This window comes from Simochromis diagramma, unplaced genomic scaffold (genome assembly GCF_900408965.1).
Source record: "Simochromis diagramma unplaced genomic scaffold, fSimDia1.1 OVJJ01000436.1, whole genome shotgun sequence".
Lineage (NCBI taxonomy): Eukaryota > Metazoa > Chordata > Actinopteri > Cichliformes > Cichlidae > Simochromis > Simochromis diagramma.
In genome coordinates, this window is record NW_024387261.1 from 1 (window position 1) to 64,523 (window position 64,523).

The window sequence follows — 64,523 nt, forward strand, 5'->3', positions numbered from 1 at the left end:
AAGTGACAGATGAACTGTTTAAAAACTGATGTGCTAACACATTGTAGTTGCTAATAAAACTTTATTTTAGTGCTCTGTTTTATCTGTCACTCGTACTGAAAGTCTGCATTTCTTGTTCGTTACTGCGACCATTCAGAAGGTGTGTGGCGGGATCCCTCCCAGAGGATCTTGGGATGATAAATTGCTCATACCTGATGCGACGGCTCACCAAAACTCCTCGGGGACCTGCAAACTTGCTCCGTGTCTCAGAGACGCTATCAACAGAGTACCTCAGTCGCGGCCAAACCCCTCGCCTGGTCCAATCAGGATGGTTAAAAACAAGTGTTTCCAGCCTGGGTGTCCATCCAGTACTTGGTTAAGTTCAAAAGGCGGATAAAGTATTGAAAACGAAGAGAGAATTTTATGAAATCATCAAAAGGAGTAGTGATAATGATGGCAGTTAAGTAAGGCAATTTGATTGTTTCAGGTGTGTGTGGGCTGAAAAACTGGAACTGGCGTGCCTTCAAATAGTCGATGCCCCATCAGAGCTACAAATCCAAAAGCGTGTGAGTGTTGATGCAGACTAAGAGCTTGCGGCGATATAAGATTGTTTCTATTCATGATATGTTTTTTTTTCCATTTCAGGCCGCCGTAGACATAGCTATCACGATATAGCCAAAATACTATTTGGTAAGAGTACAATGTGGCCGTTGCCTCACAGTAAAATGTGAAATAACAGCAGCGTTTTTAGCTTATTTAAGATATTATTTCCCATCATAAGTTCACAGGGTAGATTACTTAAGAAACATGAGACTGTTGTGCAGGTAAATAAAGGCAAATATTGCAAACTACACAAAAGCAGACGCTAGACAAGCGTTTAAGTTTCCAAAATAGAACACACGAACAGACTAAATTGTCAATTCGCACTTAGAAAACAAATATTAAGTTCTAAAAATAAATCTTAGTTTTGTTTTTACAGAAAAAGACAAAATGGGACTAACGTTTATGTCAATATCCAATAAACTGAGAACTAAAAGGAAATTCTCAATGCTCTCTGTGTTGTATAGCTTTAGCTTTTGCAAACAGTCTTTCAACAGTACTTTTAGTCGACCAAAATCGAATGACGCAAATAGTGCTCGCCAGTCAGCAGAGACTGAGGCTAGGACACATGTAAGGGTATTTTGAAAACGGAGATTTTCCGTTTTCGTTTAAAATGAATCCCGTCCACACATAAGGGAGAATGAAGGAAAACGCTGCTTGAAACAGGTGTCCAAAGAGCAAGCAGGTTGTCGCTAAGCTTCCTAACGTGGAAGAAATAGTTCGCCGACCAATAGAAGTCTAAGAAGCCAAGCCCGGGTTGGGAAAAGTTAAACAAAGCTTGGGGCTAGAAGTCGAAACCGGAGTCGTAGTTTGGAGGACATAACTGTGTGTGAATATGTAGCATTTAAACACCTGCCAGAGGTACAATTAACAGAACAGTATTGTAGAAATTCATTTCACGCAAACAATAACGTGGTCGCACAGTGTGACGTCAAAAATCGCACCCTTTGACGCCTGCGTTTCTTCTCTCTCGTTTTTCTTGCCCCCCACGTAAATGCAAAAACTGAGTTTTCAACAATTCCACCCTGCGGAGTTTTTAAAAGTCTTCGTTTTCAGTGACCAAAAACCGCCGTTTACGTGTGGACGAAAGGTGCAACGCATATAAAATCTGCGTTTTCAAGAATGCCCCGGGTACGGTGGCCTCTAGCGCATGCACCAGTTTTTATTTCCGACTTGCTTTCGCCCACAATATACAGTGAACGCTACTCTGTTTTTTGTCAGACTTGAAAATAGCTGAAATACCTTCACACCTACGGAACTTCTCTGGCTCTTCCGTTCGACAATCTCTCCGGCATTGGAACCATCATCTGTTTTCTCTTCGGTAACCTTCGGTCACGCTCTGTTGATTTTTCTAGTCGGCACACTCATTTCCTCCATTACCCGGGCGGTACGGTGGCTGGCTGCTTCCCAAAACAAATACACATGTGCGGCTTGGCACTTGTGCTGTACGTAACAAGTCACGTGACGTGACGCTGCGGCTGTGATTGGTTTGGCTCTGCGCTACTTAATTTGGATTGGCTGTTCCTTTTTTTTCTTTTTTTTTTTTTTTTTTAAGAGGACAAGAGCGGCGAGGTCTATCGCAATAGTTTAAATTTTTCTATCGAGAAAAAGTTACATTGCGATACATATCGTTATCGTTCTATCGCCCAGCTCTAATGCAGACACATCGCAGCGCTGCATTTTCTGGTAAAAAGTGTTCTAGTAAGCAAAGAAACATATAATTGTCTCCTGAAATAGACCATCTTCGAAATCAACTCCAGTAGTAAGGACACCAGCCTGTGAGGTGATGCGGGCCAAACGCTCTAAAGACACTCGGCTAGTGGACAAATTCAGCAAGCAGAGAGAAGACCGAGCTGCAGAAAGCAGGCTGCAGCAGCCAACCAACCCCACCACTACTGCTGACTGCGACATCACCGAAAAGGATGAGAGTGATTTAAATGTAAGCATGGGTGAAGTATTGCTTCTTTCTTTCTTCCCTGGATTGCTGTAGTTGCAGGTTTACATCAGTTTCATTAAGGATTAAGCACACATTGAACTCCAGGAAATCATAAATGAAAGTGTGGATATTACCTGTCCACAGATTCATGGTGACGTAACTGCTCTTTTAACTGTTTGGTGACAAGTGAAAAGTTATAGATGAAAAGATTCGATGAAAAATACTCAAAGGATAAATTCTAATTGTTTATTGTTTTATGAATAAGTTGAAAAAGAAAAGTTAACAAGTAAATAATGAAACAAGGTAAATGAAAGTAAGAACGAAACGTTAACAAGTAAATAATGAAACAAGGTAAAATGAAGTAAGAACGAAACGTTAACAAGTAAATAATGAAACAAGGTAAAATGAAGTAAGAACAAAACGTTAACAAGTAAATATTGAAAGAAGGTAGAGGAGAGAAATCCCCAACAATCCCCTCTGAGCACGCACTAGGCGACAGTGGGGAGGAAAAACTGCCTTTAAACGGGCAGAAACCTCCGGCAGAACCAGGCTCAGGAGGGGACAGTCAACTGCCGGGACTGGTTGGGGAGGTGAACAGAGGTGGAGCAAGACGAGGCTACACCAGGTGAGGAAGCAGTAGAGTTCCTCCTCCAGGGCCAGCGGAAGCGTTTGTTCTTCTTTTTCATGCAGTTTTCTACAAGAGCTTTTTTTTCCAGGATGAGGGTTCTCAACTCATCGATGGTTTCTTTGTTTTGTTTTCTCAAGCTTCTTGCACGTTTTTCTCCACCTCTTCCAAGGTTGCTTGTTTTTCTTCAAGCTTTTCCCTGAGCTCTTTGGATGTTTCCTCCTGCATATCTGTCCTTGTGCATGTCTGCGTTTCTCTGTTGTACTTCTTTGTACATGTCTTGTAGCTCCTCATTTCTTCTGTGGATATCTTGGAGCGTACGCTGCAGGTCGTCATGTATGTTGTCTTGTTCTTGCTTTTGCGCCTGCATTTCAGTGTGTTTGCGCTTCAAGTTGTTGTATTCCAACAATATCCCCTTAGTGAGCTCGGAGTTGTTTCTCGCCATTTGCTCCATCCTTTTCTGCATGTGCGAGCATTGTTTGTCCAGTTTTTCTTTTTCCCCTTCTAGTTGCTTTTCTCTCGAAGAAGGTTTTTATTTTGGCGCAGAGTATCATCACCTTCTCTTTCAGCATTGTGTATTTTTCCTCCGTGACTTTCAGTTTGTGCTCCATGTCTCTTTGCTTTTTCTCCTGTTCTTCCTTCTGTTGGAGGAGTTCTTTATTTTTTTCACAGCTTCATCGAAGTTTGTTTGGAGCAGCCGATTCTTTTGGTCCATATATTGGAGATCCCATTCTGTCTTCTCAACCGTAGCTTTGCTGTCTTTAAGCTGGTTGGACATCTCCTTTAGTTCCGCGCTCTTTTGCTTGTTTTCCTTAATTAGGAAGACAATCTGCTCTCGGGCTTGTCCAAACTTGATTCCCCAACCCTCATTAATAATATTTATGTCGGGCTGGCGTTTTTGTCTTTCTTCCAGGCTTTTATATTTCACTTCCATCTGTCTACACTTCTCCTCCAGTTGAAGTTTCTCATCTTCAATCTGTTGAATTTTATTCTGGAGATGGTAGTTTTCCTTCCTACTGTCATGTAATGCCCTTTGGACGGCTAAGAGGTCATTTGGCTGGCCACGACAGGAAGGAGAAGCGGCGTAATCTTTTTGCCTTGGTTGGTGTCTTGTAGGATACATGTTGAAGGTTGTACACGACAACTCTGAAAAGGTTTCCAAAAGTTTCTGTGGTGAACGCGTGAAGGCTGCAAACACAAATGCTGCGAAGACACGAACTAACAAACTGCTGTTTCTCACCCCTGTTTATGGAAAAACTTCAAAGGATCGAAGTGTAGTGACATCATAACTCCGTGAGCCAATGAGATTGTCATGTGACATTTTGGAATGGGGATATTTTGTTTTAAACCGTTTTCAAATTTAACTTAATATTTGACTGTTTCTTAACTGACCTGTTTAGCTGATTAAGAAATGAATTGAAACGAGCATCACTAACGTTATATAACAGACAACAGAAAAAAAACAGTTTTTTTCTAAGTAATAGAGGTATAATACATTTTTTAAATTTTTTTTAAAAAATTATCCTACTTTTTATAAGAGGGAACATTATTTAAAGAATATGTATTTAATTGGAAAACTCTCTATTCATCTAAAGGCTATAACAAAAAAGGTGAGCTTCCTGCTCAAAAATGAAATGACCAAAATAAATGGAGCATTTCTCTGCAATTACAAACTCTGTGTAAACAATCTTGGTTTCAAAATAAGGCTAATGCTTGTGAGATGTCATCACAGGTGTAAATATTACTGCAGATGTTACTATGTCAAAGTCTCACAACTGTCTATGTTTATTTATGTAGGCAAGACTCTACTTTTCACTTTTTTGCTTTGCTATATGTTCTTGAGTGTATTAGTTTGCCAGCAGCACGAACATGTACTAGTGTCAATAATAATCGTACGGTGGATTAGAAAACCTGCTCACAAGTTGAATAAACACCCAGGATTGTTGCATAATTTTCATTCAAAACCAATATTTGAGTCAAAATGAGAAAGTTGTTTGTGCTGTCTGATGAAGAAGAAGCAAAATAAAGTGCAGTTTTGATGTAGATGATGCTGTATACAAACTAGAAGAGGAAGATAGTAGGATCTCTGTATCATGCTTTGTCACTTTGTACCATGTAATTCTTTCTATTTCCACCAGGGGGTGTTCTCAGAGGTGGTAGGTGGTAAAAGAAGAGGTCAGCAGGAAGATGGCGAAGAGCGACCAAAGACCAAGAAAAAGAGGCAGTCAGGCAAAGATGAAGAGTATTATATCCCTTACAGACCTAAAGACTTTGACTCTGAGAGAGGGTGAGGCATTAAACTGTTGCATCTGTTTCTTTAAAAAATGTGAATGGCTTTGTGTTTTATGCTGTTTTGTCCTGTGTTATGCGTCGACAGGTTGAGTCTCGGTGGAGAGGGCAGTGCTTTTGAACAGCAGGCCTCTTCAGCTGTCCTTGATCTCATGGGAGATGAAGGCGATCGCCTTAACCAGCAGAAGAAAATGATGAAATGGTACAAATTTCCCTATGTTTGACTCAGAATCCACCAAATGGTCATTTCAAACTATAATTTAAAGTCTTTTTTCCCCCTTCTTTTTTTAGGGACCGTAAGAGGAAGCGTTTTGTGAGAGAAACGGGAAAAGAAGACCAGAAGAAGAAGATCAAAACAGACAGCGGTCAGGTTATCAGTAACAAGAAGAACAGGAAGAACTTGTATCCTTCCAACAAAAAGCTTCTCTGTGTGCTGCTCTCAATGACCCTCTTCTCTACTCCTATGACAATATTAAGCTGTACTGTGAAGATGTTGTATCACTTGACAACATGTCAGTTATGAGGAGTGGAAGAAAAAATACAAGATTGATGATACAGGATCTGGATCGGATGGAGAAACAGGCGGAGGAGGCAGGAAGCCAGCAAGAGGTAGGAAGGCATCAAAATGAATAGCACAAACATGTCTGCCTGTTAAATATAGACCATCAGCCACCATGTTTTAACTCAACTCTAAAGGTAAATACTTCAAGTCCCTCTTCCAGCCTTGCGAGCTATAACCTCCAACCTCTTTGTTGTGTCGTGCCTCTCCCAGGTCGTGGCCGTGGCCGACGAGGTCCAAACGTACAGAGCTCCGGTGACCACAAAGCACGCTCGGAGCTGAAAACAAAGGATCAGATCATGAAGCAGCGCAAGAAAAAGCAGAAGCACCAGTTCCTGCAGGGCGGGGGGATGAGGAAGCTCCGCTCCAAGAACAAAAGTGGCTCGGAGAAGTTAAAAAGTCAGGTTTTGGAAGGGGTGGCCATAAGAAAGGCAAGCTGAGGAAGAAACTGTGAGGAGGACAGAGGGTTGATGGTGTGGAGGACATCACGAGGAACTGGGTGATAAGCGTCAGAATCATCTGAGAACATCACCAAAGATTTTCCTGGTGCTTTGTGTGACTGTAGATTAAGGAGAAAATGATTTGTGCATCTTTACACTGCAGAAATGCACGTCACTTCTTCCTTGATGGCCTGCTGAACTCTGCGTTTGCCACAGAGTTATGTTTAATTATGATCCACTAACCTGGATTTACTACTTGTAAGCATGTTGGCAGTCTAATAAAAGTGTTTTGGAGTACTGAAATACGTCTTATCAAAATGGTAAAATACAGATATTAAATATTGTGTGCTTAATTTGCAGTTAGTTTCAAAAATCGTCTCTCCCTATCTTTTCTTAAAATAAGAGGTGCTCTATAAAAATGACATTAAATTCTGTAAACATGCTCTATTTGCAATTATTCATCATTCCTGTTGTCCAAGTGCTCTCATTTCAAAGTTGAAAGCGAGCATCGGAACGGGCAAGAAAGGCGACTTTTAATTGACTTTGAATGTGTTGTGGTTACTGATATCAGATGGGCTGGGTTGAGAAACTGGCTTAGAATTCCTCTTGCCTTCAGCATGGCCACGCCCCTCTAACTTCTGCAATCAACAAGGCATTTTTGCCCAGGGAAATGTTTATTTCGCTTTTCAGTTTGGACTGTTCTCTGTAAATTCCTGAGAAAATTTGAGAAGATCAGGAGTGTCTGAAAAACGTAAAACAGCCCACCTGTCACCAACAGCAATGCTGCCTTCAAAGTCACTTAAATCACCTTTTTTTTTCTGGCATGTGATTGGCTGATTAGATATTTGCATTCAGAAGCAGCTGAATAGGTTAGTGGATAGTGGGTCTGTATTGTGTTATTGTATATTGTTTTTTTCAGTTATTGCTCTGGTATTAAGTTTTTTTTTTCTTTAAGTAATTTAGTAATTCTAACATCTCCGCTTATGTGAAGTGTAGACCTAATAGTAAACATCATTTACATGTCCAGTTTTCAAATATTTTTAATCTTGTCTGGTAAAGTTTTCTTTTTTTTGTAATTCACTTACATTTAGGGAAGGAAAGTTTGAAGAAAGGAAATTTGACGTGTATGTTCTAAGATAACGGTGACATTGATGACCTTTATTATAACTGTATTGGGCATGTTCACTTAACCAACAAAAATAACAAACCAACAAAATAAGAAAGAGAATTAATGTTTTATAAAAAGAAACAATGACCAAGCCATCAGTTACTTTATATGCCTACAATATCCACATCCCGTTCCCAAAAAGTCAGTGGTCTCCTGTCTGAATGACTACCGTCCTGTTGCACTGACATCCGTCATCATGAAGTGCCTGGAGCGGCTGGTCAAAGGTCACATCTGCTCCTCCCTGACACACTGGACCCTCTTCAGTTTGCCTATCGGACAAACAGAGCCACAGAGGATGCTATCGCCCTGGCAACGCACACCACCCTCACTCACCTGGAGAAAGGGAATACATATGCAAGGATGCTCTTCATCGATTACAGCTCGGAATTTAACACCATCATCCCCTCAAAACTTGCCGCGGAGCTCGTCGACCTTGGGCTGGAAACACCAATCTGCAGATGCATTCTAAACTTCCTCACAAACAGGCCCCAGGTGGTGAAAGTTGGTAAGCACACCTCCTCACCACTCATCCTAAACACAGGTACGCCACAGGGTTGTGTGCTTAGCCCCCTCCTATATTCCCTGACTGTGTTGCTAAACACGAGTCCAACATCATCATCAAGTTTGCGGATGACACAACCATCATAGGCCTCATCACAGGCAATGATGAGACGGCCTATAGAGAGGAGGTGATGGCACTGTACGAGTGGTGTCTGGAAAATAACCTGACTCTCAACATCAGCAAAACTAGAGAGATGATAGTGGACTACTGGAAACGACCAGTCAGAGAACACCAGCCCATCCACATCAACGGTGTCAAGGTCGAAAGGGTCAGCAGCTTCAAGTTCCTTGGAGTCAACATCACAGAGGACTTCTCTTGGACCCTTCACACAGACACTGCTATCAGGAAAGCTCGCCAGCGGCTTTATTTCCTGAGGAGGCTGAGGAAGTTTGGCATGAACGCCAACATCACCTCAAATTTTTACAGGTGTGCAATTGAGAGCTTGCTGACGAGCTGCATCACAGTTTGGTACGGAAGCTGCTCTGCCAGCAGCCGTAAATCACTACAGAGGGTGGTGAAGGCAGCAGAGCACATCACTGGCACGAGGCTTCCTGCCATTCAGGACATTTATCTTCAGCGATGCCTCCGTAAAGCACACAGCATCATCAAGGACCACAGCCACCCAGCACATCAGCTGGCGTTACAGACGTTACAGGAGTCTGTCTGCTCGGACTACAAGACTACAAAACAGTTTTTACCAACAAGCCATACGACACCTCAACCACAACACTTAAACACACACAACACAGTCCACAGGACGCACTCAGAAGCTACCCTGCAGCTTCACAAGTACTCTGTTTAATCTGCACTGGTCACTCCACTTTATTGTTATTGATATTTATATTTAAAAGTGCAATACTGTGATTTTCTGCTGCTCATTCCTGTGCAATATCCCATCTGCCCTCCCGTCATATTTCTTTTCAAGATTTTCTTATTTAATCACTAGTGTACATATATTTATATTTATAGATACATATATATTTAGTCATCTTTTCTCTTTTACCATGTCTCTCTAATATTTTGCTCCTTACTATTTTTCTATTTTTTTATTATTTTATTTTATTATATTTTATTATATTTTCTTCTACTGTACGATGCTGCTGAGTGACTGCTGCTCGTCAAACACATTTCATTGCAATGTTGACCCTGTGCTAACTTGCATATGACAAATAAAACTGAAAACTGAAACTGAACTAAACGGATTTATTTTTATTAATAAAATTGGAAATGTAAGATATTACTAGATAAATTTACAAAAGAAATTTTAACAGTGTGGATTTTAGTATCTGCTTTTTCTCTAATATTTATTGTATATATATTTTTTTACATTAAGTCAATTGATTAAAAAAAGGTTTATTTTTTCAATTTCTCTATTGTCCCACAAGGGGAAATTAGTTTAGCAGCAGGATATAAATAAACAGAACAATACTATAAAATAATAATGACAATAATTGAGATAGAAAGTCCTAGGACAGTTATTTGCCATTGAGGAGACAAGATGCAGTGGGGATAAAAGAGACCTGGAGTCTTTTAGTCTTCCTCACAGGTACGCTAAAACGGCGGCCGGAAGGCAACAACTCAAACTCACTGTGAAGTGGATGGTTCAAACAATTAATAATAGAATGAGCCTTTCTAAGCACATTTCTATTGTAAATGGCCAAAAGTCCATCTTGCCAGCGCCCTGAAATTTTGCTAACAGTTTTTACCAGAAGTCCCAACCGATTCTTATTCTTCACCGTCAGGTTACCAAACCAGGCAGCGATACAAAAAGACATCACAGATTCAATAAAACGTCTATAAAACAAAGACAACATCTCAGATGAGACATTAAAAGATCTCATTTTCCTTAAAAAGAACAATCTTTGTTGAACTTTTTTAGTAGTGGCTTCAGCATGAGATTCAAAACACAGTTTATGGTCAAGTACCACACCTAGATATTTATAACTCTCAACGATCCCAATATCGGCAGTTTTAATGATAGTGGGTGATGAGCTATAAAAGGACTTCCTAAAATCAGTAATCATGTCTTTAGTTTTTGACACATTAAGTGAAAGGAAGGACTCATCACACCAATTCACAAAATCATCTACAACCTGTCCATGGCCTGACTCGTCCCCCACTAGAAGACTGACGATCACTGTGTCGTCAGCAAACTTCAGGATATGTCTGTTTGTGAAATTGCTGCGACACTCATTCGTGTACAGAATGGACAGAAGGGGAGAGAGGCAGCAACCCTGGGGTGATCCAGTAGAGGAGAGCACATCAGAAAATACATGATTCACCCTCACGCATTGTGACCTATGAGTCAGAAAGTCTGTCACCCAGCCGACCAGACTAGTGTCAAGCTTGAAATGATTGTAAAGCCTGTCAGCAAGTAAGAAGGGTTGAATTGTATTGAATGAAAGTCAGCAAATAATAATCTTGCATGGGTGTGGGGGGCCTCAAGATGCTTATACAAGAGATGCAGGAGTGTGACAACAGCGTCCTCCACACCTCTCCCTGCTCTATAGGTGAACTGGAAGGGGTCAAGATGGTGTTCAACATGCATTAAAATCTCCTTAATTATCTTCTCAAATGACTTCATCACTAAAGAAGTCAGAGCCACAGGCCTAAAACCATTCAGCACCTTAGGAGAACTGCCCTTAGCAACAGGAACAATGACAGCATGTTTCCAAATCTTAGGTACTGTCTGTAGCTCTAAAGAAAGTGAGAAGATATGGTTGAAAAATCCCACTCAGCTGATCAGCACAAGTTCTCAGTACCTGTCCACAGATGTTGTCAGGTCCAGGGCTCTTGCTTTTAGTGTGTCTAAAAAGATTAGCTACCCCCCTCTCATCAATACAAATTGATGGGGAGTGACAGTCTTTTCCCTCAGTGTGCTGGTCGGCCTAGAACAGTCAAAGTTCTCAAAACGAAGGTAAAAACTGTTAAGACTGTCTGCCAGATGTTTGTCAGCGGTAAACCCCTCTAAGGTAATATTACTTTTACCTTTCGTCTGTAGCCCTGCCATTGTTTTCAAACCAAGCCAAGCTCTTTTGAGGTTGTTACTGCTGAGCTCTGTCTCAATCTTATTTCTATACCTCATCTTGGCAATCTTTATTGCAGCCCTCACCTCCTTCCTCAATATTCTCATAGTGGGAACGTCTCCCTTGTTAAAAGCAATTTTCCTTTTAAGAATCAGATCCTTAATATCTTTAGAGAGCCACGGTTTGTTATTAGGGAATGTCTTAAATTCTCTGACTGGAATCACAGAGTCTTTGCTACACACCACATCAGTGAGTTCATCCAAATCAGAAGTGCTCTCTTGAAACAAGGACCAATCAGTGCAATCAAAACACCCCTGAAGGGCAACACAACTGCCTTTTGTCCAGACATTAGTCCGCTTCACACAGGCCTTCTCCCTCCTAAGCACAGATCTGTAAGCAGGGAGGAGAAGAATAACATTGTGATCCGAAGAACCTAGCGCAGGTCCGGCCACAGACTTATATGCCTCCTTAATTGGTCCATAACACAAATCCAGCATTTTGTTATGCCTTGTAGGACAAGTGACATATTGAAAGAAATTGTTCAGTGATTTCTTAAGATTACAAATGTTAAAATCACCAAGAATAAAATTAGGAGCATCCGGTGAGAGAGTCTGCAGATCGTGTACCACTTTAAAAATGGCATCGGCAGCAACTTTAACGTCAGCTTTAGGATGAATGTAAACAACAGTGACAAAAATTTGAGGGAATTCCCTCGGTAAGTAAAATGACCTGACAGATACTGACAGGAGCTCGATGTCAGGAAGACACAACCGCTCCCGCACAGTAAAGTTATTACACCAGCCCTGGTTGATATACAAACATACCCTTCCTCCGTGAGATTTGCGTGTTACTCCACAGTTCCGATCCAATCTGACAGGGGTCCCAAAGCCGCTGATTTGCAGTGAAGTATCACTGTCCATATCGGTCAGCCACATCTCGGTAAGTGCCATCAAACAAGCCTCCCTGTATTCCCATAGATGAAGCACATTTCCTTGTAATTCATCCGTTTTGTTCCTAAGAGATTGGACATTGGCCAGAATCATAGAAGGCAGAGGAACACGATTCTTCCTCTGAAGTTTTCTTACACGCTGATGCACGCCGCCTTTCTTTCCACGTTTTCTCAAGCGGCGGGGCTTTCCAAAATTAGTCTTTGACCGGGCAAATAAATCCTCACCAAGAATCACATCTGTCCGAGCATTAGAAGAGTCGTACATAGACAAACAGGACCACTGTAATCCAAGTAGTTCCTCGCGTGTATAAGTGATTGTCAGTGAGAGTGAATGACTCCAGGTGAATATCGCCAACAACAATAAAAATAAGGTGTAGAAGATCTCCATCTCAGCAAAAAAAAAAAAAACTCATAAAAAGTTAAAACCACGGTTAAGAACAGAGTTAAAACAAAGTTAAAAACAAAAAGAAAAAGCCAGTAAACACCTGCTGCAGGTCGCCACAAGAGCAGCCCATCAGAGCCTCATGAGTGAAAAAAGTCTGCTACATAATAGTATGTAGCAGACTTTTTTCACTCATCAGTGATGCGCTGGCTCTGTCACATGTGAGTGTTTTTTTGTTTTTTTTTACCGTATTTCAATACATCATGTAATTTATTTCCTGCAGAAGATCCAACAGTCAATCATCCGACCAAAGAGACTTCTGTCATTCCTTCAGCTGCTTGGCAGGTGCAAAATATGACCACATGCGCAGCACAAGAAAGAGCAACACAACACAGTCGAAGAGCAGGGCCCTATTTCAGGAAGCCGGTTTAGAAAACTCGGAGTGAAAAATGATACTCAGGGTTGAGTAACCCCGAACTGTCCAACTCGGAATATTCGGTTTCAGAAAGGCTGATAACAAGTAGTTCAGTCAACGCGGAGTTGCTTTAACCCCAAGTTAAGCGCGCGCACGAGGATACATAAAGCCCTGATTAGTGGAGCACAGATTAAGCGAGTCACCATGGAGACAGAGGGAAAGAAGGCGCGGTCAATGTATTTTACAGCGCTTGAGGCCGAAATTCTGATGGCAGCATATGCCGATAACATGCAAATTTCACGGAAAAAAAGTAACACAGCCTCAGCTGCAAAAGAAAGGGAGCATGCATGGCAAAACAAAGCCGACAGAGTCAATGCGTGAGTGTTAATTTAAACATTGATCTAGGGATTTCCACCCATTTAACACGTTATTTTATTATATTATATTATATTTTTTATTTTATACATTTGATTTTGTGATGTGATTTGAGCGCAGGTGCAACCCAACAGGCCCCAAACGTTCCTGGCAGCAAGTAAAAATGAAATATAAAAATATAGTCCAAACAGGTAAGGTGTAATTGTATTATGAGCCATAGTGCTTGGTCTGTTTGTCCTATGTAAATCAATTGCAGTTAGAGGCTACATTACTTTCCCCTCTGTAAGCACTTATTGAAATTATCTGAGCACATTACAAGTACATATTTGCTTACTCTGTATGCTCAAATGTGACCCGTTATAGCCAACAGAAAAAAAAGCGGAGGCCCGAAAAACAGGTGGGGGTCCTCCACCACCACCACTCACAGAGGCTGAGCAGTTGGCTTCCACATTTGTGATAATGTTGGCAGCATCACATATGATCTTCACAGTGCAGAGAACACAAATTAGCATCCATTACTATAATGAAATAATTTGTTAGTTTGAAATGCTACAGGGAACTATGTACCTGTACATTAATGCTGTGGAAAGACTTCCTGTTCACATAGTCTCCTTCATTTACTGAAGGAGCAATGATTGGAATGTGAGTGCCATCTATACAGCCAATCACGCCTGGGAACCGTGAGAATAAATGTAAAATTTAAGTAGTAGTTCAAGTATCACCACATCATGAATTAAGTTTTGTTCATCCTGATACCTGCAATTTTGTGGCATCCCTCTTTGATAAATCTTGTGGGTCTATGACCGGGGAACACCACAAACGAGTACAGGAGACGTTTCAGTGCAACTGTAACATTCCTGACTGCCCGACAGACGGTAGCCTTGGAAACGTGCTCAGCGTCACCAATATTATACAGAAAGCTCCCGTTTGCAAAAAACCGAAGTGCAATACAAATAATATGTACAGAACTGAGAGCATGTCCGCGATGTGTCACATGAGCAATATTAGGCCTGAGGATGTTATTCAAATAAATTATAGATTGTGCTGAAAAACGGTAACGTTCACACAGGAAATCATCAGGAAATGATAAAATGTCCGAACGCGCTCTAATCACTCTCTCCCGGCGGAGAGCTCTGTGGAGAATTTGGGCTTCAACATCTACTGGCTCTTCAAGGGAGGAGCACGCCATGTCTGACACTTCCTACAGTCAGGTTTCCGACAAAGAGGCGGAGAACGTCGGGGTTAGTTGAAGTAAACCTGCTAGGGGGCAGGTTAGCTTCACGGAGTGTGTCGTTATAGTAACTCACTCAGATTTAATCTAAACTCGCTTTGTGAAACCGAAAACCCAGAGTTTTCGTTAACTCAGGGTATACTTACTCAGAGTTTGCACTAAACCGGCTTCCTGAAATAGGGCCCAGGAGTCCATCTGGATGTGATTACAATGCTCCTGTTGTTTCGGGATGATATGCATACATACCATAAAAAGTTACCCATTTATTCATTGCTGCTGGCTCCTGACTCATGAAGACTTGAGGCTTTCAGTTGTCTGTGTGAAAGCAGCTGAAGATGAAGAACAATTGATTGGTACAAATGAGAGATGGCACGATACCACTTTTTTATGTCTGATACCGATACCATAAATTTGGATATCTGCCGATACCGATATGAATCCGATATAGTGTGTTTTTTAATCAATAAAACGTTTTTTTAATATCTTGCTGCATTTTGTATAAGTTTATACTCAAGTTTAAATAAATAACAACACTAAAGCTATTCTGTTATACCTGTAGGTAAAAAATACACTACGCCCAAAATATTTCATAGTTCAGCAACACTGATCAATCTAATAAACTTAAACCTACTCCATCCTCCCTATTCTGGTATTTTAAAGAGTACTTAGCAGAAATATTAAGCAACCTAACTAATAGGGTTGCAAACTCCGAGCAAAAAATAAAATAAAAATAGGGAACCACCCTCCACCTCATGATGCTTAATCGATGTAATCAAATTTAATTTGATGCAGGGGGAAAATGCACAGAAATAAATTATTTTTCAAGAATAATTTAATAAATTCAACATCTTTCTTCAACAGAATTGCAGACTGCACAGATGGTATCTTCCCAAAGGAAAAGGTATATTAGACTTAACAGTTACTATATACAGTAATGGACTTCTCTATATTTTACATCGGATTAAAACTTTGGGTGTAAGAGTCAGATAATTATTTATTAAAAGCTAGACATTTTAAATGAGAATAAGAAAGAAAAAGTATGTCTTTGTGCCCCCCTTTTCCCTGTTCATGCCCTATCGGCCCCCCTGGCTAAACTTTGCTAGATCCGCCCCTGCACAGTTACCAGCCGTCAGCTACGTAGAAAAGGATCCTGGTGTAGAAAGTAATATTAAATAAATTCTAAAAACAGCTTATCAAGCTTAATAGTGCTGCTGTTGTTCAGCCGCTGGTTTCCTCTTTCTGGTGAGAAGTTGGCCAAAAACAAAGAAGACAGACAGACTCGCAACAGAAAAGCCGATCAGCTGATCATTAAGCAGTTTCACGATTGAAGTAGCAGCAGGAGAGAGAGAGAGGCAGTCGCTCCATATATCTGTTGTTAAGCTTAACATGGGAACACTTTACAGACATTCAGAGATGAACTTGCACACTTGCTTTACTTCTCTCTGGGATAACTTCCTCGGAGATGAAATGCTGGTTTGGTAGCGAGGCTACAAATACACCATCACGTGATGCATACTTCTACGGTTATGAGCCGAGTTACGCCGCGTGGCAAGTTTTGTGGGGTGCTTTTTTGATATTTAATGGATCGGATTACATTTTTTATTTCTCACCGATATCTGATCCAGTAATTTGGGTCAGTATCGGACTGATACCGATACGTAATATCGGATCGGTCCATCTCGGCTAGTGACACTCGGCTAGTGGACAAAGTCAGCAAGCAGAGAGAAGACCGAGCTGCAGAAAGCAGGCTGCAGCAGCCAACCAACCCCACCACTACTGCTGACTGCGACATTACAGAAAAGGTTGAGAGTGATTTAAATGTAAGCATGGGTGAAGTATTGCTTCTTTCTTTCTTCCCTGGATTGCTGTAGTTGCAGGTTTACATCAGTTTCATTAAGGATTAAGCACACATTGAACTCCAGGAAATCATAAATGAAAGTGTGGATATTACCTGTCCACAGATTCATGGTGACGTAACTGCTCTTTTAACTGTTTGGTGACTTTGCTTTGTTTGGCGATTGTAGAAATGGTTTACATGAGCTTATAGCTGAGATTCAGAGGTTTCTGCAGCACTTATATTTCTGACCTCTTGTTATAACCGATTAAATGCGATCTCCTCCCTTTTGCCCCCATTTTTGGTGGTGTGGGTGCAAATGATCAGGCATGACATTCTCAAAATAAATCAGATAAGATACTGCAAATAATTATTTCTGGATTTGTGCGATTGAAATGAATTGAAAATGTGTATGCAATGATACAGTTTTAAAGATTTGGCCTAAATAATTTTTCGAGTGAATGAGCCTAAACATGATGACCTAACCAGTGACACACACACACACACACACACACACACACACACACACACACACACACACACACACACACACACACACACACGTATGACTTTGCCGGTTTCAGCTGAAACAATTTCAGTGTTTCAAACCATGTTCCAGGATTTTTCCTTCACCATTTATGAGGTTTCAAGACGAAGATAAACGACAGATATGAATGTTTGAAAAAGTTATAGATGAAAAGATTCGATGAAAAATACTCAAAGGATAAATTCAATTGTTTATTGTTTTATGAATAAGTTGAAAAAGAAAAAGTTAAACAAGTAAATAACGAAACAAGGTAAAATGAAGTAAGAACAAAACGTTAACAAGTAAATAATGAAACAAGGTAAAATGAAGTAAGAACAAAACGTTAACAAGTAAATAATGAAACAAGGTAAAATGAAGTAAGAACAAAACGTTAACAAGTAAATATTGAAAGAAGGTAGAGGAGAGAAAACCCCAACAATCCCCTCTGAGCACGCACTAGGCGACAGTGGGGAGGAAAAACTGCCTTTAAACGGGCAGAAACCTCCGGCAGAACCAGGCTCAGGAGGGGACAGTCAACTGCCGGGACTGGTTGGGGAGGTGAACAGAGGTGGAGCAAGACGAGGCTACACCAGGTGAGGAAGCAGTAGAGTTCCTCCTCCAGGGCCAGCGGAAGCGTTTGTTCTTCTTTTTCATGCAGTTTTCTACAAGAGCTTTTTTTTCCAGGATGAGGGTTCTCAACTCATCGATGGTTTCTTTGTTTTGTTTCTCAAGCTTCTTGCACGTTTTCTCCACCGCTTCCAATGTTGCTTGTTTTTCTTCAAGCTTTTCCCTGAGCTCTTTGGATGTTTCCTCCTGCATTATCTTGTCCTTGTGCATGTCTGCGTTTCTCTGTTGTACTTCTTTGTACATGTCTTGTAGCTCCTCATTTCTTCTGTGGATATCTTGGAGCGTACGCTGCAGGTCGTCATGTATGTTGTCTCGTTCTTGCTTTTGCGCCTGCATTTCAGTGTGTTTGCGCTTCAAGTTGTTGTATTCCAACAATATCCCCTTAGTGAGCTCGGAGTTGTTTCTCGCCATTTGCTCCATCCTTTTCTGCATGTGCGAGCATTGTTTGTCCAGTTTTTCTTTTTCCCCTTCTAGTTGCTTTTTCTCTTGAAGAAGGTTTTTATTTTGGCGCAGAGTATCATCCACCTTCTCTTTCAGCATTGTGTATTTTTCCTCCGTGACTTTCAGTTTGTGCTCCATGTCTCTTTGCTTTTTCTCCTGTTCTTCCTTCTGTTGGAGGAGTTCTTTATTTTTTTTCACAGCTTCATCGAAGTTTGTTTGGAGCAGCCGATTCCTTTGGTCCATATATTGGAGATCCCATTCTGTCTTCTCAACCGTAGCTTTGCTGTCTTTAAGCTGGTTGGACATCTCCTTTAGTTCCGCGCTCTTTTGCTTGTTTTCCTTAATTAGGAAGACAATCTGCTCTCGGGCTTGTCCAAACTTGATTCCCCAACCCTCATTAATAATATTTATGTCGGGCTGGCGTTTTTGTCTTTCTTCCAGGTTCTTATTTTGCGCTTCCATCTGTCTACACTTCTCCTCCAGTTGAAGTTTCTCATCTTCAATCTGTTGAATTTTATTCTGGAGATGATAGTTTTCCTTCCTACTGTCATGTAATGCCCTTTGGACGGCTAAGAGGTCATTTGGCTGGCCACGACAGGAAGGAGAAGCGGCGTAATCTTTTTGCCTTGGTTGGTGTCTTGTAGGATACATGTTGAAGGTTGTACACGACAACTCTGAAAAGGTTTCCAAAAGTTTCTGTGGTGAACGCGTGAAGGCTGCAAACACAAATGCTGCGAAGACACGAACTAACAAACTGCTGTTTCTCACCCCTGTTTAAGGAAAAACTTCAAAGGATCGAAGTGTAGTGACATCATAACTCCGTGAGCCAAAGGATCAAAGGATCGAAGTGTAGTGACATCATAACTCCGTGAGCCAATGAGATTGTCATGTGACATTTTGGAATGGGGATATTTTGTTTTAAACCGTTTTCAAATTTAACTTAATATTTGACTGTTTCTTAACTGACCTGTTTAGCTGATTAAGAAATGAATTGAAACGAGCATCACTAACGTTATATAACAGACAACAGAAAAAAAACAGTTTTTTTCTAAGTAATAGAGGTATAATACATTTTTTAAATTTTTTTAAAAAAATTATCCTACTTTTTATAAGAGGGAACATTATTTAAAGAATATGTATTTAATTGGAAAACTCTCTATTCATCTAAAGGCTATAACAAAAAAGGTGAGCTTCCTGCTCAAAAATGAAATGACCAAAATAAATGGAGCATTTCTCTGCAATTACAAACTCTGTGTAAACAATCTTGGTTTCAAAATAAGGCTAATGCTTGTGAGATGTCATCACAGGTGTAAATATTACTGCAGATGTTACTATGTCAAAGTCTCACAACTGTCTTATGTTTATTTATGTAGGCAAGACCTACTTTTCACTTTTTTGCTTTGCTATATGTTCTTGAGTGTATTAGTTTGCCAGCAGCACGAACATGTACTAGTGTCAATAATAATCGTACGGTGGATTAGAAAACCTGCTCACAAGTTGAATAAACACCCAGGATTGTTGCATAATTTTCATTCAAAACCAATATTTGAGTCAAAATGAGAAAGTTGTTTGTGCTGTCTGATGAAGAAGAAGCAAAATAAAGTGCAGTTTTGATGTAGATGATGCTGTATACAAACTAGAAGAGGAAGATAGTAGGATCTCTGTATCATGCTTTGTCACTTTGTACCATGTAATTCTTTCTATTTCCACCAGGGGGTGTTCTCAGAGGTGGTAGGTGGTAAAAGAAGAGGTCAGCAGGAAGATGGCGAAGAGCGACCAAAGACCAAGAAAAAGAGGCAGTCAGGCAAAGATGAAGAGTATTATATCCCTTACAGACCTAAAGACTTTGACTCTGAGAGAGGGTGAGGCATTAAACTGTTGCATCTGTTTCTTTAAAAAAATGTGAATGGCTTTGTGTTTTATGCTGTTTTGTCCTGTTTTATGCGTCGACAGGTTGAGTCTCGGTGGAGAGGGCAGTGCTTTTGAACAGCAGGCCTCTTCAGCTGTCCTTGATCTCATGGGAGATGAGGCGATTGCCTTAACCAGCAGAAGAAAATGATGAAATGGTACAAATTTCCCTATGTTTGACTCAGAATCCACCAAATGGTCATTTCACACTATAATTTAAAGTCTTTTTTCCCCTTCTTTCCCCTTCTCTACTCCTATGACAATATTAAGCTGTACTGTGAAGATGTTGTATCACTTGACAACATGTCAGTTATGAGGAGTGGAAGAAAAAATACAAGATTGATGATACAGGATCTGGATCGGATGGAGAAACAGGCGGAGGAGGCAGGAAGCCAGCAAGAGGTAGGAAGGCATCAAAATGAATAGCACAAACATGTCTGCCTGTTAAATATAGACCATCAGCCACCATGTTTTAACTCAACTCTAAAGGTAAATACTTCAAGTCCCTCTTCCAGCCGTGCGAGCTATAACCTCCAACCTCTTTGTTGTGTCGTGCCTCTCCCAGGTCGTGGCCGTGGCCGACGAGGTCCAAACGTACAGAGCTCCGGTGACCACAAAGCACGCTCGGAGCTGAAAACAAAGGATCAGATCATGAAGCAGCGCAAGAAAAAGCAGAAGCACCAGTTCCTGCAGGGCGGGGGGATGAGGAAGCTCCGCTCCAAGAACAAAAAGTGGCTCGGAGAAGTTAAAAAGTCAGGTTTTGGAAGGGGTGGCCATAAGAAAGGCAAGCTGAGGAAGAAACTGTGAGGAGGACAGAGGGTTGATGGTGTGGAGGACATCACGAGGAACTGGGTGATAAGCGTCAGAATCATCTGAGAACATCACCAAAGATTTTCCTGGTGCTTTGTGTGACTGTAGATTAAGGAGAACATGATTTGTGCATCTTTACACTGCAGAAATGCACGTCACTTCTTCCTTGATGGCCTGCTGAACTCTGTGTTTGCCACAGAGTTATGTTTAATTATGATCCACTAACCTGGATTTACTACTTGTAAGCATGTTGGCAGTCTAATAAAAGTGTTTTGGAGTACTGAAATACGTCTTATCAAAATGGTAAAATACAGATATTAAATATTGTGTGCTTAATTTGCAGTTAGTTTCAAAAATCGTCTCTCCTATCTTTTCTTAAAATAAGAGGTGCTCTATAAAAATGACATTAAATTCTGTAAACATGCTCTATTTGCAATTATTCATCATTACTGTTGTCCAAGTGCTCTCATTTCAAAGTTGAAAGCGAGCATCGGAACGGGCAAGAAAGGCGACTTTTAATTGACTGAATGTGTTGTGGTTACTGATATCAGATGGGCTGGGTTGAGAAACTGGCTTAGAATTCCTCTTGCCTTCAGCATGGCCACGCCCCTCTAACTTCTGCAATCAACAAGGCATTTTTGCCCAGGGAAATGTTTATTTCGCTTTTCAGTTTGGACTGTTCTCTGTAAATTCCTGAGAAAATTTGAGAAGATCAGGAGTGTCTGAAAAACTTAAAACAGTCCATCTGTCACCAACAGCAATGCTGCCTTCAAAGTCACTTAAATCACCTTTTTTTTTTCTGGCATGTGATTGGCTGATTAGATATTTGCATTCAGAAGCAGCTGAATAGGTTAGTGGATAGTGGGTCTGTATTGTGTTATTGTATATTGTTTTTTTCAGTTATTGCTCTGGTATAAAGTTTTTTTTTCTTTAAGTAATTTAGTAATTCTAACATCTCCGCTTATGTGAAGTGTAGACCTAATAGTAAACATCATTTACATGTCCAGTTTTCAAATATTTTTAATCTTGTCTGGTAAAGTTTTCTTTTTTTGTAATTCACTTACATTTAGGGAAGGAAAGTTTGAAGAAAGGAAATTTGACGTGTATGTTCTAAGATAACGGTGACATTGACGACCTTTATTATAACTGTATTGGGCATGTTCACTTAACCAACAAAAATAACAAACCAACAAAATAAGAAAGAGAATTAATGTTTTATAAAAAGAAACAATGACCAAGCCATCAGTTACTTATATGCCTACAATATCCACATCCCGTTCCCAAAAAGTCAGTGGTCTCCTGTCTGAATGACTACCGTCCTGTTGCACTGACATCCGTCATCATGAAGTGCCTGGAGCGGCTGGTCAAAGGTCACATCTGCTCCTCCCTGACACACTGGACCCTCTTCAGTTTGCCTATCGGACAAACAGAGCCACAGAGGATGCCATTGCCCTGGCAACGCACACCACCCTCACTCACCTGGAGAAAGGGAATACATATGCAAGGATGCTCTTCATCGACTACAGCTCGGAATTTAACACCATCATCCCCTCAAAACTTGCCGCGGAGCTCGTCGACCTTGGGCTGGAAACACCAATCTGCAGATGGATTCTAAACTTCCTCACAAACAGGCCCCAGGTGGTGAAAGTTGGTAAGCACACCTCCTCATCACTCATCCTAAACACAGGTACGCCACAGGGTTGTGTGCTTAGCCTCCTCCTATATTCCCTGACTGTGTTGCTAAACACGAGTCCAACATCATCAAGTTTGCGGATGACACAACCATCATAGGTCTCATCACAGACAATGATGAGACGGCCTATAGAGAGGAGGTGATGGCACTGTACGAGTGGTGTCTGGAAAATAACCTGACTCTCAACATCAGCAAAACTAGAGAAATGATAGTGGACTACCGGAAACGACCAGTCAGAGAACACCAGCCCATCCACATCAACGGTGTCAAGGTCGAAAGGGTCAGCAGCTTCAAGTTCCTTGGAGTCAACATCACAGAGGACTTCTCTTGGAACCCTTCACACAGACACTGCTATCAGGAAAGCTCGCCAGCGGCTTTATTTCCTGAGGAGGCTGAGGAAGTTTGGCATGAACGCCAACATCACCTCAAATTTTTACAGGTGTGCAATTGAGAGCTTGCTGACGAGCTGCATCAAAGTTTGGTACGGCAGCTGATCTGCCAGCAGCCGTAATCACTACAGAGGGTGGTGAAGGCAGCAGAGCACATCACTGGCACGAGGCTTCCTGCCATTCAGGACATTTATCTTCAGCGATGCCTCCGTAAAGCACACAGCATCATCAAGGACCACAGCCACCCAGCACATCAGCTGGCGTTACAGACGTTACAGGAGTCTGTCTGCTCGGACTACAAGACTACAAACAGTTTTTACCAACAAGCCATACGACACCTCAACCACAACACTTAAACACACACAACACAGTCCACAGGACGCACTCAGAAGCTACCCTACAGCTTCACAAGTACTCTGTTTAATCTGCACTGGTCACTCCACTTTATTGTTATTGATATTTATATTTAAAAGTGCAATACTGTGATTTTCTGCTGCTCATTCCTGTGCAATATCCCATCTGCCCTCCCGTCATATTTCTTTTCAAGATTTTCTTATTTAATCACTAGTGTACATATATTTATAGATACATATATATTTAGTCATCTTTTCTCTTTTACCATGTCTCTCTAATATTTTGCTCCTTACTATTTTTCTATTTTTTTATTATTTTATTTTATTATATTTTATTATATTTTCTTCTACTGTACGATGCTGCTGAGTGACTGCTGCTCGTCAAACACATTTCATTGCAATGTTGACCCTGTGCTAACTTGCATATGACAAATAAAACTGAAAACTGAAAACTGAACTAAAACGGATTTATTTTTTATTAATAAAATTGGAAATGTAAGATATTACTAGATAAATTTACAAAAGAAATTTTAACAGTGTGGATTTTAGTATCTGCTTTTTCTCTAATATTTATTGTATATATATTTTTTTACATTAAGTCAATTGATTAAAAAAAGGTTATTTTTTCAATTTCTCTATTGTCCCACAAGGGGAAATTAGTTTAGCAGCAGGATATAAATAAACAGAACAATACTATAAAATAATAATGACAATAATTGAGATAGAAAGTCCTAGGACAGTTATTTGCCATTGAGGAGACAAGATGCAGTGGGGATAAAAGAGACCTGGAGTCTTTTAGTCTTCCTCACAGGTACGCTAAAACGGCGGCCGGAAGGCAACAACTCAAACTCACTGTGAAGTGGATGGTTCAAACAATTAATAATAGAATGAGCCTTTCTAAGCACATTTCTATTGTAAATGGCCAAAAGTCCATCTTGCCAGCGCCCTGAAATTTTGCTAACAGTTTTTACCAGAAGTCCCAACCGATTCTTATTCTTCACCGTCAGGTTACCAAACCAGGCAGCGATACAAAAAGACATCACAGATTCAATAAAACGTCTATAAAACAAAGACAACATCTCAGATGAGACATTAAAAGATCTCATTTTCCTTAAAAAGAACAATCTTTGTTGAACTTTTTTAGTAGTGGCTTCAGCATGAGATTCAAAACACAGTTTATGGTCAAGTACCACACCTAGATATTTATAACTCTCAACGATCCCAATATCGGCAGTTTTAATGATAGTGGGTGATGAGCTATAAAAGGACTTCCTAAAATCAGTAATCATGTCTTTAGTTTTTGACACATTAAGTGAAAGGAAGGACTCATCACACCAATTCACAAAATCATCTACAACCTGTCCATGGCCTGACTCGTCCCCCACTAGAAGACTGACGATCACTGTGTCGTCAGCAAACTTCAGGATATGTCTGTTCGTGAAATTGCTGCGACACTCATTCGTGTACAGAATGGACAGAAGGGGAGAGAGGCAGCAACCCTGGGGTGATCCAGTAGAGGAGAGCACATCAGAAAATACAGTAAAATACAGAAAGCCAGTAAACACCTGCTGCAGGTCGCCACAAGAGCAGCCCATCAGAGCCTCATGAGTGAAAAAAGTCTGCTACATACTAGTATGTAGCAGACTTTTTTCACTCATCAGTGATGCGCTGGCTCTGTCACATGTGAGTGTTTTTTTGTTTTTTTTACCGTATTTCAATACATCATGTAATTTATTTCCTGCAGAAGATCCAACAGTCAATCATCCGACCAAAGAGACTTCTGTCATTCCTTCAGCTGCTTGGCAGGTGCAAAATATGACCACATGCGCAGCACAAGAAAGAGCAACACAACACAGTCGAAGAGCAGGAGTCCATCTGGATGTGATTACAATGCTCCTGTTGTTTCGGGATGATATGCATACATACCATAAAAAGTTACCCATTTATTCATTGCTGCTGGCTCCTGACTCATGAAGACTTGAGGCTTTCAGTTGTCTGTGTGAAAGCAGCTGAAGATGAAGAACAATTGATTGGTACAAATTAGAGATGGCACGATACCACTTTTTTTATGTCTGATACCGATACCATAAATTTGGATATCTGCCGATACCGATATGAATCCGATATAGTGTGTTTTTTAATCAATAAAACGTTTTTTTTAATATCTTGCTGCATTTTGTATAAGTTTATACTCAAGTTTAAATAAATAACAACACTAAAGCTATTCTGTTATACCTGTAGGTAAAAAATACACTACGCCCAAAATATTTCATAGTTCAGCAACACTGATCAATCTAATAAACTTAAACCTACTCCATCCTCCCTATTCTGGTATTTTAAAGAGTACTTAGCAGAAATATTAAGCAACCTAACTAATAGGGTTGCAAACCCCGAGCAAAAAATAAAATAAAAATAGGGAACCACCCTCCACCTCATGATGCTTAATCGATGTAATCAAATTTAATTTGATGCAGGGGGGAAAATGCACAGAAATAAATAATTTTTCAAGAATAATTTAATAGATTCAACATCTTTCTTCAACAGAATTGCAGACTGCACAGATGGTATCTTCCCAAAGGAAAGGTATATTAGACTTAACAGTTACTATATACAGTAATGGACTTCTCTATATTTTACATCGGATTAAAACTTTGGGTGTAAGAGTCAGATAATTATTTATTAAAAGCTAGACATTTTAAATGAGAATAAGAAAGAAAAAGTATGTCTTTGTGCCCCCCTTTTCCCTGTTCATGCCCTATCGGCCCCCCTGGCTAAACTTTGCTAGATCCGCCCCTGCACAGTTACCAGCCGTCAGCTACGTAGAAAAGGATCCTGGTGTAGAAAGTAATATTAAATAAATTCTAACACAGCTTATCAAGCTTAATAGTGCTGCTGTTGTTCAGCCGCTGGTTTCCTCTTTCTGGTGAGAAGTTGGCCAAAAACAAAGAAGAGAGACTGACTCGCAACAGAAAAGCCGATCAGCTGATCATTAAGCAGTTTCACGATTGAAGTAGCAGCAGGAGAGAGAGGAAGGCAGTCGCTCCATATATCTGTTGTTAAGCTTAACATGGGAACACTTTACAGACATTCAGAGATGAACTTGCACACTTGCTTTACTTCTCTCTGTGATAACTTCCTCGGAGATGAAATGCTGGTTTGGTAGCAAGGCTACAAATACACCATCACGTGATGCATACTTCTACGGTTATGAGCCGAGTTCGCCGCGTGGCAAGTTTTGTGGGGTGCTTTTTTGATATTTAATGGATCGGATTACATTTTTTATTTTCACCGATATCTGATCCAGTAATTTGGGTCAAGTATCGGACTGATACCGATACGTAATACGGATCGGTCATCTCGGCTAGTGACATCGGCTAGTGGACAAATTCAGCAAGCAGAGAGAAGACCGAGCTGCAGAAAGCAGGCTGCAGCAGCCAACCAACCCCACCACTACTGCTGACTGCGACATTACAGAAAAGGTTGCGAGTGATTTAAAATGTAAGCATGGGTGAAGTATTGCTTCTTTCTTTCTTCCCCTGGATTGCTGTAGTTGCAGGTTTACATCAGTTTCATTAAGGATTAAGCACACATTGAACTCCAGGACATCATAAATGAAAGTGTGGATATTACCTGTCCACAGATTCATGGTGACGTAACTGCTCTTTTAACTGTTTGGTGACTTGGCTTTGTTTGGCGATTGTAGAAATGGTTTACATGAGCTTATAGCTGAGATTCAGAGGTTTCTGCAGCACTTATATTTCTGACCTCTTGTTATAACCGATTAAATGCGATCTCCTCCCTTTGCCCCCATTTTTGGTGGTGTGGGTGCAAATGATCAGGCATGACATTCTCAAAATAAATCAGATAAGATACTGCAAATAATTATTTCTGGATTTGTGCGATTGAAATGAATTGAAAATGTGTATGCAATGATACAGTTTTAAAGATTTGGCCTAAATAATTTTTCGAGTGAATGAGCCTAAACATGATGACCTAACCAGTGACACACACACACACACACACACACCCACACACACACACACACACACACACACACACACACACACACACACGTATGACTTTGCCGGTTTCAGCTGAAACAATTTCAGTGTTTCAAACCATGTTCCAGGATTTTTCCTTCACCATTTATGAGGTTTCAAGAAGAAGATAAACGACAGGTATGAATGTTTGAAAAAGTTATAGATGAAAAGATTCGATGAAAAATACTCAAAGGATAAATTCAATTGTTTATTGTTTTATGAATAAGTTGAAAAAGAAAAAGTTAAACAAGTAAATAACGAAACAAGGTAAAATGAAGTAAGAACGAAACGTTAACAAGTAAATAATGAAACAAGGTAAAATGAAGTAAGACCAAAACGTTAACAAGTAAATAACGAAACAAGGTAAAATGAAGTAAGAACAAAACGTTAACAAGTAAATATTGAAAGAAGGTAGAGGAGAGAAATCCCCAACAATCCCCTCTGAGCACGCACTAGGCGACAGTGGGGAGGAAAAAACTGCCTTTAAACGGGCAGAAACCTCCGGCAGAACCAGGCTCAGGAGGGGACAGTCAACTGCCGGGACTGGTTGGGGAGGTGAACAGAGGTGGAGCAAGACGAGGCTACACCAGGTGAGGAAGCAGTAGAGTTCCTCCTCCAGGGCCAGCGGAAGCGTTTGTTCTTCTTTTTCATGCAGTTTTCTACAAGAGCTTTTTTTTCCAGGATGAGGGTTCTCAACTCATCGATGGTTTCTTTGTTTTGTTTCTCAAGCTTCTTGCACGTTTTCTCCACCGCTTCCAATGTTGCTTGTTTTTCTTCAAGCTTTTCCCTGAGCTCTTTGGATGTTTCCTCCTGCATTATCTTGTCCTTGTGCATGTCTGCGTTTCTCTGTTGTACTTCTTTGTACATGTCTTGTAGCTCCTCATTTCTTCTGTGGATATCTTGGAGCGTACGCTGCAGGTCGTCATGTATGTTGTCTCGTTCTTGCTTTTGCGCCTGCATTTCAGTGTGTTTGCGCTTCAAGTTGTTGTATTCCAACAATATCCCCTTAGTGAGCTCGGAGTTGTTTCTTCGCCATTTGATCCATTCCTTTTCTGCATGTGCGAGCATTGTTTGTCCAGTTTTTCTTTTTCGCCTTCTAGTTGCTTTTTCTCTTGAAGAAGGTTTTTATTTTGGCGCAGAGTATCATCCACCTTCTCTTTCAGCATTGTGTATTTTTCCTCCGTGACTTTCAGTTTGTGCTCCATGTCTCTTTGCTTTTTCTCCTGTTCTTTCTTCTGTTGGAGGAGTTCTTTATTTTTTTTCACAGCTTCATCGAAGTTTGTTTGGAGCAGCCGATTCCTTTGGTCCATATATTGGAGATCCCATTCTGTCTTCTCAACCGTAGCTTTGCTGTCTTTAAGCTGGTTGGACATCTCCTTTAGTTCCGCGCTCTTTTGCTTGTTTTCCTTAATTAGGAAGACAATCTGCTCTCGGGCTTGTCCAAACTTGATCCCCCAACCCTCATTAATAATATTTATGTCGGGCTGGCGTTTTTGTCTTTCTTCCAGGTTCTTATTTTGCGCTTCCATCTGTCTACACTTCTCCTCCAGTTGAAGTTTCTCATCTTCAATCTGTTGAATTTTATTCTGGAGATGGTAGTTTTCCTTCCTACTGTCATGTAATGCCCTTTGGACGGCTAAGAGGTCATTTGGCTGGCCACGACAGGAAGGAGAAGCGGCGTAATCTTTTTGCCTTGGTTGGTGTCTTGTAGGATACATGTTGAAGGTTGTACACGACAACTCTGAAAAGGTTTCCAAAAGTTTCTGTGGTGAACGCGTGAAGGCTGCAAACACAAATGCTGCGAAGACACGAACTAACAAACTGCTGTTTCTCACCCCTGTTTAAGGAAAAACTTCAAAGGATCGAAGTGTAGTGACATCATAACTCCGTGAGCCAATGAGATTGTCATGTGACATTTTGGAATGGGGATATTTTGTTTTAAACCGTTTTCAAATTTAACTTAATATTTGACTGTTTCTTAACTGACCTGTTTAGCTGATTAAGAAATGAATTGAAACGAGCATCACTAACGTTATATAACAGACAACAGAAAAAAAAACATTTTTTTCTAAGTAATAGAGGTATAATACATTTTTTAAATTTTTTTTAAAATTATCCTACTTTTTATAAGAGGGAACATTATTTAAAGAATATGTATTTAATTGGAAAACTCTCTATTCATCTAAAGGCTATAACAAAAAAGGTGAGCTTCCTGCTCAAAAATGAAATGACCAAAATAAATGGAGCATTTCTCTGCAATTACAAACTCTGTGTAAACAATCTTGGTTTCAAAATAAGGCTAATGCTTGTGAGATGTCATCACAGGTGTAAATATTACTGCAGATGTTACTATGTCAAAGTCTCACAACTGTCTTATGTTTATTTATGTAGGCAAGACCTACTTTTCACTTTTTTGCTTTGCTATATGTTCTTGAGTGTATTAGTTTGCCAGCAGCACGAACATGTACTAGTGTTAATAATAATCGTACGGTGGATTAGAAAACCTGCTCACAAGTTGAATAAACACCCAGGATTGTTGCATAATTTTCATTCAAAACCAATATTTGAGTCAAAATGAGAAAGTTGTTTGTGCTGTCTGATGAAGAAGAAGCAAAATAAAGTGCAGTTTTGATGTAGATGATGCTGTATACAAACTAGAAGAGGAAGATAGTAGGATCTCTGTATCATGCTTTGTCACTTTGTACCATGTAATTCTTTCTATTTCCACCAGGGGGTGTTTTCAGAGGTGGTAGGTGGTAAAAGAAGAGGTCAGCAGGAAGATGGCGAAGAGCGACCAAAGACCAAGAAAAAGAGGCAGTCAGGCAAAGATGAAGAGTATTATATCCCTTACAGACCTAAAGACTTTGACTCTGAGAGAGGGTGAGGCATTAAACTGTTGCATCTGTTTCTTTAAAAAAATGTGAATGGCTTTGTGTTTTATGCTGTTTTGTCCTGTTTTATGCGTCGACAGGTTGAGTCTCGGTGGAGAGGGCAGTGCTTTTGAACAGCAGGCCTCTTCAGCTGTCCTTGATCTCATGGGAGATCGCCTTAACCAGCAGAAGAAAATGATGAAATGGTACAAATTTCCCTATGTTTGACTCAGAATCCACCAAATGGTCATTTCAAACTATAATTTAAAGTCTTTTTTCCCCCTTCTTTCCCCTTCTCTACTCCTATGACAATATTAAGCTGTACTGTGAAGATGTTGTATCACTTGACAACATGTCAGTTATGAGGAGTGGAAGAAAAAATACAAGATTGATGATACAGGATCTGGATCGGATGGAGAAACAGGCGGAGGAGGCAGGAAGCCAGCAAGAGGTAGGAAGGCATCAAAATGAATAGCACAAACATGTCTGCCTGTTAAATATAGACCATCAGCCACCATGTTTTAACTCAACTCTAAAGGTAAATACTTCAAGTCCCTCTTCCAGCCGTGCGAGCTATAACCTCCAACCTCTTTGTTGTGTCGTGCCTCTCCCAGGTCGTGGCCGTGGCCGACGAGGTCCAAACGTACAGAGCTCCGGTGACCACAAAGCACGCTCGGAGCTGAAAACAAAGGATCAGATCATGAAGCAGCGCAAGAAAAAGCAGAAGCACCAGTTCCTGCAGGGCGGGGGGATGAGGAAGCTCCGCTCCAAGAACAAAACGTGGCTCGGAGAAGTTAAAAAGTCAGGTTTTGGAAGGGGTGGCCATAAGAAAGGCAAGCTGAGGAAGAAAACTGTGAGGAGGACAGAGGGTTGATGGTGTGGAGGACATCACGAGGAACTGGGTGATAAGCGTCAGAATCATCTGAGAACATCACCAAAGATTTTCCTGGTGCTTTGTGTGACTGTAGATTAAGGAGAAAATGATTTGTGCATCTTTACACTGCAGAAATGCACGTCACTTCTTCCTTGATGGCCTGCTGAACTCTGCGTTTGCCACAGAGTTATGTTTAATTATGATCCACTAACCTGGATTTACTACTTGTAAGCATGTTGGCAGTCTAATAAAAGTGTTTTGGAGTACTGAAATATGTCTTATCAAAATGGTAAAATACAGATATTAAATATTGTGTGCTTAATTTGCAGTTAGTTTCAAAAATCGTCTCTCCCATCTTTTCTTAAAATAAGAGGTGCTCTATAAAAATGACATTAAATTCTGTAAACATGCTCTATTTGCAATTATTTATCATTACTGTTGTCCAAGTGCTCTCATTTCAAAGTTGAAAGCGAGCATCGGAACGGGCAAGAAAGGCGACTTTTAATTGACTGAATGTGTTGTGGTTACTGATATCAGATGGGCTGGGTTGAGAAACTGGCTTAGAATTCCTCTTGCCTTCAGCATGGCCACGCCCCTCTAACTTCTGCAATCAACAAGGCATTTTTGCCCAGGGAAATGTTTATTTCGCTTTTCAGTTTGGACTGTTCTCTGTAAATTCCTGAGAAAATTTGAGAAGATCAGGAGTGTCTGAAAAACTTAAAACAGTCCATCTGTCACCAACAGCAATGCTGCCTTCAAAGTCACTTAAATCACCTTTTTTTTTTCTGGCATGTGATTGGCTGATTAGATATTTGCATTCAGAAGCAGCTGAATAGGTTAGTGGATAGTGGGTCTGTATTGTGTTATTGTATATTGTTTTTTTCAGTTATTGCTCTGGTATAAAGTTTTTTTTCTTTAAGTAATTTAGTAATTCTAACATCTCCGCTTATGTGAAGTGTAGACCTAATAGTAAACATCATTTACATGTCCAGTTTTCAAATATTTTTAATCTTGTCTGGTAAAGTTTTCTTTTTTTGTAATTCACTTACATTTAGGGAAGGAAAGTTTGAAGAAAGGAAATTGACGTGTATGTTCTAAGATAACGGTGACATTGACGACCTTTATTATAACTGTATTGGGCATGTTCACTTAACCAACAAAAATAACAAACCAACAAAATAAGAAAGAGAATTAATGTTTATAAAAAGAAACAATGACCAAGCCATCAGTTACTTTATATGCCTACAATATCCACATCCCGTTCCCAAAAAGTCAGTGGTCTCCTGTCTGAATGACTACCGTCCTGTTGCACTGACATCCGTCATCATGAAGTGCCTGGAGCGGCTGGTCAAAGGTCACATCTGCTCCTCCCTGACGCACTGGACCCTCTTCAGTTTGCCTATCGGACAAACAGAGCCACAGAGGATGCCATTGCCCTGGCAACGCACACCACCCTCACTCACCTGGAGAAAGGGAATACATATGCAAGGATGCTCTTCATCGACTACAGCTCGGAATTTAACACCATCATCCCCTCAAAACTTGCCGCGGAGCTCGTCGACCTTGGGCTGGAAACACCAATCTGCAGATGGATTCTAAACTTCCTCACAAACAGGCCCCAGGTGGTGAAAGTTGGTAAGCACACCTCCTCATCACTCATCCTAAACACAGGTACGCCACAGGGTTGTGTGCTTAGCCTCCTCCTATATTCCCTGACTGTGTTGCTAAACACGAGTCCAACATCATCAAGTTTGCGGATGACACAACCATCATAGGTCTCATCACAGACAATGATGAGACGGCCTATAGAGAGGAGGTGATGGCACTGTACGAGTGGTGTCTGGAAAATAACCTGACTCTCAACATCAGCAAAACTAGAGAAATGATAGTGGACTACCGGAAACGACCAGTCAGAGAACACCAGCCCATCCACATCAACGGTGTCAAGGTCGAAAGGGTCAGCAGCTTCAAGTTCCTTGGAGTCAACATCACAGAGGACTTCTCTTGGACCCTTCACACAGACACTGCTATCAGGAAAGCTCGCCAGCGGCTTTATTTCCTGAGGAGGCTGAGGAAGTTTGGCATGAACGCCAACATCACCTCAAATTTTTACAGGTGTGCAATTGAGAGCTTGCTGACGAGCTGCATCAAAGTTTGGTACGGCAGCTGATCTGCCAGCAGCCGTAAATCACTACAGAGGGTGGTGAAGGCAGCAGAGCACATCACTGGCACGAGGCTTCCTGCCATTCAGGACATTTATCTTCAGCGATGCCTCCGTAAAGCACACAGCATCATCAAGGACCACAGCCACCCAGCACATCAGCTGGCGTTACAGACGTTACAGGAGTCTGTCTGCTCGGACTACAAGACTACAAAACAGTTTTTACCAACAAGCCATACGACACCTCAACCACAACACTTAAACACACACAACACAGTCCACAGGACGCACTCAGAAGCTACCCTACAGCTTCACAAGTACTCTGTTTAATCTGCACTGGTCACTCCACTTTATTGTTATTGATATTTATATTTAAAAGTGCAATACTGTGATTTTCTGCTGCTCATTCCTGTGCAATATCCCATCTGCCCTCCCGTCATATTTCTTTTCAAGATTTTCTTATTTAATCACTAGTGTACATATATTTATAGATACATATATATTTAGTCATCTTTTCTCTTTTACCATGTCTCTCTAATATTTTGCTCCTTACTATTTTTCTATTTTTTTATTATTTTATTTTATTATATTTTATTATATTTTCTTCTACTGTACGATGCTGCTGAGTGACTGCTGCTCGTCAAACACATTTCATTGCAATGTTGACCCTGTGCTAACTTGCATATGACAAATAAAACTGAAAACTGAAAACTGAACTAAAACGGATTTATTTTTTATTAATAAAATTGGAAATGTAAGATATTACTAGATAAATTTACAAAAGAAATTTTAACAGTGTGGATTTTAGTATCTGCTTTTTCTCTAATATTTATTGTATATATATTTTTTTACATTAAGTCAATTGATTAAAAAAAAGGTTTATTTTTTCAATTTCTCTATTGTCCCACAAGGGGAAATTAGTTTAGCAGCAGGATATAAATAAACAGAACAATACTATAAAATAATAATGACAATAATTGAGATAGAAAGTCCTAGGACAGTTATTTGCCATTGAGGAGACAAGATGCAGTGGGGATAAAAGAGACCTGGAGTCTTTAGTCTTCCTCACAGGTACGCTAAAACGGCGGCCGGAAGGCAACAACTCAAACTCACTGTGAAGTGGATGGTTCAAACAATTAATAATAGAATGAGCCTTTCTAAGCACATTTCTATTGTAGATGGCCAAAAGTCCATCTTGCCAGCGCCCTGAAATTTTGCTAACAGTTTTTACCAGAAGTCCCAACCGATTCTTATTCTTCACCGTCAGGTTACCAAACCAGGCAGCGATACAAAAAGACATCACAGATTCAATAAAACGTCTATAAAACAAAGACAACATCTCAGATGAGACATTAAAAGATCTCATTTTCCTTAAAAAGAACAATCTTTGTTGAACTTTTTAGTAGTGGCTTCAGCATGAGATTCAAAACACAGTTTATGGTCAAGTACCACACCTAGATATTTATAACTCTCAACGATCCCAATATCGGCAGTTTTAATGATAGTGGGTGATGAGCTATAAAAGGACTTCCTAAAATCAGTAATCATGTCTTTAGTTTTTGACACATTAAGTGAAAGGAAGGACTCATCACACCAATTCACAAAATCATCTACAAACCTGTCCATGGCCTGACTCGTCCCCCACTAGAAGACTGACGATCACTGTGTCGTCAGCAAACTTCAGGATATGTCTGTTCGTGAAATTGCTGCGACACTCATTCGTGTACAGAATGGACAGAAGGGGAGAGAGGCAGCAACCCTGGGGTGATCCAGTAGAGGAGAGCACATCAGAAAATACATGATTCACCCTCACGCATTGTGACCTATGAGTCAGAAAGTCTGTCACCCAGCCGACCAGACTAGTGTCAAGCTTGAAATGATTGTAAAGCCTGTCAGCAAGTAAGAAGGGTTGAATTGTATTGAATGAAAGTCAGCAAATAATAATCTTGCATGGGTGTGGGGGGCCTGAAGATGCTTATACAAAAGATGCAGGAGTGTGACCACAGCGTCCTCCACACCTCTCCCTGCTCTATAGGTGAACTGGAAGGGAACACGATTCTTCCTCTGAAGTTTCTTACACGCTGATGCACGCCGCCTTTCTTTCCACGTTTTCTCAAGCGGCGGGGCTTTCCAAAATTAGTCTTTGACCGGGCAAATAAGTCCTCACCAAGAATCACATCTGTCCGAGCATTAGAAGAGTCGTACATAGACAAACAGGACCACTGTAATCCAAGTAGTTCCTCGCGTGTATAAGTGATTGTCAGTGAGAGTGAATGACTCCAGGTAAATATCGCCAACAACAATAAAACTAAGGTGTAGAAGATCTCCATCTCAGAAAAAAAAAAAAAAAAAAAAACCTCATAAAAAGTTAAAACCACGGTTAAGAACAGAGTTAAAACAAAGTTAAAAACAAAAAGAAAAAGCCAGTAAACACCTGCTGCAGGTCGCCACAAGAGCAGCCCATCAGAGCCTCATGAGTGAAAAAAGTCTGCTACATAATAGTAATGTAGCAGACTTTTTTCACTCATCAGTGATGCGCTGGCTCTGTCACATGTGAGTGTTTTTTTGTTTTTTTTTACCGTATTTCAATACATCATGTAATTTATTTCCTGCAGAAGATCCAACAGTCAATCATTCCGACCAAAGAGACTTCTGTCATTCCTTCAGCTGCTTGGCAGGTGCAAAATATGACCACATGCGCAGCACAAGAAAGAGCAACACAACACAGTCGAAGAGCAGGAGTCCATCTGGATGTGATTACAATGCTCCTGTTGTTTCGGGATGATATGCATACATACCATAAAAAGTTACCCATTTATTCATTGCTGCTGGCTCCTGACTCATGAAGACTTGAGGCTTTCAGTTGTCTGTGTGAAAGCAGCTGAAGATGAAGAACAATTGATTGGTACAAATTAGAGATGGCACGATACCACTTTTTTTATGTCTGATACCGATACCATAAATTTGGATATCTGCCGATAACCGATATGAATCCGATATAGTGTGTTTTTTAATCAATAAAACGTTTTTTAATATCTTGCTGCATTTTGTATAAGTTATACTCAAGTTTAAATAAATAAACAACACTAAAGCTATTCTGTTATACCTGTAGGTAAAAAATACACTACGCCCAAAATATTTCATAGTTCAGCAACACTGATCAATCTAATAAACTTAAACCTACTCCATCCTCCCTATTCTGGTATTTTAAAGAGTACTTAGCAGAAATATTAAGCAACCTAACTAATAGGGTTGCAAACCCCGAGCAAAAAAATAAAATAAAAATAGGGAACCACCCTCCACCTCATGATGCTTAATCGATGTAATCAAATTTAATTTGATGCAGGGGGGAAAATGCACAGAAATAAATAATTTTCAAGAATAATTTAATAGATTCAACATCTTTCTTCAACAGAATTGCAGACTGCACAGATGGTATCTTCCCAAAGGAAAAGGTATATTAGACTTAACAGTTACTATATACAGTAATGGACTTCTCTATATTTTACATCGGATTAAAACTTTGGGTGTAAGAGTCAGATAATTATTTATTAAAAGCTAGACATTTTAAATGAGAATAAGAAAGAAAAAGTATGTCTTTGTGCCCCCCTTTTCCCTGTTCATGCCCTATCGGCCCCCCTGGCTAAACTTTGCTAGATCCGCCCCTGCACAGTTACCAGCCGTCAGCTACGTAGAAAAGGATCCTGGTGTAGAAAGTAATATTAAATAAATTCTAACAACAGCTTATCAAGCTTAATAGTGCTGCTGTTGTTCAGCCGCTGGTTTCCTCTTTCTGGTGAGAAGTTGGCCAAAAAAAAGAAGAGAGACTGACTCGCAACAGAAAAGCCGATCAGCTGATCATTAAGCAGTTTCACGATTGAAGTAGCAGCAGGAGAGAGAGAGAGGCAGTCGCTCCATATATCTGTTGTTAAGCTTAACATGGGAACACTTTACAGACATTCAGAGATGAACTTGCACACTTGCTTACTTCTCTCTGGGATAACTTCCTCGGAGATGAAATGCTGGTTTGGTAGCAGGCTACAAATACACCATCACGTGATGCATACTTCTACGGTTATGAGCCGAGTTACGCCGCGTGGCAAGTTTTGTGGGGTGCTTTTTTGATATTTAATGGATCGGATTACATTTTTTATTTCTCACCGATATCTGATCCAGTAATTTGGGTCAGTATCGGACTGATACCGATACGTAATATCTGATCGGTCCATCTCGGCTAGTGACACTCGGCTAGTGGGACAAATTCAGCAAGCAGAGAGAAGACCGAGCTGCAGAAAGCAGGCTGCAGCAGCCAACCAACCCCACCACTACTGCTGACTGCGACATTACAGAAAAGGTTGAGAGTGATTTAAATGTAAGCATGGGTGAAGTATTGCTTCTTCTTTCTTCCCTGGATTGCTGTAGGTGCAGGTTTACATCAGTTTCATTAAGGATTAAGCACACATTGAACTCCAGGAAATCATAAATGAAAGTGTGGATATTACCTGTCCACAGATTCATGGTGACGTAACTGCTCTTTTAACTGTTTGGTGACTTTGCTTTGTTTGGCGATTGTAGAAAATGGTTTACATGAGCTTATAGCTGAGATTCAGAGGTTTCTGCAGCACTTATATTTCTGACCTCTGTTATAACCGATTAAATGCGATCTCCTCCTTTTGCCCCCATTTTGTGGTGTGGGTGCAAATGATCAGGCATGACATTCTCAAAATAAATCAGATAAGATACTGCAAATAATTATTTCTGGATTTGTGCGATTGAAATGATTGAAAATGTGTATGCAATGATACAGTTTTAAAGATTTGGCCTAAATAATTTTTTCGAGTGAATGAGCCTAAACATGATGACCTAACCAGTGACACACACACACACACACACACACACACACACACACACACACACACACACACACACACACACACACACACACACACACACACACGTATGACTTTGCCGGTTTCAGCTGAAACAATTTCAGTGTTTCAAACCATGTTCCAGATTTTTCCTTCACCATTTATGAGGTTTCAAGAAGAAGATAAACGACAGGTATGAATGTTTGAAAAAGTTATAGATGAAAAGATCGATGAAAAATACTCAAAGGATAAATTCAATTGTTTATTGTTTTATGAATAAGTTGAAAAAGAAAAAGTTAAACAAGTAAATAACGAAACAAGGTAAAATGAAGTAAGAACAAAACGTTAACAAGTAAATAATGAAACAAGGTAAAATGAACTAAGCACAAAACGTTAACAAGTAAATAATGAAACAAGGTAAAATGAAGTAAGCACAAAAGTTAACAAGTAAATAATGAACAAGGTAAAATGAATAAGAACAAAACGTTAACAAGTAAATAACGAAACAAGGTAAAATGAAGTAAGAACAAAACGTTAAGTAAATAATGAAACAAGGTAGAGGAGAGAAACCCCAACAATCCCCTCTGAGCACGCACTAGGCGACAGTGGGGAGGAAAAACTGCCTTTAAACGGGCAGAAACCTCCGGCAGAACCAGGCTCAGGAGGGGACAGTCAACTGCCGGGACTGGTTGGGGAGGTGAACAGAGGTGGAGCAAAGACGAGGCTACACCAGGTGAGGAAGCAGTAGAGTTCCTCCTCCAGGGCCAGCGGAAGCGTTTGTTCTTCTTTTTCATGCAGTTTTCTACAAGAGCTTTTTTTTCCAGGATGAGGGTTCTCAACTCATCGATGGTTTCTTTGTTTTGTTTCTCAAGCTTCTTGCACGTTTTCTCCACCTCTTCCAAGGTTGCTTGTTTTTCTTCAAGCTTTTCCCTGAGCTCTTTGGATGTTTCCTCCTGCATTATCTTGTCCTTGTGCATGTCTGCGTTTCTCTGTTGTACTTCTTTGTACATGTCTTGTAGCTCCTCATTTCTTCTGTGGATATCTTGGAGCGTACGCTGCAGGTCGTCATGTATGTTGTCTCGTTCTTGCTTTTGCGCCTGCATTTCAGTGTGTTTGGCGCTTCAAGTTGTTTGTATTCCAACAATATCCCCTTAGTGAGCTCGGAGTTGTTTCTCGCCATTTGCTCCATCCTTTTCTGCATGTGCGAGCATTGTTTGTCCAGTTTTTCTTTTTCCCCTTCTAGTTGCTTTTTCTCTCGAAGAAGGTTTTTATTTGGCGCAGAGTATCATCCACCTTCTCTTTCAGCATTGTGTATTTTTCCTCCGTGACTTTCAGTTTGTGCTCCATGTCTCTTTGCTTTTTCTCCTGTTCTTCCTTCTGTTGGAGGAGTTCTTTATTTTTTTTCACAGCTTCATCGAAGTTTGTTTGGAGCAGCCGATTCCTTTGGTCCATATATTGGAGATCCCATTCTGTCTTCTCAACCGTAGCTTTGCTGTCTTTAAGCTGGTTGGACATCTCCTTTAGTTCCGCGCTCTTTTGCTTGTTTTCCTTAATTAGGAAGACAATCTGCTCTCGGGCTTGTCCAAACTTGATTCCCCAACCCTCATTAATAATATTTATGTCGGGCTGGCGTTTTTTGTCTTTCTTCCAGGCTTTTATATTTCACTTCCATCTGTCTACACTTCTCCTCCAGTTGAAGTTTCTCATCTTCAATCTGTTGAATTTTATTCTGGAGATGGTAGTTTTCCTTCCTACTGTCATGTAATGCCCTTTGGACGGCTAAGAGGTCATTTGGCTGGCCACGACAGGAAGGAGAAGCGGCGTAATCTTTTTGCCTTGGTTGGTGTCTTGTAGGATACATGTTGAAGGTTGTACACGACAACTCTGAAAAGGTTTCCAAAAGTTTCTGTGGTGACGCGTGAAGGCTGCAAACACAAATGCTGCGAAGACACGAACTAACAAACTGCTGTTTCTCACCCCTGTTTAAGGAAAAACTTCAAAGGATCGAAGTGTAGTGACATCATAACTCCGTGAGCCAATGAGATTGTCATGTGACATTTTGGAATGGGATATTTTGTTTTAAAACCGTTTTCAAATTTAACTTAATATTTGACTGTTTCTTAACTGACCTGTTTAGCTGATTAAGAATGAATTGAAACGAGCATCACTAACGTTATATAACAGACAACAGAAAAAAAAACAGTTTTTTTCTAAGTAATAGAGGTATAATACATTTTTTAAATTTTTTTTTAAAAATTATCCTACTTTTTATAAGAGGGAACATTATTTAAAGAATATGTATTTAATTGGAAAACTCTCTATTCATCTAAAGGCTATAACAAAAAAGGTGAGCTTCCTGCTCAAAAATGAAATGACCAAAATAAATGGAGCATTTCTCTGCAATTACAAACTCTGTGTAAACAATCTTGGTTTCAAAATAAGGCTAATGCTTGTGAGATGTCATCACAGGTGTAAATATTACTGCAGATGTTACTATGTCAAAGTCTCACAACTGTCTTATGTTTATTTATGTAGGCAAGACCTACTTTTCACTTTTTTGCTTTGCTATATGTTCTTGAGTGTATTAGTTTGCCAGCAGCACGAACATGTACTAGTGTCAATAATAATCGTACGGTGGATTAGAAAACCTGCTCACAAGTTGAATAAACACCCAGGATTGTTGCATAATTTTCATTCAAAACCAATATTTGAGTCAAAATGAGAAAGTTGTTTGTGCTGTCTGATGAAGAAGAAGCAAAATAAAGTGCAGTTTTGATGTAGATGATGCTGTATACAAACTAGAAGAGGAAGATAGTAGGATCTCTGTATCATGCTTTGTCACTTTGTACCATGTAATTCTTTCTATTTCCACCAGGGGGTGTTTTCAGAGGTGGTAGGTGGTAAAAGAAGAGGTCAGCAGGAAGATGGCGAAGAGCGACCAAAGACCAAGAAAAAGAGGCAGTCAGGCAAAGATGAAGAGTATTATATCCCTTACAGACCTAAGACTTTGACTCTGAGAGAGGGTGAGGCATTAAACTGTTGCATCTGTTTCTTTAAAAAAATGTGAATGGCTTTGTGTTTTATGCTGTTTTGTCCTGTGTTATGCGTCGACAGGTTGAGTCTCGGTGGAGAGGGCAGTGCTTTTGAACAGCAGGCCTCTTCAGCTGTCCTTGATCTCATGGGAGATGAAGGCGATCGCCTTAACCAGCAGAAGAAAATGATGAAATGGTACAAATTTCCCTATGTTTGACTCAGAATCCACCAAATGGTCATTTTCAAACTATAATTTAAAGTCTTTTTTCCCCCTTCTTTTTTTAGGGACCGTAAGAGGAAGCGTTTTGTGAGAGAAACGGGAAAAGAAGACCAGAAGAAGAAGATCAAAACAGACAGCGGTCAGGTTATCAGTAACAAGAAGAACAGGAAGAACTTGTATCCTTCCAACAAAAAGCTTCTCTGTGTGCTGCTCTCAATGACCCTCTTCTCTACTCCTATGACAATATTAAGCTGTACTGTGAAGATGTTGTATCACTTGACAACATGTCAGTTATGAGGAGTGGAAGAAAAAATACAAGATTGATGATACAGGATCTGGATCGGATGGAGAAAACAGGCGGAGGAGGCAGGAAGCCAGCAAGAGGTAGGAAGGCATCAAAATGAATAGCACAAACATGTCTGCCTGTTAATATAGACCATCAGCCACCATGTTTTAACTCAACTCTAAAGGTAAATACTTCAAGTCCCTCTTCCAGCCTTGCGAGCTATAACCTCCAACCTCTTTGTTGTGTCGTGCCTCTCCCAGGTCGTGGCCGTGGCCGACGAGGGTCCAAACGTACAGAGCTCCGGTGACCACAAAGCACGCTCGGAGCTGAAAACAAAGGATCAGATCATGAAGCAGCGCAAGAAAAAGCAGAAGCACCAGTTCCTGCAGGGCGGGGGGATGAGGAAGCTCCGCTCCAAGAACAAAAAGTGGCTCGGAGAAGTTAAAAAGTCAGGTTTTGGAAGGGGTGGCCATAAGAAAGGCAAGCTGAGGAAGAAACTGTGAGGAGGACAGAGGGTTGATGGTGTGGAGGACATCACGAGGAACTGGGTGATAAGCGTCAGAATCATCTGAGAACATCACCAAAGATTTTCCTGGTGCTTTGTGTGACTGTAGATTAAGGAGAAAATGATTTGTGCATCTTTACACTGCAGAAATGCACGTCACTTCTTCCTTGATGGCCTGCTGAACTCTGCGTTTGCCACAGAGTTATGTTTAATTATGATCCACTAACCTGGATTTACTACTTGTAAGCATGTTGGCAGTCTAATAAAAGTGTTTTGGAGTACTGAAATATGTCTTATCAAAATGGTAAAATACAGATATTAAATATTGTGTGCTTAATTTGCAGTTAGTTTCAAAAATCGTCTCGCCCATCTTTTCTTAAAATAAGAGGTGCTCTATAAAAATGACATTAAATTCTGTAAACATGCTCTATTTGCAATTATTCATCATTACTGTTGTCCAAGTGCTCTCATTTCAAAGTTGAAAGCGAGCATCGGAACGGGCAAGAAAGGCGACTTTTAATTGACTTTGAATGTGTTGTGGTTACTGATATCAGATGGGCTGGGTTGAGAAACTGGCTTAGAATTCCTCTTGCCTTCAGCATGGCCACGCCCCTCTAACTTCTGCAATCAACAAGGCATTTTTGCCCAGGGAAATGTTTATTTCGCTTTTCAGTTTGGACTGTTCTCTGTAAATTCCTGAGAAAATTTGAGAAGATCAGGAGTGTCTGAAAAACTTAAAACAGCCATCTGTCACCAACAGCAATGCTGCCTTCAAAGTCACTTAAATCACCTTTTTTTTTTCTGGCATGTGATTGGCTGATTAGATATTTGCATTCAGAAGCAGCTGAATAGGTTAGTGGATAGTGGGTCTGTATTGTGTTATTGTATATTGTTTTTTTCAGTTATTGCTCTGGTATAGAAGTTTTTTTTTTCTTTAAGTAATTTAGTAATTCTAACATCTCCGCTTATGTGAAGTGTAGACCTAATAGTAAACATCATTTACATGTCCAGTTTTCAAATATTTTTAATCTTGTCTGGTAAAGTTTTCTTTTTTTTGTAATTCACTTACATTTAGGGAAGGAAAGTTTGAAGAAAGGAAATTTGACGTGTATGTTCTAAGATAACGGTGACATTGATGACCTTTATTATAACTGTATTGGGCATGTTCACTTAACCAACAAAAATAACAAACCAACAAAATAAGAAAGAGAATTAATGTTTTATAAAAAGAAACAATGACCAAGCCATCAGTTACTTTATATGCCTACAATATCCACATCCCGTTCCCAAAAAGTCAGTGGTCTCCTGTCTGAATGACTACCGTCCTGTTGCACTGACATCCGTCATCATGAAGTGCCTGGAGCGGCTGGTCAAAGGTCACATCTGCTCCTCCCTCCCTGACACACTGGACCCTCTTCAGTTTGCCTATCGGACAAACAGAGCCACAGAGGATGCCATTGCCCTGGCAACGCACACCACCCTCACTCACCTGGAGAAAGGGAATACATATGCAAGGATGCTCTTCATCGACTACAGCTCGGAATTTAACACCATCATCCCCTCAAAACTTGCCGCGGAGCTCGTCGACCTTGGGCTGGAAACACCAATCTGCAGATGGATTCTAAACTTCCTCACAAACAGGCCCCAGGTGGTGAAAGTTGGTAAGCACACCTCCTCATCACTCATCCTAAACACAGGTACGCCACAGGGTTGTGTGCTTAGCCTCCTCCTATATTCCCTGACTGTGTTGCTAAACACGAGTCCAACATCATCAAGTTTGCGGATGACACAACCATCATAGGTCTCATCACAGGCAATGATGAGACGGCCTATAGAGAGGAGGTGATGGCACTGTACGAGTGGTGTCTGGAAAATAACCTGACTCTCAACATCAGCAAAACTAGAGAAATGATAGTGGACTACCGGAAACGACCAGTCAGAGAACACCAGCCCATCCACATCAACGGTGTCAAGGTCGAAAGGGTCAGCAGCTTCAAGTTCCTTGGAGTCAACATCACAGAGGACTTCTCTTGGACCCTTCACACAGACACTGCTATCAGGAAAGCTCGCCAGCGGCTTTATTTCCTGAGGAGGCTGAGGAAGTTTGGCATGAACGCCAACATCACCTCAAATTTTTACAGGTGTGCAATTGAGAGCTTGCTGACGAGCTGCATCACAGTTTGGTACGGAAGCTGCTCTGCCAGCAGCCGTAAATCACTACAGAGGGTGGTGAAGGCAACAGAGCACATCACTGGCACGAGGCTTCCTGCCATTCAGGACATTTATCTTCAGCGATGCCTCCGTAAAGCACACAGCATCATCAAGGACCACAGCCACCCAGCACATCAGCTGGCGTTACAGACGTTACAGGAGTTTGTCTGCTCGGACTACAAGACTACAAAACAGTTTTTACCAACAAGCCATACGACACCTCAACCACAACACTTAAACACACACAACACAGTCCACAGGACGCACTCAGAAGCTACCCTGCAGCTTCACAAGTACTCTGTTTAATCTGCACTGGTCACTCCACTTTATTGTTATTGATATTTATATTTAAAAGTGCAATACTGTGATTTTCTGCTGCTCATTCCTGTGCAATATCCCATCTGCCCTCCCGTCATATTTCTTTTCAAGATTTTCTTATTTAATCACTAGTGTACATATATTTATATTTATAGATACATATATATTTAGTCATCTTTTCTCTTTACCATGTCTCTCTAATATTTTGCTCCTTACTATTTTTCTATTTTTTTATTATTTTATTTTATTATATTTTATTATATTTTCTTCTACTGTACGATGCTGCTGAGTGACTGCTGCTCGTCAAACACATTTCATTGCAATGTTGACCCTGTGCTAACTTGCATATGACAAATAAAACTGAAAAACTGAAAACTGAACTAAACGGATTTATTTTTATTAATAAAATTGGAAATGTAAGATATTACTAGATAAATTTACAAAAGAAATTTTAACAGTGTGGATTTTAGTATCTGCTTTTTCTCTAATATTTATTGTATATATATTTTTTTACATTAAGTCAATTGATTAAAAAAAGGTTTATTTTTTCAATTTCTCTATTGTCCCACAAGGGGAAATTAGTTTAGCAGCAGGATATAAATAAACAGAACAATACTATAAAATAATAATGACAATAATTGAGATAGAAAGTCCTAGGACAGTTATTTGCCATTGAGGAGACAAGATGCAGTGGGGATAAAAGAGACCTGGAGTCTTTTAGTCTTCCTCACAGGTACGCTAAAACGGCGGCCGGAAGGCAACAACTCAAACTCACTGTGAAGTGGATGGTTCAAACAATTAATAATAGAATGAGCCTTTCTAAGCACATTTCTATTGTAAATGGCCAAAAGTCCATCTTGCCAGCGCCCTGAAATTTTGCTAACAGTTTTTTACCAGAAGTCCCAACCGATTCTTATTCTTCACCGTCAGGTTACCAAACCAGGCAGCGATACAAAAAGACATCACAGATTCAATAAAACGTCTATAAAACAAAGACAACATCTCAGATGAGACATTAAAGATCTCATTTTCCTTAAAAAGAACAATCTTTGTTGAACTTTTTTAGTAGTGGCTTCAGCATGAGATTCAAAACACAGTTTATGGTCAAGTACCACACCTAGATATTTATAACTCTCAACGATCCCAATATCGGCAGTTTTAATGATAGTGGGTGATGAGCTATAAAAGGACTTCCTAAAATCAGTAATCATGTCTTTAGTTTTTGACACATTAAGTGAAAGGAAGGACTCATCACACCAATTCACAAAATCATCTACAACCTGTCCATGGCCTGACTCGTCCCCCACTAGAAGACTGACGATCACTGTGTCGTCAGCAAACTTCAGGATATGTCTGTTCGTGAAATTGCTGCGACACTCATTCGTGTACAGAATGGACAGAAGGGGAGAGAGGCAGCAACCCTGGGGTGATCCAGTAGAGGAGAGCACATCAGAAAATACATGATTCACCCTCACGCATTGTGACCTATGAGTCAGAAAGTCTGTCACCCAGCCGACCAGACTAGTGTCAAGCTTGAAATGATTGTAAAGCCTGTCAGCAAGTAAGAAGGGTTGAATTGTATTGAATGAAAGTCAGCAAATAATAATCTTGCATGGGTGTGGGGGGCCTGAAGATGCTTATACAAAAGATGCAGGAGTGTGACAACAGCGTCCTCCACACCTCTCCCTGCTCTATAGGTGAACTGGAAGGGAACACGATTCTTCCTCTGACGTTTTCTTACACGCTGATGCACGCCGCCTTTCTTTCCACGTTTTCTCAAGCAGCGGGGCTTTCCAAAATTAGTCTTTGACCGGGCAAATAAGTCCTCACCAAGAATCACATCTGTCCGAGCATTAGAAGAGTCGTACATAGACAAACAGGACCACTGTAATCCAAGTAGTTCCTCGCGTGTATAAGTGATTGTCAGTGAGAGTGAATGACTCCAGGTGAATATCGCCAACAACAATAAAACTAAGGTGTAGAAGATCTCCATCTCAGCAAAAAAAAAAAAAAAAACTCATAAAAAGTTAAAACCACGGTTAAGAACAGAGTTAAAACAAAGTTAAAAACAAAAAGAAAAAGCCAGTAAACACCTGCTGCAGGTCGCGACAAGAGCAGCCCATCAGAGCCTCATGAGTGAAAAAAGTCTGCTACATAATAGTATGTAGCAGACTTTTTTCACTCATCAGTGATGCGCTGGCTCTGTCACATGTGAGTGTTTTTTTGTTTTTTTTACCGTATTTCAATACATCATGTAATTTATTTCCTGCAGAAGATCCAACAGTCAATCATCCGACCAAAGAGACTTCTGTCATTCCTTCAGCTGCTTGGCAGGTGCAAAATATGACCACATGCGCAGCACAAGAAAGAGCAACACAACACAGTCGAAGAGCAGGAGTCCATCTGGATGTGATTACAATGCTCCTGTTGTTTCGGGATGATATGCATACATACCATAAAAAGTTACCCATTTATTCATTGCTGCTGGCTCCTGACTCATGAAGACTTGAGGCTTTCAGTTGTCTGTGTGAAAGCAGCTGAAGATGAAGAACAATTGATTGGTACAAATTAGAGATGGCACGATACCACTTTTTTATGTCTGATACCGATACCATAAATTTGGATATCTGCCGATACCGATATGAATCCGATATAGTGTGTTTTTTAATCAATAAAACGTTTTTTTAAATATCTTGCTGCATTTTGTATAAGTTTATACTCAAGTTTAAATAAATAACAACACTAAAGCTATTCTGTTATACCTGTAGGTAAAAAATACACTACGCCCAAAATATTTCATAGTTCAGCAACACTGATCAATCTAATAAACTTAAACCTACTCCATCCTCCCTATTCTGGTATTTTAAAGAGTACTTAGCAGAAATATTAAGCAACCTAACTAATAGGGTTGCAAACTCCGAGCAAAAAATAAAATAAAAATAGGGAACCACCCTCCACCTCATGATGCTTAATCGATGTAATCAAATTTAATTTGATGCAGGGGGGAAAATGCACAGAAATAAATTATTTTTCAAGAATAATTTAATAGATTCAACATCTTTCTTCAACAGAATTGCAGACTGCACAGATGGTATCTTCCCAAAGGAAAAGGTATATTAGACTTAACAGTTACTATATACAGTAATGGACTTCTCTATATTTTACATCGGATTAAAACTTTGGGTGTAAGAGTCAGATAATTATTTATTAAAAGCTAGACATTTTAAATGAGAATAAGAAAGAAAAAGTATGTCTTTGTGCCCCCCTTTTCCCTGTTCATGCCCTATCGGCCCCCCTGGCTAAACTTTGCTAGATCCGCCCCTGCACAGTTACCAGCCGTCAGCTACGTAGAAAAGGATCCTGGTGTAGAAAGTAATATTAAATAAATTCTAACAACAGCTTATCAAGCTTAATAGTGCTGCTGTTGTTCAGCCGCTGGTTTCCTCTTTCTGGTGAGAAGTTGGCCAAAAACAAAGAAGAGAGACGGACTTGCAACAGAAAAGCCGATCAGCTGATCATTAAGCAGTTTCACGATTGAAGTAGCAGCAGGAGAGAGAGAGAGGCAGTCGCTCCATATATCTGTTGTTAAGCTTAACATGGGAACACTTTACAGACATTCAGAGATGAACTTGCACACTTGCTTTACTTCTCTCTGGGATAACTTCCTCGGAGATGAAATGCTGGTTTGGTAGCGAGGCTACAAATACACCATCACGTGATGCATACTTCTACGGTTATGAGCCGAGTTACGCCGCGTGGCAAGTTTTGTGGGGTGCTTTTTTGATATTTAATGGATCGGATTACATTTTTTATTTCTCACCGATATCTGATCCAGTAATTTGGGTCAGTATCGGACTGATACCGATACGTAATATCGGATCGGTCCATCTCGGCTAGTGACACTCGGCTAGTGGACAAATTCAGCAAGCAGAGAGAAGACCGAGCTGCAGAAAGCAGGCTGCAGCAGCCAACCAACCCCACCACTACTGCTGACTGCGACATTACAGAAAAGGTTGAGAGTGATTTAAATGTAAGCATGGGTGAAGTATTGCTTCTTTCTTTCTTCCCTGGATTGCTGTAGTTGCAGGTTTACATCAGTTTCATTAAGGATTAAGCACACATTGAACTCCAGGAAATCATAAATGAAAGTGTGGATATTACCTGTCCACAGATTCATGGTGACGTAACTGCTCTTTTAACTGTTTGGTGACTTTGCTTTGTTTGGCGATTGTAGAAATGGTTTACATGAGCTTATAGCTGAGATTCAGAGGTTTCTGCAGCACTTATATTTCTGACCTCTTGTTATAACCGATTAAATGCGATCTCCTCCCTTTTGCCCCCATTTTTGGTGGTGTGGGTGCAAATGATCAGGCATGACATTCTCAAAATAAATCAGATAAGATACTGCAAATAATTATTTCTGGATTTGTGCGATTGAAATGAATTGAAAATGTGTATGCAATGATACAGTTTTAAAGATTTGGCCTAAATAATTTTTCGAGTGAATGAGCCTAAACATGATGACCTAACCAGTGACACACACACACACACACACACACACACACACACACACACACACACACACACACACACACACACACACACACACACACACACGTATGACTTTGCCGGTTTCAGCTGAAACAATTTCAGTGTTTCAAACCATGTTCCAGGATTTTTCCTTCACCATTTATGAGGTTTCAAGAAGAAGATAAACGACAGGTATGAATGTTTGAAAAAGTTATAGATGAAAAGATTCGATGAAAAATACTCAAAGGATAAATTCAATTGTTTATTGTTTTATGAATAAGTTGAAAAGAAAAAGTTAAACAAGTAAATAACGAAACAAGGTAAAATGAAGTAAGAACGAAACGTTAACAAGTAAATAATGAAACAAGGTAAAATGAAGTAAGAACAAAACGTTAACAAGTAAATAATGAAACAAGGTAAAATGAACTAAGCACAAAACGTTAACAAGTAAATAATGAAACAAGGTAAAATGAAGTAAGAACAAAACGTTAACAAGTAAATAACGAAACAAGGTAAAATGAAGTAAGAACGAAACGTTAAGTAAATAATGAAACAAGGTAGAGGAGAGAAATCCCCAACAATCCCCTCTGAGCACGCACTAGGCGACAGTGGGGAGGAAAAACTGCCTTTAAACGGGCAGAAACCTCCGGCAGAACCAGGCTCAGGAGGGGACAGTCAACTGCCGGGACTGGTTGGGGAGGTGAACAGAGGTGGAGCAAGACGAGGCTACACCAGGTGAGGAAGCAGTAGAGTTCCTCCTCCAGGGCCAGCGGAAGCGTTTGTTCTTCTTTTTCATGCAGTTTTCTACAAGAGCTTTTTTTTCCAGGATGAGGGTTCTCAACTCATCGATGGTTTCTTTGTTTTGTTTCTCAAGCTTCTTGCACGTTTTCTCCACCGCTTCCAATGTTGCTTGTTTTTCTTCAAGCTTTTCCCTGAGCTCTTTGGATGTTTCCTCCTGCATTATCTTGTCCTTGTGCATGTCTGCGTTTCTCTGTTGTACTTCTTTGTACATGTCTTGTAGCTCCTCATTTCTTCTGTGGATATCTTGGAGCGTACGCTGCAGGTCGTCATGTATGTTGTCTCGTTCTTGCTTTTGCGCCTGCATTTCAGTGTGTTTGCGCTTCAAGTTGTTGTATTCCAACAATATCCCCTTAGTGAGCTCGGAGTTGTTTCTCGCCATTTGCTCCATCCTTTTCTGCATGTGCGAGCATTGTTTGTCCAGTTTTTCTTTTTCCCCTTCTAGTTGCTTTTTCTCTCGAAGAAGGTTTTTATTTTGGCGCAGAGTATCATCCACCTTCTCTTTCAGCATTGTGTATTTTTCCTCCGTGACTTTCAGTTTGTGCTCCATGTCTCTTTGCTTTTTCTCCTGTTCTTCCTTCTGTTGGAGGAGTTCTTTATTTTTTTTCACAGCTTCATCGAAGTTTGTTTGGAGCAGCCGATTCCTTTGGTCCATATATTGGAGATCCCATTCTGTCTTCTCAACCGTAGCTTTGCTGTCTTTAAGCTGGTTGGACATCTCCTTTAGTTCCGCGCTCTTTTGCTTGTTTTCCTTAATTAGGAAGACAATCTGCTCTCGGGCTTGTCCAAACTTGATTCCCCAACCCTCATTAATAATATTTATGTCGGGCTGGCGTTTTTGTCTTTCTTCCAGGCTTTTATATTTCACTTCCATCTGTCTACACTTCTCCTCCAGTTGAAGTTTCTCATCTTCAATCTGTTGAATTTTATTCTGGAGATGGTAGTTTTCCTTCCTACTGTCATGTAATGCCCTTTGGACGGCTAAGAGGTCATTTGGCTGGCCACGACAGGAAGGAGAAGCGGCGTAATCTTTTTGCCTTGGTTGGTGTCTTGTAGGATACATGTTGAAGGTTGTACACGACAACTCTGAAAAGGTTTCCAAAAGTTTCTGTGGTGAACGCGTGAAGGCTGCAAACACAAATGCTGCGAAGACACGAACTAAAAAACTGCTGTTTCTCACCCCTGTTTAAGGAAAAACTTCAAAGGATCGAAGTGTAGTGACATCATAACTCCGTGAGCCAATGAGATTGTCATGTGACATTTTGGAATGGGGATATTTTTTTTTAAACCGTTTTCAAATTTAACTTAATATTTGACTGTTTCTTAACTGACCTGTTTAGCTGATTAAGAAATGAATTGAAACGAGCATCACTAACGTTATATAACAGACAACAGAAAAAAAAACAGTTTTTTTCTAAGTAATAGAGGTATAATACATTTTTTAAATTTTTTTTTTTTTAAATTATCCTACTTTTTATAAGAGGGAACATTATTTAAAGAATATGTATTTAATTGGAAAACTCTCTATTCATCTAAAGGCTATAACAAAAAAGGTGAGCTTCCTGCTCAAAAATGAAATGACCAAAATAAATGGAGCATTTCTCTGCAATTACAAACTCTGTGTAAACAATCTTGGTTTCAAAATAAGGCTAATGCTTGTGAGATGTCATCACAGGTGTAAATATTACTGCAGATGTTACTATGTCAAAGTCTCACAACTGTCTTATGTTTATTTATGTAGGCAAGACCTACTTTTCACTTTTTTGCTTTGCTATATGTTCTTGAGTGTATTAGTTTGCCAGCAGCACGAACATGTACTAGTGTCAATAATAATCGTACGGTGGATTAGAAAACCTGCTCACAAGTTGAATAAACACCCAGGATTGTTGCATAATTTTCATTCAAAACCAATATTTGAGTCAAAATGAGAAAGTTGTTTGTGCTGTCTGATGAAGAAGAAGCAAAATAAAGTGCAGTTTTGATGTAGATGATGTTGTATACAAACTAGAAGAGGAAGATAGTAGGATCTCTGTATCATGCTTTGTCACTTTGTACCATGTAATTCTTTCTATTTCCACCAGGGGGTGTTTTCAGAGGTGGTAGGTGGTAAAAGAAGAGGTCAGCAGAAAGATGGCGAAGAGCGACCAAAGACCAAGAAAAAGAGGCAGTCAGGCAAAGATGAAGAGTATTATATCCCTTACAGACCTAAAGACTTTGACTCTGAGAGAGGGTGAGGCATTAAACTGTTGCATCTGTTTCTTTAAAAAAATGTGAATGGCTTTGTGTTTTATGCTGTTTTGTCCTGTTTTATGCGTCGACAGGTTGAGTCTCGGTGGAGAGGGCAGTGCTTTTGAACAGCAGGCCTCTTCAGCTGTCCTTGATCTCATGGGAGATGAAGGCGATCGCCTTAACCAGCAGAAGAAAATGATGAAATGGTACAAATTTCCCTATGTTTGACTCAGAATCCACCAAATGGTCATTCATTTCAAACTATAATTTAAAGTCTTTTTCCCCCCTTCTTTCCCCTTCTCTACTCCTATGACAATATTAAGCTGTACTGTGAAGATGTTGTATCACTTGACAACATGTCAGTTATGAGGAGTGGAAGAAAAAATACAAGATTGATGATACAGGATCTGGATCGGATGGAGAAACAGGCGGAGGAGGCAGGAAGCCAGCAAGAGGTAGGAAGGCATCAAAATGAATAGCACAAACATGTCTGCCTGTTAAATATAGACCATCAGCCACCATGTTTTAACTCAACTCTAAAGGTAAATACTTCAAGTCCCTCTTCCAGCCTTGCGAGCTATAACCTCCAACCTCTTTGTTGTGTCGTGCCTCTCCCAGGTCGTGGCCGTGGCCGACGAGGTCCAAACGTACAGAGCTCCGGTGACCACAAAGCACGCTCGGAGCTGAAAACAAAGGATCAGATCATGAAGCAGCGCAAGAAAAAGCAGAAGCACCAGTTCCTGCAGGGCGGGGGGATGAGGAAGCTCCGCTCCAAGAACAAAAAGTGGCTCGGAGAAGTTAAAAAGTCAGGTTTTGGAAGGGGTGGCCATAAGAAAGGCAAGCTGAGGAAGAAACTGTGAGGAGGACAGAGGGTTGATGGTGTGGAGGACATCACGAGGAACTGGGTGATAAGCGTCAGAATCATCTGAGAACATCACCAAAGATTTTCCTGGTGCTTTGTGTGACTGTAGATTAAGGAGAAAATGATTTGTGCATCTTTACACTGCAGAAATGCACGTCACTTCTTCCTTGATGGCCTGCTGAACTCTGCGTTTGCCACAGAGTTATGTTTAATTATGATCCACTAACCTGGATTTACTACTTGTAAGCATGTTGGCAGTCTAATAAAAGTGTTTTGGAGTACTGAAATATGTCTTATCAAAATGGTAAAATACAGATATTAAATATTGTGTGCTTAATTTGCAGTTAGCTTCAAAAATCGTCTCGCCCATCTTTTCTTAAAATAAGAGGTGCTCTATAAAAATGACATTAAATTCTGTAAACATGCTCTATTTGCAATTATTTATCATTACTGTTGTCCAAGTGGTCTCATTTCAAAGTTGAAAGCGAGCATCGGAACGGGCAAGAAAGGCGACTTTTAATTGACTGAATGTGTTGTGGTTACTGATATCAGATGGGCTGGGTTGAGAAACTGGCTTAGAATTCCTCTTGCCTTCAGCATGGCCACGCCCCTCTAACTTCTGCAATCAACAAGGCATTTTTGCCCAGGGAAATGTTTATTTCGCTTTTCAGTTTGGACTGTTCTCTGTAAATTGCTGAGAAAATTTGAGAAGATCAGGAGTGTCTGAAAAACGTAAAACAGCCCATCTGTCACCAACAGCAATGCTGCCTTCAAAGTCACTTAAATCACCTTTTTTTTTCTGGCATGTGATTGGCTGATTAGATATTTGCATTCAGAAGCAGCTGAATAGGTTAGTGGATAGTGGGTCTGTATTGTGTTATTGTATATTGTTTTTTTTCAGTTATTGCTCTGGTATAAAGTTTTTTTTTTCTTTAAGTAATTTAGTAATTCTAACATCTCCGCTTATGTGAAGTGTAGACCTAATAGTAAACATCATTTACATGTCCAGTTTTCAAATATTTTTAATCTTGTCTGGTAAAGTTTTCTTTTTTTTGTAATTCACTTACATTTAGGGAAGGAAAGTTTGAAGAAAGGAAATTTGACGTGTATGTTCTAAGATAACGGTGACATTGATGACCTTTATTATAACTGTATTGGGCATGTTCACTTAACCAACAAAAATAACAAACCAACAAAATAAGAAAGAGAATTAATGTTTTATAAAAAGAAACAATGACCAAGCCATCAGTTACTTTATATGCCTACAATATCCACATCCAGTTCCCAAAAAGTCAGTGGTCTCCTGTCTGAATGACTACCGTCCTGTTGCACTGACATCCGTCATCATGAAGTGCCTGGAGCGGCTGGTCAAAGGTCACATCTGCTCCTCCCTGACGCACTGGACCCTCTTCAGTTTGCCTATCGGACAAACAGAGCCACAGAGGATGCCATCGCCCTGGCAACGCACACCACCCTCACTCACCTGGAGAAAGGGAATACATATGCAAGGATGCTCTTCATCGACTACAGCTCGGAATTTAACACCATCATCCCCTCAAAACTTGCCACGAAGCTCGTCGACCTTGGGCTGGGAACACCGATCTGCAGATGGATTCTAAACTTCCTCACAAACAGGCCCCAGGTGGTGAAAGTTGGTAAGCACACCTCCTCATCACTCATCCTAAACACAGGTACGCCACAGGGTTGTGTGCTTAGCCCCCTCCTATATTCCCTGACTGTGTTGCTAAACACGAGTCCAACATCATCAAGTTTGCGGATGACACAACCATCATAGGTCTCATCACAGGCAATGATGAGACGGCCTATAGAGAGGAGGTGATGGCACTGTACGAGTGGTGTCTGGAAAATAACCTGACTCTCAACATCAGCAAAACTAGAGAAATGATAGTGGACTACCGGAAACGACCAGTCAGAGAACACCAGCCCAGCCACATCAACGGTGTCAAGGTCGAAAGGGTCAGCAGCTTCAAGTTCCTTGGAGTCAACATCACAGAGGACTTCTCTTGGACCCTTCACACAGACACTGCTATCAGGAAAGCTCGCCAGCGGCTTTATTTCCTGAGGAGGCTGAGGAAGTTTGGCATGAACGCCAACATCACCTCAAATTTTTACAGGTGTGCAATTGAGAGCTTGCTGACGAGCTGCATCACAGTTTGGTACGGAAGCTGCTCTGCCAGCAGCCGTAAATCACTACAGAGGGTGGTGAAGGCAGCAGAGCACATCACTGGCACGAGGCTTCCTGCCATTCAGGACATTTATCTTCAGCGATGCCTCCGTAAAGCACACAGCATCATCAAGGACCACAGCCACCCAGCACATCAGCTGGCGTTACAGACGTTACAGGAGTCTGTCTGCTCGGACTACAAGACTACAAAACAGTTTTTACCAACAAGCCATACGACACCTCAACCACAACACTTAAACACACACAACACAGTCCACAGGACGCACTCAGAAGCTACCCTACAGCTTCACAAGTACTCTGTTTAATCTGCACTGGTCACTCCACTTTATTGTTATTGATATTTATATTTAAAAGTGCAATACTGTGATTTTCTGCTGCTCATTCCTGTGCAATATCCCATCTGCCCTCCCGTCATATTTCTTTTCAAGATTTTCTTATTTAATCACTAGTGTACATATATTTATATTTATAGATACATATATATTTAGTCATCTTTTCTCTTTTACCATGTCTCTCTAATATTTTGCTCCTTACTATTTTTCTATTTTTTTATTATTTTATTTTATTATATTTTATTATATTTTCTTCTACTGTACGATGCTGCTGAGTGACTGCTGCTCGTCAAACACATTTCATTGCAATGTTGACCCTGTGCTAACTTGCATATGACAAATAAAACTGAAAACTGAAAACTGAACTAAAACGGATTTATTTTTATTAATAAAATTGGAAATGTAAGATATTACTAGATAAATTTACAAAAGAAATTTTAACAGTGTGGATTTTAGTATCTGCTTTTTCTCTAATATTTATTGTATATATATTTTTTTACATTAAGTCAATTGATTAAAAAAAGGTTTATTTTTTCAATTTCTCTATTGTCCCACAAGGGGAAATTAGTTTAGCAGCAGGATATAAATAAACAGAACAATACTATAAAATAATAATGACAATAATTGAGATAGAAAGTCCTAGGACAGTTATTTGCCATTGAGGAGACAAGATGCAGTGGGGATAAAAGAGACCTGGAGTCTTTTAGTCTTCCTCACAGGTACGCTAAAACGGCGGCCGGAAGGCAACAACTCAAACTCACTGTGAAGTGGATGGTTCAAACAATTAATAATAGAATGAGCCTTTCTAAGCACATTTCTATTGTAAATGGCCAAAAGTCCATCTTGCCAGCGCCCTGAAATTTTGCTAACAGTTTTTACCAGAAGTCCCAACCGATTCTTATTCTTCACCGTCAGGTTACCAAACCAGGCAGCGATACAAAAAGACATCACAGATTCAATAAAACGTCTATAAAACAAAGACAACATCTCAGATGAGACATTAAAAGATCTCATTTTCCTTAAAAAGAACAATCTTTGTTGAACTTTTTTAGTAGTGGCTTCAGCATGAGATTCAAAACACAGTTTATGGTCAAGTACCACACCTAGATATTTATAACTCTCAACGATCCCAATATCGGCAGTTTTAATGATAGTGGGTGATGAGCTATAAAAGGACTTCCTAAAATCAGTAATCATGTCTTTAGTTTTTGACACATTAAGTGAAAGGAAGGACTCATCACACCAATTCACAAAATCATCTACAACCTGTCCATGGCCTGACTCGTCCCCCACTAGAAGACTGACGATCACTGTGTCGTCAGCAAACTTCAGGATATGTCTGTTCGTGAAATTGCTGCGACACTCATTCGTGTACAGAATGGACAGAAGGGGAGAGAGGCAGCAACCCTGGGGTGATCCAGTAGAGGAGAGCACATCAGAAAATACATGATTCACCCTCACGCATTGTGACCTATGAGTCAGAAAGTCTGTCACCCAGCCGACCAGACTAGTGTCAAGCTTGAAATGATTGTAAAGCCTGTCAGCAAGTAAGAAGGGTTGAATTGTATTGAATGAAAGTCAGCAAATAATAATCTTGCATGGGTGTGGGGGGCCTGAAGATGCTTATACAAGAGATGCAGGAGTGTGACAACAGCGTCCTCCACACCTCTCCCTGCTCTATAGGTGAACTGGAAGGGGTCAAGATGGTGTTCAACATGCATTAAAATCTCCTTCTTAATTATCTTCTCAAATGACTTCATCACTAAAGAAGTCAGAGCCACAGGCCTAAAATCATTCAGCACCTTAGGAGAACTGCCCTTAGCAACAGGAACAATGACAGCATGTTTCCAAATCTTAGGTACCGTCTGTAGCTCTAAAGAAAGTGAGAAGATATGGTTGAAAAATCCCACTCAGCTGATCAGCACAAGTTCTCAGTACCTGTCCACAGATGTTGTCAGGTCCAGGGCTCTTGCTTTTAGTGTGTCTAAAAGATTAGCTACCCCCCTCTCATCAATACAAATTGATGGGGGAGTGACAGTCTTTTCCCTCAGTGTGCTGGTCTGCCTAGAACAGTCAAAGTTCTCAAAACGAAGGTAAAAACTGTTAAGACTGTCTGCCAGATGTTTGTCAGCGGTAAACCCCTCTAAGGTAATATTACTTTTACCTTTCGTCTGTAGCCCTGCCATTGTTTTCAAACCAAGCCAAGCTCTTTTGAGGTTGTTACTTCTGAGCTCTGTCTCAATCTTATTTCTATACCTCATCTTGGCAATCTTTATTGCAGCCCTCACCTCCTTCCTCAATATTCTCATAGTGGGAACGTCTCCCTCGTTAAAAGCAATTTTCCTTTTAAGAATCAGATCCTTAATATCTTTAGAGAGCCACGGTTTGTTATTAGGGAAAGTCTTAAATTCTCTGACTGGAATCACAGAGTCTTTGCTACACACCACATCAGTGAGTTCATCCAAATCAGAAGTGCTCTCTTGAAACAAGGACCAATCAGTGCAAGCAAAACACCCCTGAAGGGCAACACAACTGTCTTTTGTCCAGACATTAGTCCGCTTCACACAGGCCTTCGCCCTCCTAATCACAGATCTGTAAGCAGGGAGGAGAAGAATAACATTGTGATCCGAAGAACCTAGCGCAGGTCCGGCCACAGACTTATATGCTTCCTTAATTGGTCCATAACACAAATCCAGCGTTTTGTTATGCCTTGTAGGACAAGTGACATATTGAAAGAAATTGTTCAGTAATTTCTTAAGATTACAAATGTTAAAATCACCAAGAATAAAATTAGGAGCATCCGGTGAGAGAGTCTGCAGATTGTGTACCACTTTAAAAATGGCATCGGCAGCAACTTTAACGTCAGCTTTAGGATGAATGTAAACAACAGTGACAAAAATTTGAGGGAATTCCCTCGGTAAGTAAAATGACCTGACAGATACTGACAGGAGCTCGATGTCAGGAAGACACAACCGCTCCCGCACAGTAAAGTTATTACACCAGCCCTGGTTGATATACAAACATACCCTTCCTCCGTGAGATTTGCATGTTACTCCACAGTTCCGATCTAATCTGATAGGGGCCCTAAAGCCGCTGATTTGCAGTGAAGTATCACTGTCCATATCGGTCAGCCACATCTCGGTAAGTGCCATCAGACAAGCCTCCCTGTATTCCCATAGATGAAGCACATTTCCTTGTAATTCATCCGTTTTGTTCCTAAGAGATTGGACATTGGCCAGAATCATAGAAGGCAGAGGAACACGATTCTTCCTCTGAAGTTTTCTTACACGCTGATGCACGCCGCCTTTCTTTCCACGTTTTCTCAAGCGGCGGGGCTTTCCAAATTAGTCTTTGACCGGGCAAATAAATCCTCACCAAGAATCACATCTGTCCGAGCATTAGAAGAGTCGTACATAGACAAACAGGACCACTGTAATCCAAGTAGTTCCTCGCGTGTATAAGTGATTGTCAGTGAGAGTGAATGACTCCAGGTGAATATCGCCAACAACAATAAAACTAAGGTGTAGAAGATCTCCATCTCGGCAAAAAAAAACAAAAAACAAACCTAATAAAAAGTTAAAACCACGGTTAAGAACAGAGTTAAAACAAAGTTAAAAACAAAAAGAAAAAGCCAGTAAACACCTGCTGCAGGTCGCCACAAGAGCAGCCCATCAGAGCCTCATGAGTGAAAAAAGTCTGCTACATAATAGTATGTAGCAGACTTTTTTCACTCATCAGTGATGCACTGGCTCTGTCACATGTGAGTGTTTTTTTGTTTTTTTTTACCGTATTTCAATACATCATGTAATTTATTTCCTGCAGAAGATCCAAAAAGTCAATCATCCGACCAAAGAGACTTCTGTCATTCCTTCAGCTGCTTGGCAGGTGCAAAATATGACCACATGCGCAGCACAAGAAAGAGCAACACAACACAGTCGAAGAGCAGGAGTCCATCTGGATGTGATTACAATGCTCCTGTTGTTTCGGGATGATATGCATACATACCATAAAAAGTTACCCATTTATTCAATGCTGCTGGCTCCTGACTCATGAAGACTTGAGGCTTTCAGTTGTCTGTGTGAAAGCAGCTGAAGATGAAGAACAATTGATTGGTACAAATTAGAGATGGCACAATACCACTTTTTTATGTCTGATACCGATACCATAAATTTGGATATCTGCCGATACCGATATGAATCCGTTATAGTGTGTTTCTTAATCAATAAAACGTTTTTTTTAATATCTTGCTGCATTTTGTATAAGTTTATACTCAAGTTTAAATAAATAACAACACTAAAGCTATTCTGTTATACCTGTAGGTAAAAAATACACTACGCCCAAAATATTTCATAGTTCAGCAACACTGATCAATCTAATAAACTTAAACCTACTCCATCCTCCCTATTCTGGTATTTTAAAGAGTACTTAGCAGAAATATTAAGCAACCTAACTAATAGGGTTGCAAACTCCGAGCAAAAAATAAAATAAAAATAGGGAACCACCCTCCACCTCATGATGCTTAATCGATGTAATCAAATTTAATTTGATGCAGGGGGGAAAATGCACAGAAATAAATTATTTTTCAAGAATAATTTAATAGATTCAACATCTTTCTTCAACAGAATTGCAGACTGCACAGATGGTATCTTCCCAAAGGAAAAGGTATATTAGACTTAACAGTTACTATATACAGTAATGGACTTCTCTATATTTTACATCGGATTAAAACTTTGGGTGTAAGAGTCAGATAATTATTTATTAAAAGCTAGACATTTTAAATGAGAATAAGAAAGAAAAAGTATGTCTTTGTGCCCCCCTTTTCCCTGTTCATGCCCTATCGGCCCCCCTGGCTAAACTTTGCTAGATCCGCCCCTGCACAGTTACCAGCCGTCAGCTACGTAGAAAAGGATCCTGGTGTAGAAAGTAATATTAAATAAATTCTAACAACAGCTTATCAAGCTTAATAGTGCTGCTGTTGTTCAGCCACTGGTTTCCTCTTTCTGGTGAGAAGTTGGCCAAAAACAAAGAAGAGAGACGGACACGCAACAGAAAAGCAGATCAGCTGATCATTAAGCAGTTTCACGATTGAAGTAGCAGCAGGAGAGAGAGAGAGGCAGTCGCTCCATATATCTGTTGTTAAGCTTAACATGGGAACACTTTACAGATATTCAGAGATGAACTTGCACACTTGCTTTACTTCTCTCTGGGATAACTTCCTCGGAGATGAAATGCTGGTTTGGTAGCGAGGCTACAAATACACCATCACCTGATGCATACTTCTACGGTTATGAGCCGAGTTATGCCGCGTGGCAAGTTTTGTGGGGTGCTTTTTTGATATTTAATGGATCGGATTACATTTTTTATTTCTCACCGATATCTGATCCAGTAATTTGGGTCAGTATCGGACTGATACCGATACGTAATATCGGATCGGTCCATCTCGGCTAGTGACACTCGGCTAGTGGACAAATTCAGCAAGCAGAGAGAAGACCGAGCTGCAGAAAGCAGGCTGCAGCAGCCAACCAACCCCACCACTACTGCTGACTGCGACATTACAGAAAAGGTTGAGAGTGATTTAAATGTAAGCATGGGTGAAGTATTGCTTCTTTCTTTCTTCCCTGGATTGCTGTAGTTGCAGGTTTACATCAGTTTCATTAAGGATTAAGCACACATTGAACTCCAGGAAATCATAAATGAAAGTGTGGATATTACCTGTCCACAGATTCATGGTGACGTAACTGCTCTTTTAACTGTTTGGTGACTTTGCTTTGTTTGGCGATTGTAGAAATGGTTTACATGAGCTTATCGCTGAGATTCAGAGGTTTCTGCAGCACTTATATTTCTGACCTCTTGTTATAACCGATTAAATGCGATCTCCTCCCTTTTTGCCCCCATTTTTGGTGGTGTGGGTGCAAATGATCAGGCATGACATTCTCAAAATAAAATCAGATAAGATACTGCAAATAATTATTTCTGGATTTGTGCGATTGAAATGAATTGAAAATGTGTATGCAATGATACAGTTTTAAAGATTTGGCCTAAATAATTTTTCGAGTGAATGAGCCTAAACATGATGACCTAACCAGTGACACACACACACACACACACACACACACACACACACCCCACCCACACACACACACACACACACACACACACACACACACACACCACACACACACACACACACACACACACGTATGACTTTGCCGGTTTCAGCTGAAACAATTTCAGTGTTTCAAACCATGTTCCAGGATTTTTCCTTCACCATTTATGAGGTTTCAAGAAGAAGATAAACGACAGATATGAATGTTTGAAAAAGTTATAGATGAAAAGATTCGATGAAAAATACTCAAAGGATAAATTCAATTGTTTATTGTTTATGAATAAGTTGAAAAAGAAAAAGTTAAACAAGTAAATAACGAAACAAGGTAAAATGAAGTAAGAACGAAACGTTAACAAGTAAATAATGAAACAAGGTAAAATGAAGTAAGAACAAAACGTTAACAAGTAAATAATGAAACAAGGTAAAATGAAGTAAGAACAAAACGTTAACAAGTAAATAATGAAACAAGGTAAAATGAAGTAAGAACAAAACGTTAACAAGTAAATATTGAAAGAAGGTAGAGGAGAGAAACCCCAACAATCCCCTCTGAGCACGCACTAGGCGACAGTGGGGAGGAAAAACTGCCTTTAAACGGGCAGAAAACCTCCGGCAGAACCAGGCTCAGGAGGGGACAGTCAACTGCCGGGACTGGTTGGGGAGGTGAACAGAGGTGAGCAAGACGAGGCTACACCAGGTGAGGAAGCAGTAGAGTTCCTCCTCCAGGGCCAGCGGAAAGCGTTTGTTCTTCTTTTTCATGCAGTTTTCTACAAGAGCTTTTTTTTCCAGGATGAGGGTTCTCAACTCATCGATGGTTTCTTTGTTTTGTTTCTCAAGCTTCTTGCCTGCTTTCTCCACCTCTTCCAAGGTTGCTTGTTTTTCTTCAGCTTTTCCCTGAGCTCTTTGGATGTTTCTCCTGCATTATCTTGTCCTTGTGCATGTCTGCGTTTCTCTGTTGTACTTCTTTGTACATGTCTTGTTAGCTCCTCATTTCTTTGTGGATATCTTGGAGCGTACGCTGCAGGTCGTCATGCATGTTGTCTCGTTCTTGCTTTTGCGCCTGCATTCAGGTGTGTTTGCGCTTCAAGTTGTTGTATTCCAACAATATCCCCTTATTGAGCTCGGAGTTGGTTCTCGCCATTTGATCCATCCTTTTCTGCATGTGCGAGCATTGTTTGTCCAGTTTTTCTTTTTCGCCTTCTAGTTGCTTTTTCTCTTGAAGAAGGTTTTTATTTTGGCGCAGAGTATCATCCACCTCTCTTTCAGCATTGTGTATTTTTCCTCCGTGACTTTCAGTTTGTGCTCCATGTCTCTTTGCTTTTTCTCCTGTTCTTCCTTCTGTTGGAGGAGTTCTTTATTTTTTTTCACAGCTTCATCGAAGTTTGTTTGGAGCAGCCGATTCCTTTGGTCCATATATTGGAGATCCCATTCTGTCTTCTCAACCGTAGCTTTGCTGTCTTTAAGCTGGTTGGACATCTCCTTTAGTTCCGCGCTCTTTTGCTTGTTTTCCTTAATTAGGAAGACAATCTGCTCTCGGGCTTGTCCAAACTTGATTCCCCAACCCTCATTAATAATATTTATGTCGGGCTGGCGTTTTTGTCTTTCTTCCAGGTTTTATTTTCACTTCCATCTGTCTACACTTCTCCTCCAGTTGAAGTTTCTCATCTTCAATCTGTTGAATTTTATTCTGGAGATGGTAGTTTTCCTTCCTACTGTCATGTAATGCCCTTTGGACGGCTAAGAGGTCATTTGGCTGGCCACGACAGGAAGGAGAAGCGGCGTAATCTTTTTGCCTTGGTTGGTGTCTTGTAGGATACATGTTGAAGGTTGTACACGACAACTCTGAAAAGGTTTCCAAAAGTTTCTGTGGTGAACGCGTGAAGGCTGCAAACACAAATGCTGCGAAGACACGAACTAACAAACTGCTGTTTCTCACCCCTGTTTAAGGAAAAACTTCAAAGGATCGAAGTGTAGTGACATCATAACTCCGTGAGCCAATGAGATTGTCATGTGACATTTTGGAATGGGGATATTTTTTTTAAACCGTTTTCAAATTTAACTTAATATTTGACTGTTTCTTAACTGACTGGTTTAGCTGATTAAGAAATGAATTGAAACGAGCATCACTAACGTTATATAACAGACAACAGAAAAAAAACAGTTTTTTTCTAAGTAATAGAGGTATAATACATTTTTTAAATTTTTTTTAAAAATTATCCTACTTTTTATAAGAGGGAACATTATTTAAAGAATATGTATTTAATTGGAAAACTCTCTATTCATCTAAAGGCTATAACAAAAAAGGTGAGCTTCCTGCTCAAAAATGAAATGACCAAAATAAATGGAGCATTTCTCTGCAATTACAAACTCTGTGTAAACAATCTTGGTTTCAAAATAAGGCTAATGCTTGTGAGATGTCATCACAGGTGTAAATATTACTGCAGATGTTACTATGTCAAAGTCTCACAACTGTCTTATGTTTATTTATGTAGGCAAGACCTACTTTTCACTTTTTTGCTTTGCTATATGTTCTTGAGTGTATTAGTTTGCCAGCAGCACGAACATGTACTAGTGTCAATAATAATCGTACGGTGGATTAGAAAACCTGCTCACAAGTTGAATAAACACCCAGGATTGTTGCATAATTTTCATTCAAAACCAATATTTGAGTCAAAATGAGAAAGTTGTTTGTGCTGTCTGATGAAGAAGAAGCAAAATAAAGTGCAGTTTTGATGTAGATGATGCTGTATACAAACTAGAAGAGGAAGATAGTAGGATCTCTGTATCATGCTTTGTCACTTTGTACCATGTAATTCTTTCTATTTCCACCAGGGGGTGTTTCAGAGGTGGTAGGTGGTAAAAGAAGAGGTCAGCAGGAAGATGGCGAAGAGCGACCAAAGACCAAGAAAAAGAGGCAGTCAGGCAAAGATGAAGAGTATTATATCCCTTACAGACCTAAA

The 64,523-nt window shown here is 40.2% G+C and overlaps 3 protein-coding genes and 3 long non-coding RNA genes across 9 annotated transcripts; 5 read left to right on the forward strand and 1 right to left on the reverse strand.

Annotated features, from left to right (window-relative positions):
• Positions 1–2,337: 2,337 nt before the first annotated feature.
• On the forward strand, positions 2,338–6,731 carry LOC120715335 (ATP-dependent RNA helicase DDX54-like). The gene is made up of 6 exons (XM_040002253.1): positions 2,338–2,518; positions 5,279–5,427; positions 5,518–5,631; positions 5,721–5,831; positions 5,947–6,038; positions 6,202–6,731. Exons 1-6 carry the CDS (start codon positions 2,366–2,368, stop codon positions 6,426–6,428), a joined length of 846 nt encoding a protein of 281 aa, XP_039858187.1. The 5' UTR covers positions 2,338–2,365; the 3' UTR covers positions 6,429–6,731.
• Positions 6,732–16,234: 9,503 nt separating this feature from the next.
• On the forward strand, positions 16,235–19,992 carry LOC120715340. The gene is made up of 3 exons (XR_005691606.1): positions 16,235–16,356; positions 19,678–19,826; positions 19,918–19,992. It is a non-coding gene; the product is annotated as an uncharacterized LOC120715340 (long non-coding RNA).
• On the forward strand, positions 19,988–20,534 carry LOC120715338. 2 transcript variants are annotated; one of them, XR_005691603.1, is made up of 3 exons: positions 19,988–20,030; positions 20,143–20,274; positions 20,438–20,534. It is a non-coding gene; the product is annotated as an uncharacterized LOC120715338 (long non-coding RNA). The 2 variants fall into 2 exon arrangements; XR_005691602.1 differs by lacking the exon at positions 19,988–20,030 and having other exon boundaries at positions 20,118–20,274.
• A 9,665-nt stretch (positions 20,535–30,199) lies between these two features.
• LOC120715339 lies at positions 30,200–30,738 on the forward strand. Of its 2 annotated transcripts, XR_005691605.1 has the most exons (3): positions 30,200–30,233; positions 30,347–30,478; positions 30,642–30,738. It is a non-coding gene; the product is annotated as an uncharacterized LOC120715339 (long non-coding RNA). The 2 variants fall into 2 exon arrangements; XR_005691604.1 differs by lacking the exon at positions 30,200–30,233 and having other exon boundaries at positions 30,326–30,478.
• Positions 30,739–40,926: 10,188 nt separating this feature from the next.
• LOC120715336 (ATP-dependent RNA helicase DDX54-like) lies at positions 40,927–53,209 on the forward strand. Of its 2 annotated transcripts, XM_040002254.1 has the most exons (5): positions 40,927–40,953; positions 41,045–41,158; positions 41,249–41,359; positions 52,424–52,515; positions 52,679–53,209. In XM_040002254.1, exons 2-5 carry the CDS (start codon positions 41,109–41,111, stop codon positions 52,918–52,920), a joined length of 495 nt encoding a protein of 164 aa, XP_039858188.1. In that variant the 5' UTR covers positions 40,927–40,953; positions 41,045–41,108; the 3' UTR covers positions 52,921–53,209. The 2 variants fall into 2 exon arrangements, 1 of the variants encoding a protein (XP_039858188.1); XR_005691601.1 differs by lacking the exons at positions 52,424–52,515; positions 52,679–53,209 and adding an exon at positions 41,475–41,489.
• Positions 49,605–51,061, reverse strand: LOC120715334 (protein CROWDED NUCLEI 3-like). Its single transcript, XM_040002252.1, has one exon. It carries the CDS (start codon positions 50,892–50,894, stop codon positions 49,695–49,697), a length of 1,200 nt encoding a protein of 399 aa, XP_039858186.1. The 5' UTR covers positions 50,895–51,061; the 3' UTR covers positions 49,605–49,694.
• Positions 53,210–64,523: the final 11,314 nt, after the last annotated feature.

What these genes read in the sequence shown, in the direction of transcription:
- LOC120715334 (XM_040002252.1), bottom strand. Translation starts at nt 50,894, where the DNA reads ATGTATCCTACAAGACACCAACCAAGGCAAAAAGATTACGCCGCTTCT.
- LOC120715335 (XM_040002253.1), top strand. Translation starts at nt 2,366, where the DNA reads ATGCGGGCCAAACGCTCTAAAGACACTCGGCTAGTGGACAAATTCAGC. An exon ending in CAGAAGAAAATGATGAAATG is followed by an intron (nt 5,632 to 5,720) that starts GTACAAATTTCC and finishes TTCTTTTTTTAG; the next exon opens with GGACCGTAAGAGGAAGCGTT. An exon ending in AGGCAGGAAGCCAGCAAGAG is followed by an intron (nt 6,039 to 6,201) that starts GTAGGAAGGCAT and finishes TGCCTCTCCCAG; the next exon opens with GTCGTGGCCGTGGCCGACGA.
- LOC120715336 (XM_040002254.1), top strand. Translation starts at nt 41,109, where the DNA reads ATGGGAGATGAAGGCGATCGCCTTAACCAGCAGAAGAAAATGATGAAA. An exon ending in CAGAAGAAAATGATGAAATG is followed by an intron (nt 41,159 to 41,248) that starts GTACAAATTTCC and finishes TTCTTTTTTTAG; the next exon opens with GGACCGTAAGAGGAAGCGTT. An exon ending in AAGAAGAACAGGAAGAACTT is followed by an intron (nt 41,360 to 52,423) that starts GTATCCTTCCAA and finishes ACAACATGTCAG; the next exon opens with TTATGAGGAGTGGAAGAAAA.